Source organism: Leptonotus elevatus, chromosome 2, assembly GCF_054856555.1.
Source record: "Leptonotus elevatus isolate MCC_2025b chromosome 2, RoL_Lele_1.0, whole genome shotgun sequence".
NCBI lineage: Eukaryota > Metazoa > Chordata > Actinopteri > Syngnathiformes > Syngnathidae > Leptonotus > Leptonotus elevatus.
In genome coordinates this window covers 14,791,613-14,863,701 of record NC_141240.1, presented here as the reverse complement: position 1 = coordinate 14,863,701, position 72,089 = coordinate 14,791,613, and the positions used below count along the sequence as shown (strand labels likewise).

The window sequence follows — 72,089 nt, the reverse complement described above, 5'->3', positions numbered from 1 at the left end:
GGAACTTATAATGCTGAACTTCAACACACTCCATTCCAGGATATTGATTGGCTGTCAATTTAATTAGGTTTTGAAAACATATATTTAGATGGGAAATAATAGAAATGAATATTGAGTGTGTACCAATTTGACACACACCTCTGGAATAACAAATTGTCATTATCAGCAATAAATTAACATGGTAGGAATCAGGTGATATCAATATGCAAAACTTTAGTCTCTACGAGTGTTTACATTTTCAAACGATCAATTCTACCACATTCCTAGAAAATCACAATGGCCCATCACTAATCCCCACGAGATTTGCGGACGTGCTGAATCTTATCACAGCTGACTTTGACAGGTTGCTATCACACATACTGTATAGAGTAGACAACCATTCACACTCACGTTCACACCTACAGACACTTTCAGCTACTAAATGTACTTTTGGAACATGGCAGCAAAGAGAAACTCCTGCTTTTGTCACTTAGTGGGCATCTCACCTCTTACCTGGGGGCATTTACACTTTGGTTGAGTGAAAATTGTGAGCATAAATTCTAGCTTTTGACTTTTTTTTTCTCCAACCTGAAGCACCTGCAGGCTCTTTTAGGAGCTGTGATTGATCAAATGTGTAAATTGCATGGCGAGAACACAGGTTGTAGAGCTCTTGGGAGTTGTTTACGTCCATGAGAAATCACCCACGGCTCCCTCCTCTTCTTATCAGTGCATGCTTTCTTTTAGACTCAGAATCTCCATAACAGTGTAGCAATATAATGATACTCGCAGCCAGTGACTCAGGGCTAATTTTTCAGCGCAGCCAATGTGGTGTGGCACAAACATGGCGGCCCCAAGGGTCCTAATCTCGTCCATCCATACATCTTCTGGAGTGCTTGTCCTCATTAAGATCGCAGGTGAGCTGACTTTTGGTATCTGGTCCAGCTAATGGCAGGAGCCGAAACATTTTACTCAATATAAATAAAGTAACATTTAGATTGTAGTTTTAATGTTATACTAATAAACATGATTGTGACTCCTTTCATTGATAAACTAGTCTGAACAGTCAGGGTTCCCTTAAAAGACTTGTGTTTTATTATTTTTTAGCATATTGATATAATACTGGTAGGTTTTTTAACACATCATTCAAAATACAACTTATCTCAGTGGGAAATGTTTGGAAACTCTATTAAAGTTTTTGGATGCACACCAAAGCTATACATTTCCTTCCTTGGCCCATGCTGCCGAAAAGTTCCCTGGAAAGCAGCTAAATAACTTTTGAGTTATGTTGTAACAAGCATCCATACAAAGGCAAGGGGAGAACATTTCTTCCTGCCTTTATTTCAGACTTAGTTTCTTAGCGGACAATGTGTACCACTTTGTTAAGTGGTAACACACACACACTACCACATGGAGCCTGGGAGAGGAAGGCAGCCAGCCACTGTGTGAGGCGACCATGTGTGATATGACAGGTCAAAGTGTGGAGCTGCTGGTCGTCTCCAACCAGCTGTGGGAAACTGCTGCTAGACCCTCCGATGCGCGCTTCCCACGAGCACATTTATTACACTTTGAAAAGTGTGGACCTACGTTGCACATTGTGCTCGGAGAATCTCTCCAGTGTGTCTGAGGGAGTGTCAGTGCATAACTGTGTCCCAGCTCTCGCCGCCTGCACTTTCTATTTCTGCTCCTCTGACTTAAATATCAGAATTTTGCACGGTTCTCTGGGGCCAGCGTCTTGTATTTATTGCCTCAGAGGAGGCATACATCTTTGCTTTATGCAACATATCCTCTACGCAATGTCACTCATTTGGTTTGTCAACACGATCAGAAAGTATTTTAAAGACTGCATTGCTGCAGTGCACTTGCTAGTGCCTTCTTTGTTTTATAATTTGGGTTTCTGCGTGTGATCAATTTGTGGATTGGTAAGAAATCGTGTTTTGTTTTTAAAGTGCGAGTTGACCTTTGGTCAGACAAAGGTCAGTCTTATCAATTACTGTTGATCTGCTTTAGTACAACAAACAGGAGTTCAAAATATTTAGAGATTCTCCCATCCGAAATATCACTGAATTGCTTGTTATTTTTTTCCATATTCAATTAAGCATATCATTTAGTTAAATGCTTTAGTCAATAACACAGGCCAACAGGTAATTTTATTCAAAGATGGCTTTATGTGTCTTTTTTGACACTTGTTTCAAACACGCATTTATTTTTTTCTAGCACATAAGGTTTTTAAGATTATTCCCTTTTTTGTATAATTTATAGCTCTGATGTTTCAGAAAATAATTCCTACCTGTTGCTGAATCTAATTCTTAAAAGGAACCCCGACTGTCATGACAAGTTTGGTCTATATTATTTATTTGGTTGTTACTAACATAACGGCGAGATTCATTTTTCAAAAATCAATTCCAGTTTAATACATTTTGTAGAAGCTTTATTTGAATGTACGCCGCCATTGCCGAGCAATGTGAAACTTCAATCAAGAAAGCAAGGTAAGCCTTGTAGCGTTCCTAAAGAAACAAAATGCGATCGGGAGAGTCACCCTCCCCCATGCCGTGTTCTCGTCATTCACCAGACGCACTCAAGAGTTTTGATCGTCCTTTTAGGAAAGCTACGCAGACTTACCTTGCTTTCTTTATAGGCGTTACACATTGCTCGGCAGAGAGCCAACCGCTATTCTATATCACTACGCAACGAGTACGTCCAAATAAGGTTTCTACAAAATGTATTAAACTGGAAATGAAAAATGAATCTCATAGTTATGTTAGTAACAACCTAATTAATAATATAGAGCAACTTGCCATTACAGTTGGGGTTCTTTTTAAGATGACTAAATATTCTATTATGTACATTCTATCACTATTTTATTAATATAGTTATTATAAAAACCTGAACGTGGGCACATTTGGAATCAGCACAAAAAAATGCATCAAAACTAATTTACTTTCACCGCTCATCAAAAAAAGTAAAAACAATTTGATCATTATGATATAGAGGTACCTTGACTTACAGGTGCCCCCAATTTATGATTATTAGGGGTTATGAGCTGTAAAAAAAAAAAAATAATAATCCTATGTGTTGTAAATTTGAGTTCCAAGTGAGATTCAGAAGCAAGGTGCTCAAGGGAAAAAAGTAAAACAGTTTATTGCACAAGAGAAACATTCAAACTCACAAACACTTGCTTAGGAGCTACTTTAGGCCAGGTGCACACGCAGACGAACCGCCGGACATGTTCCTCATGTTATCCACTAGCTAGGTCACACGGCAAAGGTCTACATACAACACTGCAGATGATCTTGTGACTTTTGGCTTGTTCCAATGCACAGTGATACTGTTAATGTAAGCATTATGTTTTTATACAACACATAAGAAAAATGTTGGTGGTTTTTAATGAGCCTGCACGGATTAATGACATTTCAATTCATTTCAATGGGAAAAATCTACCTGATATGTGAGTAAAGTTGATTTACAAGGTGGGTCAGGTAATAAATGTAATTAATAAGTTAAGGTATCTCTGTGTAAGTTTAGAACAAATACTAAGAGGAGATGTGCTTCTGTTCTTGGAGTTAAAATACTGCATGCATTTGGAATTCAATTCTTTTTAACTCTACTATTGCATGATTATTTCTTTTTCTAGTCCAAATGAATGGACAGGTTAAAAAAAAAACAATCTTACTGGGATCGATACCAAGTACAGTATACATACAGGCTGATGTAGTGAGTCTACAATTTTCAATCATCGTTCTACTTACAGCAACTGACTTTGAATATGTTCAAGTCACTGTTGTCATTGGTCATTTTTTTCCACATACACAGTTTTCTGCTTTTAAGTGTGATTGTGCTTGAAAGGCATAGTATTGGTTCATGTGGTCATTCCAACTCTACAGATGGTTGAAAATGGAAGAGAAAAATTGGGTTAGTCCACACTTGCCACTTATAACAGCTTCCACTCTTCCAGTCAGACTTGGAAGATGCTGATGAGTGTATCAGCCATCCAGAAGAACATTCGTACCTGGATTTGGATGAGACCAACTCTATCTGTAAATGTACTTGATAACAAAAATGTGGTGAAAGGTAGTGATGGGAAAATGAAGCTTCATGAAGCACTTGTGATATTTTTCGACTCCTCTAGATGGCACTCTTGGTTGAAAGATGCAGTGGAAATGTAATCAATTTCCTTTGCACTAGCCTTTATATTTAAACCAAGAGCACCATCTAGCGGAGTCAAAAAATATCACAAGTGCTTCATGAAGCTTCATTTTCCCATCACTAGTGAAAGGTCATCCAAACATGCTCTTAGGACCAGGCTGGGACCAGAAATTGGCCTTTACTAAACTATTCCCATTCAAATTGAGGCATAGCATACAAATTGACTAGTAAATTGATTTAGAGACAATTAAGGGGTTAGAGTAATTGATTTATTAAAAGGTGTGTGTGTGGATAACTTTGCAATCATTTATATTTAATCAAATTTTGGCTGAGTACTTGTCAGCTCTCTCCCGATTTTCTCCATGATTTTCCTCTTTATTGTAACATTGATTGCCTCATTGGAATGACACACTGCGAATTGTGTAGTTGCAGGTTATTTGTTCACAGTTTCAATCCACTTCTAAATTCTCAATGTTGTCTTAAGTTAAACTCATCACAGTTTGAATTCTTACATACTGCCAACAATGATGGGTTGCGAGATACGTGAGTTTTATTTAGAGAGCATTTAATCAGGGCATTGTTTGTTGTGTTTGCTGGTCAGCTTGATGGGGGAGAGAGTTACACCATCGGACTGCGCTTCGCCCCCAGCCAGAATGCAGGTTCAGTGGAGATTCTGGTCTACGTGAACAACCTGGAGGAGAAGACGGAGGAGACGTTCTGCGTGAAGGTCAATTACTCATGAATCCGTGCTTGTGATATGCGTGCTGTAATTTTTATACAGAAAATATATAATTTTGTACTTACTAAACGAGTCTTTGTTTTCTATTGTATATTTTTTTAGGCTTGGCATAATAGTTGCTGCATGATTTGACAAAAGTGGGAATTATTTTGAGCTTTCCTGAAATAAATCAAACCCTGACAAACGCAACTTAATCATCTCAGCCGCACTGTCTTTGTCCCCGGCTTAGCATTTTTCCTCTTTTGAGGTATCCAGCCAACGTTCATGACAGTTCATCCCCAAGCATCAGGAAGTGCGCTGAGGGTAAGAGCAATAACATTTTATCGACTTTAATTACCCGGCAAACCCTCTTCAATGCCACTTTATAGTCAGGTTTTAATCTAATGCAAGCCAGGGGTCTGCGCCCCCCTCACCTCCCAAACAATTTATCCTCATCATGCCATTATTAGACCCGCCGCCATAATGTGGATATGATGTTTTTAAGTGAAGAGAACAATGCTCCCTCCTCGCTTGCTTTGTGTCTTGCACAGAGAGAACGGCGTGCACATTGCGTTACATAACAGCCGTTACACAATCCCCTCCACCCCCTCCTGTCTGGTTTTCTCTCTCATTAGAATGCAGGCAGCAAACTAAGCTTTGAGCGCAGCAGCGGAGGCTAATAAAATGAAGATAACAGCTCAGTCAGGTACACTTCATCTTTACCTTCTCTAACATGTGGTCCGAAGCGAAATGTTCATTTTCCTATCTTTGCGTGGTACTTCCGCACAGTATCGAAGCTTTATGAACAGTGTACTAGAGGTCTATTAGTGGTACAGTGTTAACATAAATCCTTCATCATATTCCACAAATAAATCATGATACGTATCTAAAATATGTGTTAAGTAAATCAGGTGAAGTCAAACCGTGATTTTAAACAAAATAATAGGTGTAGAATAAAGAAAACGCTAAAAAGCGGCAAGACTCAAGGCTGGACAGAACGCCTCCACACTTCATCTGCATCTCAGCAACCGTTTACGTGCTTGGGTAGGCTGATTGTAATTGCAAGGGGTGAGGCCCACATTTGTCTTGACAGAGACACCACATCTATTAGAGTGGAGGAAGAAAACAGTTATTACTAGCCATGTTTGATAACACTTTTTTTTTTCCAGGATAATAACTATGAGTACTCAACTCTTGACTAGTCATCGATACCATGTAGTACTGGCACAACATAAAATGCCTCCCACATTTTAAAGCGACTGTGTATTATTTAGTGCCATCTAGTGGTGAACTAATAATTAATTCACTTTTAAAACCTACTATTAATTTCAATTGAATGTAAAAAAAATCACATAAATCCTTTTTTTTTTTGTATAATCGTAGGCCTAGTAATCACTAATTATATTACATAGGTCGTGCCATGCCTGGCTGACATGTTCTGCTGCCATCTTTCTGCTATGGATACCTGCAGGAGAAGAACTTCAAAACGTAGTTGGCCTCCGGTGGTGCTTGCATTTAGTGTCGGACTCTACAGCTGGGCCTGCAGGTGGTCGTCGAGTCCCGTGGTTCGGGCTCCCACACAGTAAATTTAGTAGATTTCGTAATTTAACTCTAAAGAGACTATATTTGGTCCCATTCTAAATAGATTGGAAGAGAGTAAAATACTAAATGATAATAATAATAACAATAAAACGCTCAAGGTTCGACGAACGAGCCCACAACCTTCAGTATGGAGTGGCATGGGTCAGTGGTTAGGTTGGCTGTCTCACAACCTTGAAGGTTTTGTCATTGTTCCTCAATTGTTGAGGGATTTTGTTTTTGGTGGGGGAGGGGGATATTTCACTCTCTTTCAAGTACAAAGTTTACTCTGTTTAGACTGGGGCCGAATACAGTCTTTTTCAGAGTAAAATTGACTCTATAAAATTTGCTGTGCACCGCTTGTCTGTCTCTGCTTTTCTCTTGCTAGCTTTTGCTAGCTTCTCTGGCTAGCTGCTCTATCTAGTTCTTGTTAGCCACTCTTCCTTGCTGTTCACACTAGCTCGCTCGCTCACTCCAAATAATAATTATAAGTAGGCTTGATGAGTGTGGTCTGTCTGAGGTACCGTAGTGCGTAAGCTTCAAAATTGTTGCATTATATTATTTCACCACTAGATGGCATAGATTCTACACACTGTAACTTTAAGGAACCAATGTTACAAATTAACAACCATAAATAAAATGTTCACATTCTAATACCTGGATATGATATCTGGAATGTATCACCAGACGCTGCATTTCATCCCTGGTGGTGTTCTGCCACTCTACTATAAATATCTTAAGTTGCTGCTTATTCTTGGGGAATGTTCCCCCTAGTTCTGTCTTCATGAAGTGAAATGCACGCTCAATCGGATTCAGGTCGGGTGATTGACTTGGCCATAGCATAATTTCCCACTTCTTTGCATAAAATAAATAAATGTTTTCTTTTGCAGTATGCTTTGGGTCATTGTCCATCAGCACTATGAAGCGCCATCTAATGAATTTTGAAGCATTTTGGCTGATTATAAGAAGATAATCAGATTGCCCGAATCACTTCAGAATTCATACTGCTGCTTTTGACAGCAGTTACATCAATAAATACGAGGGAACCTTTTCTGTTGGCAGCCATGTACAGTATATCAGATAACTAGTCACTGGTAGCTCTATTGATCATCTATCCGTCCATCCATTTTCACATGCATTTCCACCCGAGTGCCCAGAGAAAACCAAAGCAAACACAGGAGGAAGGCGACTACTTCTCACTAGGAGCACTAGTTGCCACCAAATACCAAGCGGTGCAGAAAATAATGCTTGGTATTGGGAATGCTATATGCTATAAAAGATGCCCAGCCACTTTTAAGTCATGCAAGTGCATATCTGGTGATAAATGGGTTGCTATTCTCTCTTCCAGTAGTGTTTTTTTTTGTTGTCAAAAACAGAGTAATTGCCTGGCCCAAAGTGCAACCCTCCTTCGCACCAGCATGCTTGCTCTCTCAGCAAGGTCCAGGGCACTTTATAACACCTTCTAAGTGCTGTAAGTCCAGTCACTGTCGGCTCCACCAAGAGAAGGGGGCTGCAGACTCCCTGTGTAACATCAACCCCCACCTACCAATTTATATCACCCACCCCACTATTCCCCCAACTGTCTGCTCACCTTGTTAGTGCAGGTCTCCTTCCTGTCAAGCAGAACAGAGGGGAGGTTGACTAAACTGGTGCCTCTTATTGCCCTCATGTGGAGCAAAACCACACTTCACCTCCCTGATGACCTCCAGCTCCTATCCAAGTAGGTGCAACAAAACACACACAATGATTGAAGGGCATCGTCGTCAAAGGGACTGTGTGGGAGCGCCAGTCTGATGAGCACCACAGTAGCTATTGAAGAGCTTTGTAAATAAATACTTTTACATGTGCAGCCAGCTCGTTGGGCTTTTGTATCCATTATTGCAAAGACTCGTTCTGTTTACATCATTTGAAAAGGCTGACCATATAGAAAGAAAAACAAAAAATGGTAGCAATGTCCTAGTTTTAACACACATCCTGACATTAATCCTCCTTCAGTTACCACTAGTGATGGGAAAATGAAGCTTCATGAAGCACTTGTGATATTTTTTGACTCCTCTAGATGGCACTCTTGGTTGAAAGATGCAGTGGAAATGTAATCAATTTCCTTTGCACTAGCCTTTATATTTAAACCAAGAGCACCATCTAGGGGAGTCAAAAAATATCACAAGTGCTTCATGAAGCTTCATTTTCCCATCACTAGTTACCACCATCATGCTGCTTGAACAAAAACGCTGCCCTCGTGACGCCCCTAGTGTGTGTTTTGAATGTAATTCCATAACAGAGGTGTGATAGCGCCATTGTTGTCTTCCCCGCTTCCCATTGAGAGGCAAGACATCGCCACGGCGCCGATTTTTAAACATTCTTTTAATAGCGAGCAGCAAAGGCACAATGTCTCTACCATGAAATGGCTGTTGGCTGCAACAAGTAAGCTACATGCTCCCTAACAAGTCTGTCACATCAGCTTTTAGAATTCACAAATACACTTGTACAGTGCCATAATGACCAACATTAAAATACAGTAGCATAGCAGTGATGCAGAGCTTAAGCCACTGTAACGTTTGCTGTGCTTAAATATGAAACAATGACCTGGCTGAAATGATTAAATTAAAATGTATTGCACATAAGTAAAAAAAAAAGAAAAGAAAAATGCACCAAGAGTAGCGTGGCTTAGTGGTAGAGTGGTTGTCTCACAATCCCAAGGTTGCCATTGTGACCATGTCGAAGTATGCTTAAGCAAAATACTGAACCCTCGGTTGCTCTTGATATTGCATCATCAGTAGGTGAATGAGTAGTCGAATATAAAGCGCTTGGGATGCCTTGTAAAGAGGAAAAGCGCTATATAAATGAAACCATTTATCAAAATAAATGTGTAAAAACAAACTGTTAAAAAAGCTGAAATGTATTTTATGTGTATTGTACTTAAAAGGATCCCCGACCGTCATGACAGGTTTGCTCTATATTATGTATTTGGTTGTTACTAACATAATTATGAGATAATTTTTTCAAAAATCCTTCCCAGTTGAATACGTCTTGTAAAAACTTTATTTGGATGTACGCGGCCATTGTTATTTACGTCACAACGCATTCAGTGAACAGGTTAAGCCTCGTAGCGTTCCTGAAAAAACAACATGCGATTGAGTGAGTCACCCTCCCCCACACTGTGCTCTCGTCATTCATCAGATGCATTCAAGAGTTTTGATCGTCCCTTTAGGAACGCTACGGAGACTTACCTTGCTTTCTTTATAAGTGTTTCACATTGCTCGGCAGAGAGCCAGCCGCCATTCTACATCACTACGCACTGAGTACGTCCAAATAAAGTTTCTACAAAATGTATTCAACTGGAAATGTTTTTTGAAAAATGAATCTCATAGTTATGTTAGTAACAACCAAATTAATAATATAGAGCAAACTTATCGTTGCCTTTCCTTTTAAAAGTTAAATACAAGGGAATGTAAAGTTGGACATAAGTTGTCAATAATCTGTTGGAACCGGGACCAACATTCCGATTCTCCCAGAATGGTTCGCATTTTAAAGTTCCGATTCAATGCTCTGGACCAGAACTTAGCTCCCGGTGATTGACGAGCTAAGAGCCTCAGCAAACAGCTTTTTTTTACTTCAGTGAAATTATAATTGGGTCAGTTAAACTATAAAATATGTCTGTCGACACAATTGAGGCAGCTTACAACAACAGTAAATGGTGGGTAAACTCAAATGTACGTCACCAACTAACATTATTTAATTCATACTGAGGTGAGCGACTGAGCATAAAGAAGAGAATAAATAAGCACCTATAACCAAATGGTCATTTAAATTGAATTCCAATTTAGCAGATATGATTTAATGAGAAGAAAATTATGTCACTTCAATTTCACAGGTTTGATAATAATACTGGCGTTCGAAATTTAAAGTAAAGTTCATAAAAACAAAAAAGTTAATTGCAATAAAATTTGTAGACATGTTTAATCAATTCCATCCAAAAATAACTGGTTAGCTTTTTTATTTAAACCACGTATTTATACTTTATAAATTGTGTAGTTACCAACTAGGTCAGTGGTCCCCAACCTTTTTTCCACCGCGGTCCGGTTCATACAAGTCCACAACTTTCGCGGACCGGCAAGCCAGTGGGTTGGGGGGAGATGCTTGACTGTTTGGCGGCTGATTAATAAAAGGCTACAACAAACTCTATATGCTAGCAGCACAAACACCATAACAAGGGTAACGACAACACATTAATATGGTGAGGTCACTATGGTAATGCTTATGAATAATACAAGCAACACAAAAACTATTTGTAGATATAACCAAGTTGGCGCATTTAAGAGATAGATTTAAGGAGGGCATATGCCAACATAACAAGGGCACCACATAACAAATATAAAGTCCATGAGTAACTCACTCACCATAACGCTAAATTAAGAGCCGCTCGTCGCACAACTCATCATGCGTGGGAATCAACTGTAGCTGTAAGTCCATGCTCCTTTTTCTTCTTGGTCATAGGCTCCTGTGTCGTCTCATTATTGGACCATTTCTCCGTTGCAAAGAAACTTTCCAAATAAGTCTGTTTTTTACTCAATTTGCTAACATGTCGATTAGCATCAGCGCTGCGCGACTGAGATAATTAGCATCTTGACATGCGTCAAGAGTCCGTCGTAAACAGAGAGAATCCGGTCACTTTTCAAAATCAAATATTTTTAAGCCTTGGATAATTAATTAACCGGAAGTATAGTGCTCTTTTTTAAAATTCTTTAACTGTGCAGCCCGGTCCAAAGTACCGGTCCGCGGCCCGGTGGTTTGGGACCACTGAGCTAGCTAATAAAAAAAAGTCAATAATTTTTCAGAATTTTAGGTTGTCTAATGGCCTACTGAATGATGTGAGTTTTCAACACAAAGAAATGAGAGCTTTAAAACTTCTTTTATCCAGCCTTGCCTTCCAGTGCAGACAAACGACACGTCACATGTTTATCTTAGTCTATGCCGCTGGCCGCTAAAAATGGATGACTGTAGCTTGGACACCCCTAATTTAAACTATGCAAACTTTCTTTTTCCCCTTGCAGCCTAAAATAAATCGCAACCGGAATCATTCAAACGATGCTCGACACTATGTGCACTAACAAATCTACTACTATTGATCCAAAAAGAAAGAGTTTGATTGTTATTTTTCATTTTTACTACAGTACGGATCAATTTCCGCACTATTTCCCCTTTCACATCAAGTGCTGCCCACTGACACCCACCACTGGATTTGCACAATATTTTTTTTATATCTATAATAGTCATGGAATAAAAGCAAGCACAGATAATGAAATATGGACAAAGAAAGCAAAACAAAGGGAGGGAGAGGGAACTTGTTTTATCTTGAGGCAGGTCAGATTATACAGGATGTGCAAGAAGGAGCTCCTAAACAATTGAAATTCTATTACCTTGTTCCTCATCTGAGAAAGATCTCCTTTGAACCATCCTTGGAGGAAACCCGATAAGTGGGGTCGCTACGAGCATCCCTGCTATTTTGCGAACAACAACAGGGTGGCGGCCACATCACCGCTTTCAGTAAATGGCAACAGATTTCACACCGCTGCTTCCGACAGAGGCTTTATATTTACTTTATTCAGCAGTGAATAAAATACTAAATTAGCTGTGTAACGCTGGTGGGTCATACTTAAGAACTCGAAATTACAATTCCCTTAGAAATTGTATATGTGTGGTTTGAAATGCTTTTGCAGGGCATTAAGGCTTAGTGCATCACAGCATAGCATAACAATCCCCAAATGGCATGTAAATATTCCTCCTAGGGGTTGTGTGGGGTGCTATGAGCTGCAGAAAAATCTCGAAAAACGCAATCGCGATTGTGTAGCCAAAATAACAATCTTGAGAATTAGCATTAGAGCAACAATAGCGCAAATACTTTTTGAGTTGTGATTACATACAAGGGTCGCTTTATTTCATTAAGTGGTGTCACGCATGTGACATTTGCCAAGTAAGCTTTGGTTTATTCACTGAAGTGATATGATCTGCATATGTGAGCATTTTAAGAAGATAATAGAATGTGTAAAAGCACAGTTGTGCTTTGAGTGAGGAGCTAAGGTGCTTCTACAAAGAGAGCAATCAGTGCCCATTGTCGCAGTGTATATTATACAGCGGGGGATAATTGCATTACATACCTCAAGGTGGTCTTTTTTTAATAATAATCGTGTCCGTTACAAATTTCTCTTCCTACCTGCCACAACATATCTTCTCTACCTGCACTGGCCTGTGGAAATTAACTCATTTGAATGAAGCCTTATGAGGTCAGCAGCACGCAGTGCCAACCGCAGGGAGAATAAAGACGAGAAACAACACCGATACATAACTTGGGGAAAAAAAAGAAAATCATGTGGCCATTAAAATGAGCGCTTGTGTGGTGGGGAGGAAGGCAAGTTATGCGAGCCAGTGCCTTATTTAAAGTTGGTAGGAAGTAGGGCTGCGCACACATTGGTGGTACGTGGCTCTATTTGAGATGTAAATTGACCATTAAAAACTAAATTGCTGAATCACGATGATCAGATTCAAGTAAGAATGAGCGTATTTTCGTGTGTAGTAGTGCCACAGGAATGAGTATTTGATTAAATGTGTGGCGCGCAGAGCCGTGCGACTCGCGCTCTTCGAGACGCAACACAACAGGAATGTTGAGCTGGCTAATGAGTGTCGTATTAAACTGTTAAGGAATCACTCAAAGCTGACACGAAGGGAGTTTGCAAACTTAGGCGCTGTACCGGCGAGACGAACCCACAAGGGGTTAGCTTAGTGCTAGCTAGCTGCTACGACAGACACGATTTAAAACTGAGCCAAACGTGAAAACATACTCTGGATCCTGCCATTGGCCACTGTACAGCAAGGAATCCTGGAGGTTCAAGTTATTTTAAACCAAAAAGGAAAATCTTCATCCATATGTTGACGCGGCTACGTTAGCAATTCAGACGCAGACTTGGTACACTGCGATATGTTATCAAAAAAGTGAACATGAGGCACTTTGGGCAACTTATGGTGTAGATAAAGTGCTACATAAGTGCACTGCATTTACTATTTATCATTATTATCAAATTTGACTTATTATTATTATCATTTTTAGGGCAGTAAGTCCACGAGTGAGTTAATGGGGATGAGATTCTAGTTTGCGTTTCTAGTTTTTTGTAAGATGTAAATATGAAAATATGGCACATGCGTGAAAGTATTTGTGTGCTGTATTCATTGCATTTGAACAGTCTAATTGCTGTTGGCGTGAATGACCTGCCGAAGGGGCCGCTCGGCGATTTCTACAGTGGAATGCAGGGGGTGGGAATTGTCATCCGTGATGGATGTCAGCTTGGCCAACATCCTTCTGTCCGCCATCTCCTCAATGGAGTCCAGTTGGCAGCCCAGGACAGAGCTAGCTTCTCAAGTCTCTTATCACTGCCTACAAAAGGTGTAGAGCGAGCAACGTCCTGCTTATGTCAAAGGGCCTCACTCTGCTCAGCAAGTGGTGAATGATGAAGTCCCAGAGCCACATTGGTATCCCTACGTGCATTGAGTGCTGTTTCATAATCTTGCCACCACCAAAAAGGGGTGAAAACTTGCATTTTGAACTTAAGTGTTTGGCAGAGGTTATTAGTGGATGCTTATTTGCAAATGTTAGGATTGTTTTTTCCAAACTGTGTTTGAAGAAGTGGAAGATGATGACGAACCGTACAGGCTCACTTTTGTGTTAATGGAACTGGGTTGGCAAAAGGTCACATTTGCTGACAAAGCAACACAATATAACATTGAACTAAAACCTTCAAGTTGCAGCTGTAAATGCCAACTTATTTTTTTTTAAATGAGATTTTTGTCAATTTGTTACACATTAAAAGGTCGCACACCATCTGCATTTCAAACCAAATGACTTCCATGCTTGCTTTGCTGTAGTCGCCTCCATTCATCCTCCTGGGATTAAATGCAATTAATCGAAATTAAATTACGATTTTGATTATTAGCCTCCACGACTACAAAATTGGCATAATCGTACAAAAACGATTATTAATAATAGGGCTGAAACCAGTCCTCGTCATTTCTGCCTAGGATACCCGCTGAGATAGTCGTAGTCAAGCTAACGGCAGTATACATGACAGTACCCAATTTCAAAATAAACCTTACCTTACCAAGTAATATATGTAGATCAATGCATTGTAGCGCTTTTATTTTAAAGTTGTTTCCGGAAGCGTGTCGTGGCGGTAGTTTGTGAACAACGGCAATATAATTGCCCCAAACTGTTGCGACAGACTTCAGTGAACAAAGTCCTCAAGTCACGTTGAAGCTCTAACATTGACATTACTTTTGCCAGCGTTTAGTGGCGACTGCTAGCTAACAGCAAGCTACCATCACCAAGCAGTAAGCTAACCGCGCTAGCTAGCAGCGGTAAAGTGCTCCAGCCATCTGATTACTTTTCAAAGGCGTAAATACTACAGTCCGTAGACAGCTGGGGTAGGCTTCAGCGCGCCCGCGACCCTCGTGAGGATTAGCGGTTCAGAGAATGGATTGATGGACTGCACATACTTTGATGCTGACAGCCTGACTAATTTGCCGTTCCTACTGATCACTTATTAACAAACCAGGCTTACTCAAATGTGAATTTTTTTTAGCCGACAAAATCGCTATTGTGGGTCTGACTTCACTTTAGTTCCATTGACCAAAATCTATGGGGAGAGATTTGTCTAAAATCTCACTGTTTCAAAGGAAAATAGTTTGCTGACAAGCACAGTTTACCCATCCATCCATTTTCTTAACTGCTTGTTCTCAAGGGTCGCTGGAGCCTATCCCAGCTGGCTTCGGGCAGTAGGCGGGGTACACGCTGAACTGTTTGCCAGCCAATCGCAGGGCACACAGAGACGAACAACCATCCACACTCACAATCACACCTATGGACAATTTGGAGTGTTCAATTAATCTGCCATGCATGTCTTTGGAATGTGGGAGGAAACCGGAGTACCCGGAGAAAACCCACGCAGGCACGGGGAGAACATGCAAACTCAACCCAGGAAGGCTGAAGCCCGGACTCGATCTCACATCCTCTGGTCAGCCGCCAATCACAGTGTAAGTAAAAAAATAAAAATACGTTGATTTTCTAAAAATGAAAACCAGTTGGTTGTTAATTATTGCATGCAAATGTGGTTTTTTTTTTGTCTTCTATATTTATAATTGCTCTTTAACCAAGAAAGTAAATACAGGTATATTTTTATTTCTAGCCAAATATCCGATTGTTTACTAGAATTTTGAGTAGGATATCCAAATACCAAAATATTTGATAGCTGCAGCCCTAATAATATTAATTTTGAATTTTTTTTTTAGGCACGCCCACACGAGTTCTTTCACCACACACTCCTGTCAAAACTAGCTTGCACCCCACAAGCCATACTGAACACACTGCACCCCAACGTCAAATTTTTGCTAACATAAATATGAAAAAATGAAAATGTATTCGGTACATTGGCAAATAAAAAATTCAACATGGTCAAAATCTAAATCTAAAAAGCAGACAAACAAAATACAAAATATATACATAAATATACCACCGAAAGGGTGTAGGCAGAAGCAAAAGCTAATATATATTATTATAAATTCTGTTAAGTCCAAGAGGAATTTACATAATTATAGTGTTTCAAATAATTTTGTTTGTCTTAATATTTTCAAATGTTTTCTTGTTTTGAACAAAAAAAATAATAATCGTGATTTCCGTTATTACCAAAATAATCGTGATTATTATTTTTTCCCTAATCGAGTAGCCCTATGCTTACATGTGAGGAAACTTTCTAATCAGCTTTTTAAATATTATGAGGATGACAGAGGACAGTAGTATTGAACTTGACGAAGAAAATTTGAGTGAGCAACCTGGATGGAGGTTTGGGCTGTTTACATGGAAGCAACCTTGAACACATGCAAGGACAATCGAAGAAAGCTCGCATGGAAGAATAGAGAAACGTTTCACTCGGTAATATCCGCTAGGCCAAGGCACAGTTCACTGTTATGACTGTGTTTTGGGTTGGGTCATGGGGTCATATGTATTTTTTCCCTTGTGTTGATGATGATGTCAGTTGCTATGTCCTTTGTTGTAATTTAATATTGTAAGTTGCTAAGCAGTAGCTATGGTCCTTTTTGTTTTCTTAGTTTATGTAGTCACTCTTATTTTGTTATATAGGCCTTTATTCTGTCATATATATTTGTCCCAGCCCAGCTCTCTCCATCGATGTTTTTCAGTCAAGGTTTCTCCATCAAGTATTTTAGTTGAAGCCGTCTGAATCAAGGCCTGTTCTCCGTTGATACTTTTTTTTTATGTATATAAAAACTATGTTTCTCAACTGCGGTGTCTTGCCTGTCTTTGGGTTCTAATTCCACACCTCACATGCCGGTTTTCTCCCAAAATATGGGGGGTTTTTTCCGCTTGATTTTTTTTCTTTTTAAATAACAACTGGATTTTCAAAACTGTTTTCCTTTTTTCACCATCATGTCCAACAATCTTGTAAGATTGTGACTTTTTGCTCACATTTTACTTCATGTTAAAATAAGGCTTCTCATAACTTTTGACTTGGATTTTTCTCAGAATAACGTGTCTTTTGCTCTTTGTTTTTTAAATAATGTGAGACTTACAAGATAAGTGACTTGGGCTAGGCTGAACTCAAATGACATTTCAACATTGTGTGTTTGTTACTTTATTCTCAGAATATGACCACCTATACTGGAACTTTTTATCTTTTAAACTTTGATTTCACCCACTGACGCGGCTTTGCCGATTGAGCCAGCTTGCTCTCAAATGAAAGTGAAATAAAGACGGGGAAATTATTCAATCTGACGCAGATAGCAAGTACTCAACTGGTAGAAGGAATTTAAATTTCAAATGAGAAATCATGTACCATTTCCTAAGTTTAATCAAGTCTCTTTGAAAATCAGTCCCCAGATTTCTGGTTTAATGTAGTAAGTGTTGAAAATGAGGGAGCGGGGAAATGAAATATATATCCCTGATTGGACATCATATTGCACCTCGGATCTGTCAAAAGACTATCTTGCCTCTGACGCAATACAAATGTTAGTTATAGTTTGAACGCCGTCACTATTTTGTCACCTATTTGTAATCCTGACTCAGGGTTGGCGGCGGGTCATGAAACTTTTTAGCCAATGTGGCTAAATAGTATTAAAATCTCCTAGCCACATTTGAGTGTAGCTAGCCATGATATCACATGTTTATGTGGCGGCCGTGCCGCCTATTTTGCCGCTATCTCACCACTCAAGCATGTACACGGCAGAGACATTGTAGCCTAACTAACACACAACACTTCTGGGAAGATGGATTTTTGGGGGGGGTTCTACGCATAGCTTGATGGCTAACTGCACATTGTAGTGGTAGAAATGGGCAAAGTTCTTATAAATAAAAGTGGCAACCGCGCCAAATCGCCACAGATAAAAGAAATGAGGGCACTTATATACTGTTCCTTGGTTGCATTAGCTCATCAACGTTTTAGCCCCAAGCAAAAAAAAAAAAAAAAAGGACAATTGAGAGGGTGAAGTTTCCCAAAATACCTCAGCAATTCTGCACTAAAATGATCTCAGTCTTTGCCTGTTTTTTTTTCCATCCAAAATATTTAATGTAATCCCCCCCCCCCCCCTTTTTACCGGTTATTTAATGTTTAGCAAATGTTTGGGGTTTTTTCGTTGTTGTTTTTTACATTTATTGGAGTATGATTTTCATTCAATATTCTCCATTCATTCCAATGTAATCATTGCTTGAGTACACTTTTATTTTCCTACATTCAAGTACAGTGTTAATGTTTGAACTGTGCATAATGTTGCAGTGGCCTACAATAATGTGTATTTAAGAAATAAAACCTTTACCTCGTTTTTAAGAACACTTATGTCCACTATGCTATTGTATTAAGATGCTGATCCAAATGGTGGAACTTGTAGAGTGGCATTTTTTTCCGTCTGTATACCCCTATATTTTGCACATGTAATTTTATTAATAAATGCAGTAAAGTTTTGTCATGATTACTGCATTATTGCATTCAACTGCAATTGCAACTGAAGATGACAATCATCAGTTACGTTACGTAAATCAATGCAGAGTTGATATGTGCAAATGTGCGCACTTAACGACACGTGTAAATAAAATGAAACCGTCCACATACCTGCCTGTGATGTTCTTCTCACTTCGTGCACATGACCCGGTCCCTCCGCGATCCTGTCCGACTTCCCGGTCGTGAAAGTGTCTTTTTATCCTTTTTAACCACTTTACCAAAAAAGTTAGCATGTTCCTCCTGTCAAAGCCTGGCGACGTTGCCAAACCATAAAGATTTGGGTTCGCGTCCTGGACTGGTCAAATAGTTTGTCTGCCGTGTCATCGTTTTTTTCCCCAACATGTGAGCGGGACCAGGGGATAATCCACAGTTGTTTTAAGCGACTCGGGGGCAATATAGTTACGTTTTGGTGCAGAAACAGACACAATATTTGACAATTGCGACAGAACTGCTTGCTTGCCATATGTTGCTAATGCTCGCTAGCATCAGCAAGCTGCTCCCGGCAGATGTAAACAATTATGTCATTGGCCTTGGAGCGATGTTGCTGATTATACTGTAACCAAGCATATGCGTCACTGGCCGCATCGAGGATTGTGGGATTAGGCTACTGTATGCAATTTGCATACGGCCATGTTTTTTACGGACACTTACGCCTGGTATAGCGATATTCGCCCAGTGCAATTTTGACAGACAAATGGGGTAGATTCCACGGACTTCCGACTTCCGGGTTTTACACATCAGCGCCGTTTCGTAAAGGCATCTCGGCTATCTGAAATGCTTCGGACACTGAGACAGACACTACACACTCGCAGCCTCGCACCTGTCGACGGGAACGCGCAACCGAGGGGCACAAAGGCGGAAGCGCAAGTACTGGGACGTGGCCACGACGTCTGAAACCGGAAACAAAGTTGATGGGTGAAAACCTGGAAGTCGGAAGTCCCGCCTCGTCCGTGGCATATATTCCATTGGCCGCGCCAATGTGGCAAATATGTGGCCACTCCACTTTATACCTCGTCATTGGCGACGTGGCGAACGGGGAGCGCGCACCCTGCTGACTTTCTCATACCGACCAACTGTGCCATGTATTTGCACACATTTCAAGTCAGAGCTTGAAAGAGACACACAGTCATTATCCTGGAACAACATGACAGCATTTTGATTCCATGTGATCGACAGCAACTGGAAAATTCAGTTGGATCTAATCAGATTAGGCCGTGATAATGGCGGGGGGGAAATGCAGTAATTAACCTTTGGCTTGGATTCTGATTACTACTGACCCCAGCGCACTGAGACGTATTGTAAATATTCATGAGTAGGTTGCAGGTCTCCGGGAAAGGAAAGTGAGCCCTTGTGTGAGTGCACCTGATGTAGTGTGGGGTCAGAGCGCAGGTAATTTCTTGCAGTGAAGATTGTGCCTAATTTCTCGCCACCGGTCTGCGCTGAATCAATTACAGTCCCTAGCCCCGCCCATTGTTGGTGGCACTCCTCTAAATGGTTGCAGCACTTGGCGTTTGAGCGTTGAAAGATTTAGTGACCAGGAAAAATCTCAAGGGTTTGTTTGAATCAGTGGGCCAGAGTAATATCCCAGGGAAACGATTTGATGTGGTGCACATGATAGGATTCAATCAATAAAGTGCTTCACTCACCCACTTTGAATGTAGGAAGCTCCATTTATTAGTTGGCTCACAAGGGCGGGATGACAGCTCAAATCAGATCGTACAATTATGTATGAATAGTTCAAAAATAAAAGCTAAAGTAAAATTGGATGACCAGCTGAAATGAGATGAAACCTATAAATCAATGGCAAATTGATAATAGCCAAGAGGAGTGAGGTGCCTCAATATCTTCTGGTACAGTGTGTTTCATTGCACTCACCTGTTTTCTGAGTTTTGTCATGTGACATTCATAAGCTGAGCCATGATTGGTCATTACCTGAGCCGAGCAACTGTGATGTCATTTTCAGTCGACAAGTGGCAAAATGGCTGCTCCCTAAAATGGATTTTGCTACTTTATTCATATTCCACAAACTCATTATTACAAAACACCATGTTTTGACGAGTGGGGATACATAGAACATGTTATTGTAGATCATTTTTTGGGATTGACTTCCTCTTCAGTACTGGTTTTTAATCATTTATTTTTTTTGTATGTATGGATGGATAGTTCAGCTTTTTGTCTGATTCTCTTAATGGGCAGTTGAGAGGTACCAGGTTTGAACTCGTGCCAGTATTTACAGAAGTAGTCACGGTAGTTACAACGGCGCGATAATCTCCTTCCTAATTCCACTGTGGTTCGTAGCACTGTATGTTTTTCTTTGCTGCCACTAACACTGTTGTCTTTCTTTGGGCCCATGGCCAAGAAAATTGTTGTGGAAAAATCAAAATGCACACGCGAGTATGGAGCACCTCCGGGAGTATTCACGATCTGACTGGAAATGAGCAGCGCTTCGTCTCAATGACCGCAACGTGAGCATTCGGCATTGCTCGGCTTCGCTCGGCTACCCTTTTTCAAGGTACGTTCGGCTTAGCTTGCTTTACTTGGGTGTTCGAACTCCGAAAATGAGTTCAAACTCCGAGGCATTTTTTGCTCAGATTTTGGGGGTTGAAGTCCGAATTGTACGAGTTCCGAGACGTTCAAACTCCGAGGTTCCACTGTATATGATATATTTTTAGTGGTAGATTAAAAAAATAAAAAACTTGCAAAGTATTATATAAGGAAGTACTACAATTCAACTGTTTGACCTTCCTTTTTCTCTAGCTGCAGATGTACAACTACCGAAATAAATGTATTTCAAACAAAACATCTGAAACATTATTTATGATATTAATTGGCAAAGATGAAAATGTAATGACGGACATTTTCAATATAATTAAAGTTAGTTTTATAAACGTAAGATATAGTTTCAGTGAGTTTTCAGATTTTTAAAAACATGTGTATTTCATTAATTACTTTTTACCTGAGACCCTTGAGACGAATAAGCGGTTCAGTAAATGGATGGATGGCTAATTACTACACCATTCATTTGTGTGGAGGCTAAAAAGAAGACCCGCAATGCTGCCACATTTCCACATATTGTGTCGTATTTGGAGTTGTCGGGTTTAAATCGATCCAAAAGCTTCCATTTTAGTTTACATTTGGACCATATTGTGACAGTGAATGTGGAAATTTAACATTGACAGCGAGGTGAAATCTGCATGCACGCAGGCGATTATCTAAATATGAATTATTTTAACATTTCTGGCTTTGTTGTCATCAGACGTCTTTTTCCATTTGTGTTGAGCTCCTCCTCTTGCCTCTTGGCTTGCAGCAGTGGACCCTCTGCAACCTCACCATCTTCTTCTTTAACATTTCTCACAGTTCTGCACCTCTCAAAATGGCTGTGCATTCATCTCACCGCCTTTGCTGTGTAAATTAAGATGCAAGTAAATGTTTTGGTCCTTAAGGGCTTCGGCCCAGCCTCTGGGCCCGGCGCCCACCGAGACTGTGTGCAGTCGTGGGCTTGGGCATGAGGCCAAGCGTCACTGTCCACAAACCCGCAGCCAGCCTCCAGAGTGGCGGGTCAATGAGGGTTCACGTGGCCGTCAGACAAAGAATGATCCGATGTGTGCGGACAAGCTCACAGCTCACAGTAAAACCTTGCTCACTGGGGCTTGTTAGAAGACGATTCTGCATTTAGCCAGTGCACACAAGCGGCTTTACATGTGTTTGTTTTTTTCTTGCATTTTAAGCAGAAAGTAAATAGGAATAGAATGGTGAAAAGAATGTGATTAGCACGTCTGCTTCAGAGTCGGGAGATGCTCGTTTGCATCTTCGTGTTCTTGTATTATTATTATTTTCTGGCTCTGGCTTCCTCCCACAAAAACATTCATGTTAGGCTAAATCAATACTCACAGCTTTTGAATGAAAATATATGAATGGACATATGTTTTTTTTCTTTTTTTTAATCAATGTTTGAACCAATAACGGGTGGGTTAATGGTTGGTTGCAGGCACTAAGTTGGTCGCTCCGTTTGTATTTTAGTCTCTCTCACAGTAAACAAAAGCCACGGTAATAGAGTGCAGAAAACAAATGCCGTTATTTGATTAGATTTTGTAGATATTATCACAGCGTGCTAGCCTAGCTTGAATTTAAATGTACTAGTGACACGAATTGTTATCAGCCTCGCAACTACAATGAAGTCTTTGACATTTGGGTGCAGTTGGCACTGAGGACGCGGGGGACACGTTCCTTTCAGTTTCATGAAGACCTTCCTTCCCATCCACTTTCGCCATACAAATCTCCGGTAAAACTAACGTTCCTCCCCCATCTGCTACAACTAGGCTAGACAAGTCTTGTGGTATGTACTCATTATGTACTACTTTAAAATATACGTGGAAATTTGCTGCATGATCTTTGTTTTTATTTTAACCCAACAGCTCGTTTTTTACAGTGGTTCTGAGAAAAAAAAGAGTCAGAATTCTCACTTTAAAGTGACAATTGTGACAATTCTGTGATTAAAGTGAGAGTAGTGAGAATTCTCACTTTACCGTCAGAATTCTGAGATTAAAGTCAGAATTCTCACTTTAAAGTGAGAATCCTGCCAACACTTCACTGGCCCTAATGGTTATTGTGAAGACACATGCAAAGTGAACAATAGCACCCCCAACATTTTAGAGTATATATACAGATATGTTTTTAACAAGCTAGAAACTTATAGCTATAATATATATAAACCATAGATAAAAGTAATATTTAAACAACAAAAATACAGCACACACCCCATTTGATTGAAAATAGTTTGCACGGTACGGTAGTGTTGGTATACAGAGGATGACACAACATGATGAGTCCAAACAATTTTGAATTGTGGAGCAGAAGGAATGACACCTTTCTCAACAACTTTCTCCATCCCCATGTTACTTCATCCAGCAGTACAAGATGCAGCCGTAGCTTTTCTGCCATGTCTTCTGTCACGACTGGCTGAGAGTGGGCGTGTGATATTCGGGATTCGTGGTACCTCTGTGGTCAAGTCCGCCTCGGGTCTTGTTGCTGTCAGTGCTTCTGCAAGTTCGCTTCATTGACAGCGCTCTGCATACACTGCATGTCACCTTACATGGCCTGTCACTGCCTGCAGAATGAACAGAGCAGAACAATACATTTCAAAAGTGGATGTTTGCTCTCTGAGGAACTTTTAACACTAACTACAGTAGTGCACCACAAATCAGCCTTTTCATCTGACTGTCATGCCTGCTTATACATAGAGATGGGGAAAAATGCAAATACAGTCCGACTCACAAATGGACTCCGATGGCTCTTTATTATTTGGAAATGTTTGCTTAATGCCATATGGCCTCGATGGGATTTCCCAGAACAAGAAATTCCACTTCCCTACTTTATGTACATGTCTCTGCCTGGCTATTTAAGATGTAATCTCTTCTATAAATATCAATCAGGCCAGAGTTAAAGGATTGAGGGCATGTTGCCATACAGCTTGGTAATCAGTGGTGCTATAAGTCATTAAAGATTTTTGTATAATTAATGCAGCATATGGTAGGACACCTGCTTTCCAGACTTGGTGGTGTTAAAAGGCCTCCTAAAAGTCTTTATGTGCTCTTTGCATAAGACATTAAGAGAAGCACTGTCAACTAGAATTACTTACAGACACTACGTTATCAGTAGCAGTTGCACCATAATTAGTTGGTCAATTTACACTTGCCTTCAAGGTTCTGCAATGCAGCAAATTGCAGTCACTTGTGATAAGTAATTGCTTGGTTAGTTTAGAACTGTGAGGGAAAATGAACCACTATGTTTTTAATTGCTTAAGTCGTTCAAACAACTAATGATTTTTGTATAATAACTTCTTTAGGTGCATCCACATCTGCGGCGGCAGGTGGAGATTTCTCGCCCCTGGATGTATGGCGGCGACAACTACAAAAAAAACCATCAGATATATATGAAGCTGTGCGCTACTATTATTACACAAATGACTCATACACGTCTTAATTATTATTATTATTTCTAGAAAGAGCTCAGTATTGGTCATTCGGTAATCTTACCGGTTCGACATGACATCATCATTGCTCTCTCTCTTTTTTTTTCTTTTTTTTTTTGTATGTGCGTGAGTATGTGCATGTGCGGGTGTGTGTGTGCATGTGAGCGTGTGCTCACCACTTCACCTAAAACCTATCAAAAATCCCATACCGTTCACCCAAACCGAATACTTCAAAATCCAGCCAGTCGTGAGGTTGTCAGGAGACCCGAGGAAGGACCAAAGAAATAGAAAGGAAAGTGAAATCCAGCACCGACCAGACATCGCCTACTACCCACCGGGTTACCAACCAGAATTTTTCACCAACCCCAGAAACATCTAAATTCCAACAAATTAGGGAGACCTCAAGAGATCAAAGGAAAGACTGAGGAAAGGAAGGATGGATAGATGAAGCCGAGTGAGATCCACAGACATCAGCTTCCACCGATTCAACGACAAGAAGCAGATTGTGTTTGAATTTCGATAAATGCTGGTGTGGTGGATCTGACATGCATGAAAACCTCCACCAAAGAGGGGAGCCGTCGACCCCGCCCAGGACAGAGCAAGCACAACCCCCCGGTTCCCCCCAGGCCACGGCAGCGCCAAGGCACATCCCCCAGGCCCCGCACGGGCCACCGGCCGAAGAGCAAACCCAGGAGCGCCCCCACCCCAACACAGTCCGCGCCCCAAGCCCAACGCAGCAGAACGGGGCACGGCAGGCCCCCCAAGGACCCCCCACCCAGTGTCAAATTTACGCTGCAAAATTTACTGTGTAGTCTTGCCAATGGGGTGCTGCGTACATTCACTGTGTACATGGAGTGCTACGTTCTCCTACAAGGTGTTGTCTTAATAGACTTCCCTGAATTCCCAAATAGTCTCAACTACCGAAGTTCGACAGTTTTGTTTACATACAAGTCGTCTACCCTCCCACCATGGAGCCGAAGTCACATCCAGCTGTCACCAATTGTAGTGCCCTACCTAGGTCCTGCGAATTAGCGGATACAAATTTGTGCCCCCCAGTTCAAAAATAAATCCCAAAAATCTAACAGACCCAAAACCACTTTACTCATCATTACATATATACTTCTGCTTATCTAAAAATAGATATATTGTAGCCTACATGAATTTTGAAAAATTTATTTTTGGGCTTCTTCAAGGGGATACTGCTGAGTGGTCGGGCGGCGACCTTGTGCCCTCTTTTGCCCAGCCGCTATTTATCCACATAGTAAATTTGTACAAGGCTTGACACTGAAACAAACCACAACATTTCATGCAAGTGCACAACCGCAACATGTTCGGTGTATTGTGTGTCAAAAAGCTGTACTGTAGCTCAGCTTTGATTGACAGATTATTATTAAAGTTCTGGTCGGTGAAAGCAACACTGCTGCTGAGATAAATATTTGCTATTTTAGGTATGTTAATGAAAGTAGTTTCTCCAACTAAGGATCATTCAGTCTTTCTTTCTTTCCTTCTTTCTTTCCTTCTTTCTTTCTTTCAAGAAATATTGTTATTATGATGATATAACATTTGCTGGAGGTTATACACCCAAATAGGTGCAAAGCCATTTGTGATGTGTTTATTCAGGGAGCTCTCATTGTGATAAAGTATGTGGCACTGATCCCACAATGCTCTGAGTAGACATTACGAAGACGACTTGCACTGTAACAGACTACTTACCTGACATAGAATCAATGAATTCTAATGTAAAATAATCAAAGAGGATAAATGTTGGAGGTTCAACAGTACAGTGCCAGACTGTCACTGGTTTCAAATTTGCTTTGGAATTGAATGTTCCTTCTGACTCAAGCAAACATTGAGTATCTTGTCTAAAATGCACTTTGTAGCTGTCCACCGAGCATCCATGGATTTTCTACAATGCTTATCCTGTTCAGAGTCACAGGAAGCTGGAGTTTGTCCCAGCTGACTTCAGGCGAAAGGCAGACTGCAACCTCGACTGGTCGCTAGTCACCCATTCACACAGTCACTGAGTGGGACTGAACCCACGCTCAAGTCAGGCGAATGTAGGCCTACTACTGCACCATCTGTAACAAGTTTTTTTTGTTTTTGTTTTTTATCAAAAAACGTAAAAAATTATTTATATTTGGTTTTTAAAATGCAAGAAAACCTTTTGAAGATGGAATCCCACTGTTGGTGGACTATGAAGTGCTAATTAATTCAGTGCTAGTTATCTGCAAATTGCACTTATATGCAATACAGCCCCTCCAAAAGTATTGAAACAACAATTCCTTTGTTTTGATTGCACTGTATACGGAAATGGTGGGTTTTAGATCAAAAGATAATTATGAGACAAAAATTGAGAATTCCTACTTTTATTTCATGGTATTTACATCGAGGTGTATTGAACAGCTCAAGACAGAGCACATTTTGTTTGAACCCACCCATTTCTTCAAGTGAGCAAAAGTATTTAATTAGTGAGTGTTTGAAGTTGCTCAGCTGTTGCCTTTTAGATTGATTGCTTAAACATTACATTTCATTTTTGACTTTGAGTGTGACCTGTGAAAACTGCTTTTTGCTGTCTATGGGAGAAAATCTAACCTTTTTGAAGATGAGAAGAGAACAGGGAAAATCGACAGCTATTGCACAAGCACGGGGCGTGGCAAATAAAAATTGGAATGTCCTGAAAAAGAAAGAACACTACTGGTGTACTGAGCGTCAGACGTCAACTATGTCTTCCAAGGGCATCAACACAAGTTGATGACGGAAACATTGTGAGACCTGTGAAGAAACACCCAAAGACAACAGTCGGTAACCTCCACATGGCAGGGGTGAAGGTATCACAATCCACTGTTCGAAGAAGACTTTGAGAGAATAAATAAACAGGCCATACCACAAGATGCAAACCACTCATCAGGAAAAAGAATCGTAAGGCCACATTGGATTTTGCAAAGAAGTACAAAGATGAGCCACAAAAGTTTTGGAACAAAATGTTATGGTCTGATGTGACCAAGATTAAGCTCTACTGTAGTGATGAAAAGGCCAAACTAGGTATGTTAATGATCCAAATCTCACAAGCTCCTCTGTGGAGCATGGTTGAGCTCATTTCATGGCTTGGTCTTGCATGACTTGTTCTGGAACAGGCTCACATTGATGATGCAACTTTATGATGGTCGCAGCCGTGAAGGAATTCTGAAGTCTACAAAACCATTTTGTCTGGCAATTGACAGAAAAGTGCATCCAAAATAATTAGGAGAATCTTCATCATGCAGCAAGAGGTAGGTTTTAGACTGGCCAAGTCACTAACCTGAGCTTAACCCAACAGAGCATGCATTTTACCTCTTGAAGAAAAGACTGAAGGGAGAACCCCCCCCAGAAACAAACAAGAACTGTTGTTTTGAGCATGGGGTCTTGCTGGAAAACAAAATGGTTTTCTATAAACTATTCCCATAAACTTGCAAGAATAAAATTGTCCATAATGTCTCTACAAGATGAGCAGTTAAAGATGCAACGGTAAGCAAGTTAGTCCAACTCTTGATTGATTACAATCTCCAGACTTTTGGCTATGTGGTGTATCCCGGAGTCATGTGAGTTGTTACTGCTTAACATGCATTCATTGCCAAGGACATTTTTTCATGTCTTTAACAAACACAGTACCTGTGAGATCCTTTTCATCTACAGTAGGTTTGTTTTGAGTTGTCAGCAGCAACAGGCACATAACAGACTTTCCTCCATGGCAAAGGTCTTCATCATTATCATCACTCTCTGTCCGTGAGTGTGATTTAGCTTGGTCTTTGTTTACTGATCCAAGAATTATGAAGGTGAATGAAGGTCAGTAAGCAAAGACCTGCTCCATTGTCGCTGTCTCCATTTTTATTTTTATTTTTACGACTTTGCTAAAGGACATTTATTACATTCACCTTTCCTCCTGTGAATTAATTTTGCTGGCTCTGTAAGTGTCGTGCTTGCCTCGGTGCCATGTAAAACATTATTGCTGCTGAAGTAGAGGGTGTGCACTTATTGGTTTAAGCACCTTAGATTAGTATTGGCACAAACGTGGTTTGTATTTATTGGAATTTGAATTGAAACACCATCAAATATAACATGTATTGAGCTTCAAGCAGATTTCACTTGTCGTATGGCTTTGCACTGTATTGATTACGTTAATGTTCATGCCTTTATGGGCCTTGCTTTGTGTTTCCACGAAGTCGGAAGTATAAAATTGTCCAGATTGTCTTAGCTAAGATGAATGATTAAGATTCCGAGTGCGGTAATGAGTCCAGCCCGACTCTTTATTGATTTGTTATTTAAATGTTTGTGTGTGTCTCAATACTATTACTTTCCAAACTTGGCAAGCAAATTACCACCGCAAGAACACCAACTTCTTCCTCAACTGTGCTTCACTGCATGGGCAACTCAACTGACTTTGGCACTGTACACAAGCCGGCAAGAGAGACCCTATAAAGTAATTGGCTGTAAAAGTCAGTGATGATTTACAAAATGGATTACAGTAATCCCTTTCCCAGCCACTGTGGTTTTTGAATGTCCTCTGTTTGTATCTTGCTGCTTCTCTTCATCTATTTTTCAGAAGGAATTTTGATGAATACCTCCTAGAAAACAATTCCCATTTCACAAACACGACCGTTCAAATGCTCAGAACAAGCTTGCTAGTGAGTAGTCTTCTTCTTACATAAATTATTCAATTATTATTTGTGTTAACATTCTCAAAGTGACAATGAGCCATTGATGAAAGCTGTTCAATATTTTGAATCAGCTACATCACTTGAAATGTTTCGGCAGATTTGTTGCATCATGGGTCTTACGGTGTTTGATGTACATGTCAATTGATCTTTTTTTTTTTTTAAGTGCAGGTAAAAGTAGGGTTGCTCGATTATCGAAAAAATAATACGATTATTTTGGCAAAAATTTAAATCATGATTATTCAAACGATTATTTTTTTGGTCCAAAACAAGAAAATGTTTAAGCATTTAAAAATATGAGAAAAATATTAGGCCAATAAAAAAATAGAAACAATATAATTATGTAAGTTAATTTTGGACCAAATTGAATTTATAACAGCATATATTTATTATAATATATATAAATATATATATGTGTATATATCTATTTATTTATTTATTTATTTTGGCGAAAACTTGAAGTTGGAGTGCAGCTTGTGCACTGTGCAGTAGGCTGATCATTTATTTTTTGGTACAAAACAAGAACATGTTTACACATTTAAAAATATTGAGACCAATTTTTTTTTTTTTAACGAGACACTATAATTATGTAAGTTCCTTTTGGACCAAACAGAATTTATAATCATATATATTTATAATTTTATTTATTTACGTTGGCAAAAACTTGAAGTTGGAATGCAGCATGTGCACTGTGCAGTAGTACGATTTTTTGGTACAAAACAAGAAAATGTTTAAACGTAAAAAATTAAATAAAAAAATATTAAGACAAAAATGATTTGAAACACTATAATTATGCAAGTTCCTTTTGGATGAAACACAATTTTATTAAATTAGTTATTTAAAAAATGTTAAAAGTGCAAATGTATAGATTTAAACAACTCACTTTTTTTTTATTAATCTTTTTTTTTACGATTATGCTGATTTGGGAATCATGGAGTGTGATAATTGAAATTTTAATTGCATTTTAATTAATTGCACAGCCCTAGGTAGAAGGTAGTTTTTACATCAAAATTAAATAAATAAATAATACAACTCTGGTTTGCTGTTGCACAGCAGAAACACATAATCTGCAAGGAACTTCTGAGATCCAACCTCAAAGCCTTCCAGGCAAAAGTAAACAAAGATGGCTGTCAACCTTTCGAAGTGCCTCATTTAGCACATTAGATAGAAGTTGATTAGTTTGAAAACTCGTTCATTTTTTCCCTTTGAATATTTCTTTTAAACACACGCCGAGGTGAGCCAGAATTCGATTGCGTGTGTGTGTGTCTAACAATGAGTAAAGATATGCGCTCACCCTGTATAGCCATTTGGATCCTTCAGAAATGAACAGGCACTCTGCCTGCTTTAATGTGCTTCAGACAAGTACCTGTATGTTAGACTAGTCCAGGACATGTACAGGTATGAGCACAATGAAACATTTGTGATGTCTGCTACTTGTGTGACAGAGGATTTCAAGATGGAGGTGGGACTTCATCAAGGGTCGGCTCTGAGCTCCTCGTTTGCTATGGTGATAGGCAGTTGACAGATAATGTCATCTGCATACTTTGGTGTTTGCAGATGCAATTGCGATCAGCGCTGAGAGTAGGGAGCAGTTGGAAGGGAGCTTAGAGATGGATGTACACACTGGTGAAGCAAAGTACATGTTTGGGAATGAAAGTGAGGCCAGTGGAATGGTGAGGTTACAAGTAGTGATGGGAAAATGAAGCTTCATGAAGCACTTGTGATGTTTTTTGACTCCTCTAGATGGCACTCTTGGTTGAAAGATGCAGTGGAAATGTAATCAATTTCCCTTGCATTAGCCTTTATATTTAAACCAAGAGCACCATCTAGGGGAGTCAAAAAATATCACAAGTGCTTCATGAAGCTTCATTTTCCCATCACTAGTTACAAGAGGTACTGTTTGTTTTGAGAAAGTGCTGGAGTCCAAGTATTTGATTATTCAGAGAAATGGGGAGTGTGGCAGAGAGGTGAAGAAGAGAGTACAGGCAGCATGGAGCTGGCGGAAGAAAGCGTCTGGGGTGATCTGTGATAGAAGAGCACCAGTTAAAGTGAAAGGAATAGTCTATAGGAGTCCAGTAGTAAGACCAGCCATGTTGTATGGTTTGGAGGCGGCAAAGATCGTAGAAAACAGAGGTAGATTTGAAGAGCTGAAGATGTTGAGATTCTCTTTCGGAGTGCTGAGAATCGATTGGGATCAGGAATAACTGGAACGTTTCCAGACAAAGCTGGAGAGGCCACATTGAGATGTACAGAGGAGGGGAAACGGGATCTATTGTATTGGTGGATGGATGCTGGAAATGGAACCGCCAATTAGGAAGCCAAGAGGAAACCCAAAGAGGAGAAAGATTGCAGATAGCTGGAGTTAGAGCAGAAGACGCTGAGGACAGGGAATGTTTCAAGTGGGTGATTCACTTTGAGTGTCATAGTTTGAATAGAATAAAAACATAATAGAGGAAAGGAGAAAATTGGCACACTTTAATAACGTGCAAGTTCGAGAAGGGATGGAAAGAAGCTAAGTTTAAGTTCAGTTCCCCTTTACATTATAATAACATAATAACTTTAAGAGTCATAAAAAAACATACATGATCCATAAATCCATACATTTAAGATCATTAAAAAAAACAAATTTTACTTTCATATTAAGTACAACTCTTATTATCAACAAACTAAAATAATTAATTAATTTATAGCTGGCCAAGAGTGTTTATTTGCAATTCATTTGACATTATTTTAAGTTAATACACATTTTGATTTTCTTAACTGGTTCATTTGATTCCATAATTTTACACCACAAACAAAGATGCTCTCACTTTTCTGTGTTGAATGGATATTCCTTCTCAAATTGCATGTTCCCCCTCTGACCACGAGAGTCAGTTAGATGTCACCTGGGAATAAATTATTCCAGGCTTTGAACAGAATTGGGCGAGTTTTGAATTTCCCGAGGTTATAGAATTTTAAAATGCCCAATTTAAAAAAAATTATAAAACAATTCTAGGAAAAGTATCCGACATGATGAATCATCATTATCTTTTTCTGTAAAGTGCAAATGTTTTGCAAATGGCTTTTGAAAGTGATCCCCCATACTTCAACACAATAGGACATATATGATTAATAAGTGCATAGTAAAACATGTTCAGTGAATTCTGATATATAGTTTTACATAGTACTCCAATACATCTTGATACATTGGAGCACAAATATTTGATTATGTTTCCAGCACAGCTTAATATCATGTACTTATTTTCGTAAATTTTCAATTAACGTTTATTTACATCAAACCAACTCTACTTTAAACAAATACGATTTTAAACAGAAATAGGGGTTACAAATCTCCCCCTGCGCATAAAGTCATCTGCAAAAACTATCATTTAAAAAATATTAGACAATTTCCATGTATCGTTAATGTAGAAATTAAAGGCTTGGGTCCCAAGATCGACCCCACAATTAATATTCATTGTATTATGAGGACCTGTTTGGACAAACTGTTTCTGAACCCCTCTGACACCATCCTGATCCATTTTCTTAAGCAATATCTCATGGTTAATCGTGTTAAATGCCTTCTCAATGAACGGCAATGTAAACGCTCACTGCAAATTTTCTTTTGTCAATGCATCCATTGGAGCCATGGAAGAAGATTGAAATGGTCTAAAACCATACTGACTGCCATTTCGTGGAAGGGTCTTGCACAGGGTTGCATTCAAACTAACACCACCACTGGTGACAATATTTGTCCAGGAAGCGCAGACGGTGGAAACCCATGTTGGTTCCAAAAGTTTGTCAGCGAGTATTTCAGCTGTCAATTACACTGTAAGTAATAAAAACAAATTCAACTCGTCCGAACAGTTGCTATGTGTTGATTTTCCGTCTGCAGCTCAACTGTAGCCATTCAATAAGATCACATTGACTCGTCAATGTCTTCAGCCGTGAGACACATTTGTTCTTCTTCAATTTACTTCTTTGGATCTCTTGTAGGAAATGCAGTGATGCATCCTATCGTGCGTGATTATTCCTCCCCCTCTCTCTCTCAGCGGGTCTGTCTGTGGATGTGACAGCCACCTGCCGACCTTGTCCCAGGGGCGGAAATAAAAGCAAAGGGGGGGGTGGGGGTTTAAAGTATTCAGTTGAGGCGGAGTCACAAAATAGCTCTCCTACACATCATCAAAGAAACGTTTTTCTCTGGAAGGCAAATGGTCTCAATAACATCGTTGCCCAACTATTCAAGGTTGGTTTCAGTTTGTCACTTGCTATATTGAAGCTCGAGCCTGACAGCTGACAAAGTGATTGTACTCACATCACTGCGGCCTTTATTTTCGCTTTAATAGTTCTCATGGTAAAAGACAAAAATTTTTAGTTGGAGAAATACTAATGAAAATGTATATTTTTCTTTCAGAACGCCATGTCATCGTCTCATCACGACCATCTGCCATCTGAAATATTGACAGTATTGCAGTTGTAATTGAGCATTTTTAGCATTGACAGTGGTCCCGCGCTGTGTGTTTTAATGCTTATTTATTCCTTTAGAAGTCGGATCAGTCCAAAAATATATATTTTTTTAATTATTTAATATATTTAATATATTTGGTGCATTTGGAAATTGCTTGACACTCAGGCTAAGATGGCAAACTGTAAATGAATACCGGTATGTATTTTAAGAAAATAGTTATTTATATATATATATAAATATGTATTTTAAGAAAATAGTTATTTATATATATATATATAAATATATATATATATATATATATATATATATATATATATATATATATATATATATATATATATATACTGGAAAAAAGTAAATATTACTTGTTTTTAGTCTACAAATACTATTTTCAAGACCACTGTGGTTGATATGGGCCTAGTATTATTTTCTTATTTAAAAAAATCTTACAGGTAAATTTAAGTTAGATTTTCTTGTTCTGCTGGCAGATAATTTTGTTTATTTGAAGTAATAATTTTCTTATTTTACTTTTTTTTCCTTAAATTTTCTACTGTTCTTTTTGCGCGTGCTGATTAACTTAGTTCGTTCAGAAACTCAGAACATTGTTTAAATGTGCCTTTTGGTTACTGACAAAGGCCCCCAAAAAGGAGCCCAGTGCAGCCAGTTTAAGGAAAGTAAATAGTTCCTTTCAGAAGTTAATATGACCGCATCATGCTGTTTATGCACGCGAACAAGCTTAGGACGACACGGCTAATAGCAGCTACTTAAAAAACGTTAAAAGTTGTGTTTTTTTACAGTAGTATCTTAAAACTGCTTAGCTTAACTACAATACCGCATCACATTGTAGCCAAAAGGTACACTCCTGGGGGATTCTTGCTGCTTTTAAATCCTTGTTACTCAAAGTGAAACCAAGGCGTCATGGCTACCGTTCTTCTTAGTTGTTTTCTTCTTCATCGTAATCGTTTTAAAATGAAGAAGAAGACATTTTAAAACAAAGAAGAAAAAACAACCGTCGGCATAAAACCAGGCGCATCTCAATTTCTGTCTAACCAATGTCTAACTGGTCTGCCCTGTTAGAGGCTGAGCTACGCCTGCCTGAGTGTTTCCGGCAGCCACAGTTGCTGCAGCCCCAACACGCGTGACAATTTGGTCACAGAAAGTAGACCTGCTAAAATGCTTAATGTAAAAAAGCTGAACGTGGCTTAATGTTAGGAAACTACGACCAATCGTCACCAAAATTCACATTCAAATCTGTATTTATGCAAACTTCAACCTCTGTATCAAAACAAAACAATAGCCATGGTAATTTATTACATTAAGCCTTTTTCCTCTCATACACATTCACTATAAAGAAAAAGCTTGATGTTAGAAAAAAAATCACTGTACAACTCAATTTATGCCCACATCAATCTCAGAAAATATCAAAATAATCGGCTCAAAATTTGGGATATTATGGACATTAAGCGTATATTAAGCTTAGAGTGTACACCTATGGAGAAGGAGACGGTAATGTCCATAAAACGATAGCCCGGGATCTGGCTAGTGCACAATGGCGCAAACGCCCCTTTCTAGCTTCCGCCATCTACGAAAATACCAAAAAAAAGAAAACTCCAACCACGTGCACCGCTAGACTTGCGCTGGGAACGTAAATAGGGCCCTCCGGGTGTAGGCTACAAAGCCCAAAAAGTAATTTTTTGTTGTCATTTAGAAAGTAGGTATATGCATACAGTTAAACTCTTAATTTAAAAAAGATGAGAACTATACAAACCGGAATGGATACCAAAAGCCACATGGCACATAACGTAGGCACTTGAAGGATGAAGGGGGAAAAAGGTTACTGTTACTTTTTGTTCAAGCCCACTGAGCAAGCCGACGTAGAAACAACGCCGTTTTTACGTAATGGGCATACGTAGAAAATACGTCACATTTAGGTGCAGATTGCAATATCAGATTATGTAATTTCGTCAACATAATTTCAACGTAGATTAGTGACAAATATAAAATGTCTGTGCTAAATTGACAGCGGGTTCAAAACAGGTCAAGTGGACGTCCTTTTGGCGCTTTATATCGACCAAATTGTAGCCCTAAAAAAAGAGCTCAGCAGGTCCTCCTGCTATTGATAATGCTAGTTCAGATCACAATACAGCATTGAAACGAAAGTTATAAATGTGGCTATAAGAAAATAAAGGGGCAGTTTAATGCAATTTACCTTGAGCAGGTCAGCAGGACCACTTCTTGAATGCACAGATGCTACAGTCTAGAGAGGTGGAGCCTATATATATATATACCACATGCAGGATAGAATGAATTTCCACATGTGCGTCAAAATGTAAACTTTCAAGTCCCCAAAAAATAACAAAATACAAATTTGTTTATGTATTTTTTTATGCTCATGTACAAAGTACACACATTGTGAATATGGGACGTCATATCAAAGTCCATGTTAAGGCCATGGTTAGACGTCATATGTCAACCTATTTTGGCGATCATATGGATGTAGAAATACGGTCAACGGCCGACCAACGCCATAATGACAGGATCTGGTCCATTCAGTGGCGGTTTTTGCTATGGGCAACCTGGGCAACCGCCCAGGGCGCAATATATCGGAGGGCGCAGTGGCGTACAGGCGCCCAAAAAATCTAAACAAGACTCGCTAGCTTACTCGCTAGACTACCGCACATTTCCACGTCGAATTAGTGGAGTGCTGGGGCGCCCTCATCGTCACATCAACTTGCAGATGAGACTCAAATCGGAAGGGAGGGGGTGAGGGGGTAATGGGAGTGGGCGATGGGTCAATAAGCGAAGTGCGCATCTCGTACCGCGCAGTGCATTGTGGGCAGGGGTGCGTTACCCGGTGTTGGAAAAACAATCCAATAGTGTTCAGCGTGTTCCTGAAATCAGACTTGAGATCGGTGAACAGTTCCTTCGAAGTTTTATTTTTCAGAAATTTCTGGACAGAGCACATGTTATGACCAAACGCCATTAATTCCCCATGTGTCTGTCTTGTCCCTCCCACTTGTAGTCGCTATTATAATTCCAGCATCCCAAAAAGCCCCTCCCCTTCCTCTTCCTCCTTTTGCTGCCCGTAAGCCCCCTCCCCTTGCTCTGCCCTTAAACCCCCTCCCTCTCGCATTGGCGCCTCTGAGTCTCAAGACAATAACATATGGCCGATTGATAAGAGACACATTGCCCGGCCACGGCCACCCCCCCCCCCCCTCAATTTGGCCAACCAGGCAGAAACACAGTTTGCCAGACATCCTGGCACCTTTGTAGGCAGAATAAAACTTTACAAAGGAATTGATTATAACACATTTTCTCCCCCAGAACAGATGGTTAATTACGTGAGATAAGAGGAAGAAAGAATCTTCAAACGTTCCGTCTTTGCTGAGTAAGTTAAAACAGTTATGACTAAATCTAAACAGTTATGACTAAAATCAAAACAGTTATTATTAAATTGAAACAGCAGAATATTCAACAGTCAACACCGGCTACCAAACAGTAGTCAAGAGTAAGGGAAAGCAATAGAGACTTAAACGATTTCAACCGCATGAAAGTTGATGATTTAATTAAGCGTTTTAGTAGTCGCCATGGTTTGTCTGTTACGAGGGCTGCATTCGGCAACAGACAGAAACGGAAAGACAAACTGGCTGCCCTTGCATATGCTGCATCCATCCAAAAACTGCCAGTCTTATTGACAAAGGAGGAAGAGAGAGACGCTGTGAAAAATGACTACGTCATTGTTAATCGTTGGCGACAAAGTAATTTCTGACCCCTTGAAGACAAGTGACGGATGGCTGGAAGAAGCCCATGGTTTGAAACTTTGGCCACCTTGCATGTCAGCCAATATGGCTGAATGTGTGCACTTTACCGGGAGTTGGATCGAGGACACAAAACCGGGACGCGATCAGGAGACGGGTAGGATCTTTCTTTACTCAAGGGGTCAATTGGGGTTAGAAGCAGGTTCTTAAATGACCGTCACTTCATTAGTTTTGTTACACATACGTCAGTTAGGAAGCTTCGTGATGCTTCCGTCTGCTCCCTCGGTTTCAAGATATTGACAAAATAAATGTGTTCAAGAAATTTTCCATTATAGCCTCTTTTACGTCCGTTTGGATCTTTCTTTTTTTTTTTTTTTTTTTTTTTTTTTTTTTTTTTTGGATCTTTCTTTTCTGTCTTGAAATTGGAAAGAGTGAACGGAGGTTTACAAGCGTACACTTCCGTCTTCTCGAGCTTTGCAATGGTGGTTTTTTTTTTGCCTATAAACTTCATTAGGATAGTTAAAAATGGCACCAAGTGCCCCTGTTATTTTGTCACTTAAGGCTGAAAATCTAGCAAATCTAGCCAGAACCGCCTCTGGGTCCATTGGACGTCAGATGTTTAGTGGGAGTAGACTTTTAAAATATTCTACCATGTTTTTGGTTCCTTCTGTTGACGCCATAGTTTGTGAAGATGCTATCAAGTCTTTTAAAAGTTATTCAGGACCAATTAATCTTCAGTCATTTCAAGTGTCCTTTTCTCTCAATGCATATGGGAGACGTGTCATGCGTTTTGAGACTTCCCAAAGTCTTAATGATAGTTCATTGAGCGTTTCATGTTTCCAGACTAAAGAATTTGGGTTAACGCTGTCAACTACATGTGCTCGGTAAAAATATGCGAGCATAATCAAGCGCACAGACAGAACGGTTCATGCTAATTCTGCTTATTTCTTACATCCTATCTGTGACAGAATCGACAATCCTGAATAGAACTGCCAGTCAGCTGCACGGAAGCGGAGGCACCGCTTTAATATTCATTCTTCTTCTTGTGATGAGTGAGTCAAATGTCAGTGTTTCACAGCGGAGGCGAAGTCCCACCTGCGATGAGCATCCAAATGAGAGCTCACTAACAAACATGAAAAGACGACTTGTTATGTATGAGTTCCATGGACGGCTGAGTGGCACATTTGGGAGAATGGCTATGGATAGAGAAGCACAAAAAACTGTGGCAATGGGGATTTAGGTGAACCCACCCCCCGTAAAAAAAAAAGAAAGAAAAAGAATGTCTATATCAACGACATCCAAGAAATCTGTGTGTTTCCCAGATGTTAAGGAGATTTTTTTAAAATCAGTTTTTACAATCTAAAGGCAAATGATATTCTGTGCCTCCCTGGACGCTCCTCTATTAGTCCCTCCGCTTCCCAGCAATGTAACATCACGATTTAAAGAAACAAATAGCGGCCAACTCAAATTCTACTCCCCTTGTCGTGCGTGGCGGAAAGCTCAAGATGGATCTTTTGGCATGACGCCATCACAGCTGGTACAGCAGGTGGTGAGGAGAAGCCCTGGGGGATCTCCAGTGGAGCAGACCTGGCCTGTAGGCAGCCTCGGGTACTGCCACCATCTTGCCAGGCACCAAGACGGTTAAAACTCTCTCCTCTGATGACTCCATATTTTGTCAAAAGAGGAATTTGTTGTACTGCGGCACATTTAATCAGTCTATTCAGTCATTTAATCATGGTGTGTTATTTTGTAAACAGAATATCTCTGGGCAGGGGTATAATCCACAAAGCAGGTTTAGTGAGAACTCTGGGTCAAGAAACCCTGAAATGTTGAAAACTCTGTATTTTTCGTTTCAGAAAGGGAGGTAATTGAAAACACAGAAAAAGAGGTAACTCTAACTTGTTTCATAAAAAGAGGTAATTTAAGCTCTCGGTCAGTTACCTAGTAACATGTTACATTAACCAAAACTGGTCGGTTGCAGGTTTTCCACAATGAACCTCGAGGTTTTCTCTGTCCCCGCCTCCTTTCAGCCCCATTTCCTCATTCATAAAGTCAGCTATGGCAAGTTTTTGCGTAAATACGCCTATAGTCTATAGCGTAAGGTCCACTTTTGTCATGAACATGGCATGCCCTTTTGACAATGACCCTATTGATGAAGGTACCTCATTATTGCGCAGGGAATTAAATATTTGTCGTGAGATTGTTATCAGACTACGCACAGATATGCTGGCATTTCTGGACAGTTATCTTTTTGAGCAGTACCATTTTACATCACAGTCCATCATCTACATACACAACTTAATCCGTCCATGTCATCCTCGTCCTCCTCTTACTCGCACTCTAATGTCTCTGGCTCTGCCTCTGTTTCCAATGTAGTCCTCCATTTTTCCAACCCAGATCACTCACCTGTTGCTCTTTTATGCTAAAGCTCTGATTGCTAATTGTAAAACTGTGGTACAGGTGTTAAACCATGTGATGACTCAGTGAGTATAGCAAGGCAAGTACATTCAGAATTTTGACTGGCAGTGTGTTCTTTGTGAAAACAAGTGTTTTTCTTCATGAAAAATTGTGCTTAATGCAGAGAATTGTGTGTCGTGTTTTGAAAAAGGTGTGTTTTAGAACGTCAAACTGAGTCTAAAGCAGGAATTGCGTTTATGGTTTAGTGGAACTGGTTAAGGGATTTGGTACATGAGTTACATGTGGTAACTTTGTCTCAGGTACCAGAAATTGTGTGTTAACAATCGAGAAAAACTGTCATAGGGAGATACAAGTGCACATTGACTTTCAAAACACCCTGTATTATTCATATTAAAACTGATGACTTTTATATTTTCTACTCTATTCCCCTTGGATTGGAGCATTGGTAAGAAAAATCTCCACTGTCTTGTCTTGCAGGAAATTTCATGTGACTTGTCCCACTTTGCCAATTTCTAAGGCCTTTAAAATCCATTTAATTCACAAATCTGATATCACTTGTGTCCTGTTATCTTTCTACATGCTCTTTCTGAGCTTATCAGTCCCTGCCTTTGCAATTCCCTATGATGGAGCTGGCTGTGCCTCCAGGCCCCAGTCCAACAGCAGCAGCGTGTCCACCTCAAGGGGATCTCAACCACACCCCTCTTCTTTCATTTAAAGACTTCAAACATTTCCTTTTTGCTCAATTTCACCCTCCTCTTCATTTTTTGAACCAGTTGGTTTTATTTGTTGGAGCAACCCGATTCACTTTTTGTCACACAATCTGTTGTCGTAGAATTCTAAACTATACAGTTAAACAAAAAAAGTGAAGTGGAATATGGCTGATAGAGCAGCTCACTTCCTGGCACAAAGCATATCAAATAAATCATCACCTCAGCACTCTTTTTAGTCAAATAAGATAAGTCAACAAATTAAATATACTGTCCTACCATCCCTTTTTCTAATTAGTGATGGTCGCACTTGCTACATTTTATTGAGCATGTCAACATGATGTCCCTTCACTGTTAAAAGCCATGAAAAAAATGGCACCAAACACTAGACTTTTTTTTAAACCCTAATTTGCTCCCGGTGGGACCTGACAGTGCCTGCATGACTGCAGCCGTTCACTGGTGTGTAAACGGGTGAATGTGACGCATTGTAAAGCACTTTGAGCACTACATGGTGTAGAAAGCGCTATATCAGTTGAGTCCATTTACCATTTTCTTCACTAAAGTGTGAGTCACTATGAAAACAAAACAGTAAGACACTCAGTCACCTTTTAAGAGTAATTCATACGCACATTTACACCATCATGGAGTAGGAATTGAACCCATGCTTCCTGCAGGCGAGTGTACTGATCTTCACCTTCAGTGACGCGATCTTAATATTTTCCATTTTTATTAAATAACCAAAACGTGTTGTCAAATGTTGAAAACTACATTGCAAAGAAAGGCATACTGACAATAAGCAAAATGTCTTCAAAACATGTATTTATTTATTATTATAAGCGGGGGTGAGGGGAGGTGGCAATGCGGTAAGCAAAATTTGCCTGGCAAGAATTCTTAAAACTAGTGTATAAATCTAGCCCTTTTAAAACAGTAACAGGTCTTAAAATGAGAAAAACTTGCCAAAAGATTTAGTAGAATTTTTATGTATCAAAAGTTTACTTAAAATAAGATATCTTATTAGTAAAGATTTTTGCTGCGAAAATTATTTTTCAAGATTATTTTTCTTGTTGGGCAAAAAGTGAGAGAAAAAATCCTTGGAACACGTTTTTGTTTTGTTTTTTAACTTTCTTAAAATTATTTTTTTGCAGCGTACAACCACAGTGAACACAACTTTAGCAGTTCCAGCAGTTGTTCATAGGCTAAGAAAAGTTTTATTTGGTTCTGAAAGTTGCCAGATCTTTGTTGTGAAGACCAAGTCACCTTTAAGATGTTAAAGCTGTTCTGTTGTTGTTCGAGAAAATAATTAGATTTGCACAAGAGCAAAGGTAAAGATTGGTTGAGCCAGTTTCATCACCACACTGGACCTCGTCAAGGGCTACTGGCAGGTACCCCTGGATGCCTCCAGTCACCCTACACGGCATTCCGGACCCATGCTGGCCTCTTCCAGTTCACCGTGATGCCCTTCGGTCTCCATGGAGCACCTGTCACATTCCAGAGGCTGATGGACCGTGTCCTGCAGGGGTGTGAAGACTACAGTGCTGCCTACCTAGATGATGTGGTCATCTTCAGCGACACCTGGGAGCAACATCAGCAGCATCTGGGACGAGTGCGAGGACAGATCCAAAATGCGGGCCTGACACTGAATCCTGCCAAGTGTCAGTGGGCGAGAGAGGAGGCGAGATACCTTGGCTACCGGCTGGCACGAGGCGAGATTCGACCGCAGGTGGACAAAGTCGAGGCCATCCGCAGCTGTCCACACCCCTGCACGAAGAAGAAGGCAAGGTCCTTCTTGGGCTTGGCCGGCTGGTACAGGAGGTTTGTCCCACGGTTTGCAACAATCGCCGCTCCTCTGACAGCGCTGACAGCGAAAGACCAGAAGAATCCTGTTTCCTGGAATGACATATGTGAGACTGCATTCCAGATCCTGAAAGCCGGCCAGCGTTCCTCTCCGGTGCTGAGGAATCCTGATTTCGACCAACGGTTCCTGACGCCTCAGCAGTGGGACTGGGAGCGGTCCTGGCTCAAGGTGCTCCGGGGGAAGAACAACCAGTGATGTACCTGAGCCACAAGCTCCTGCCATGCAAAACCAGGTACTCCACTGTGGAGAAGGAGGGCCTGGTCATCAAATGGGCTCTGGAGAGCCTGAGATACTACTTGCTGGGGAGGGAGTTTGACTTGGAAACAGATCATCGCGCTCTGACGTGGATTAACTCCATGAAGGACCACAACAGCCGTCTCACCCGCTGGTACCTTTCCCTGCAGCCGCTCCGGTTCCAGAGCCGACATCGCTCTGGCAAGACCAACATTGTGGCGGATTACCTGTCAAGATGGCCGCACATTGTCAACCTCGTGGAGGAGGGGGATAATGTGACGGAGCGCCTGTGACTGTCCGCCACTCCCCGACTGGAGCGCGCTTCCGTCTAGCTGAGAGCAGCAGCCCACGTGAGCGCGCGCTGCTCGCTCTTTGTTTCCGCGGAAACGAGTTCCTTCTAAACTGTTTTCACACAGCCCAACACAAATTCCCCCCGTAATTTGACACGTTTGCAAACTGCTCACCTGCCGCCTGGACTTATTCCTTTTCCCCGTTGTTGGTGCAGAGGGTGCACACTCGACATCGACGCACGACAAATGACACGCACCGCAAACGCTCACCTGCATTTTACGGGGTCGTTGGGCAATAAACACTGGACCAAACTGAAGCACTTCCGGATTCCCACTTAAATAGTGTCACATGTGTCACATGGCTATGGACTATGGAGTTTTTGTTGTTGTTTTTTAGATTAAGTAACGTTTTTTTGAATGGAGGATTTTTGTTATGGTTAATATATGTTGCAGATATTATTTATTTACATGTTTTAGTATTTATTTTTGGTTACTTTTTAGTATCATACCCCATGATTGCCTAAATGGTTTGCCTGGAGGGAGGGGCTGGGGGTATTTAAAGGGATTTCAAATCATTTGTAGGGACTGCTCAGCCAAGTGGGATGGTGAGTGACTGGCTACCACAGTAAGTTGCGGAAAAGACCAATGGAACTTCTAAATATTGTTGGGATTGTTTTTGCACTGGACTTGCACTGTAAATGTTTTTTCACATTTTTGATGCTGTGTTGGCGTAAATAAAAACAATCTCACTGAAGATTTTCGACTGCGCCATCATTTTTCTTCCTTTCCGAAATGAACCAGTGACAGTCATGTATTTACTGTATGTCTGACAGCTTAACGTATTAATCGAACCGCAAAGCTAGAGTAAAATTGGCATCGCAATATAATCATCTATCTTAACTGATAAAATACAATCCACATCCAGCAATGACATATTATTAGAGGTTAGGATGAGAACCACACAATTACATTTCTCATACAATTCACTGTTGAGGTCTTTAATGTGATCATTTTTGCCACCCTGCTGATGCTTTCATTTTGTAGTAGCACTACCATTACGGGCCTAATTGCTTCTTCCAACTGCCTGGAGATACACTTTTGTTGCAAAATTCCATTAGCGCACCACAACACTCTGCCCCAGGGATGAATGAGGCGCAGGAGGGTCTCCAAGCCTTCATATTATTCTTCGAGTGTAAATAATAAAACGGACGCTTTCCTCCTCTAAGCTTTACTTTCAATGATGGGCATGCTGAGGTTACTAAAGGCTTTGTAAAAGGGAGCTTTAGCCTCCCTCCCACAAAAACTTTTATTCAGAATCAGATTTATTGGCCAGGTATGTAAAAACACACAAGGAATATGTCTTCACAGTCACAACCTGTCCGAGAAACACGGACATTTAAAAAAAAAAAGAGCAATAGGAGGAGATGGAACTGGAAGCCTGGCTGTTTGCTAATTAGCGTCCCAAGCTTCTTGGATGAAAATAAAGAAAACATGAGAAAAGAATCATAGTCAAGCCTGTATATCCACCTGTTGACATTCAAAGTGAACAATTCATGGCTTTCTGCAAGTATATCAGCTTTATGTTCAATTAAAAATGCATATATTTTACACAAAGTCAGTCAGTCTGTGAGTAAATTATGATGGGATCATGATTTCAGTATTTTTTTTGGGGGGGGGGGGGTGGCATGAGATTTTTTATGTATTTTTTTTGCTACGTGAAGGATAGAATTGGCCACAAAACTATGTAACACTACTTTTTATTCCGAATAATTTATTCTATCACACATTGTATTTAGTTTCCATTTTTACGTTATTTCTTTTAGTTAGACAAGCTTTACCCATGCTTGCTAAGAAGAGTTTGTGTATTTTACCCAGCATCTCTCCAGAGAAAGCCACCGCTTGCTTTCTTGTCTCTGAGCTCCATCCCACACTGGCCTATATTGTGTGTTATGTAATGCACACACACCACCTGAGGGCAAGAGTTCTTCCAGCGACAGGGGAGACCTCATAAGCTACTATGCACTTTTATTTATTTATTTATTTTATGCGATAAGCTTGATTTTAACACACGGGGATGGATACAAACTGGAGGTGAAGCTCTGGAATATTACAAGACCTCGAGCATAATGTGATAAACTGCAATAAGTCTCCAAATCTGCCCTTTTAGTAGTAGAACTGGTAAACCATTGTTATTGTTTTAATGGTTAATTCACAATATTCTGTATATGGCACATCATAAAATATAATACATTATAATTGTATGAAAGTATTTCATTAATTATTCATGCAGTTAAACTGGACATTTCTCCGAAAAAAATTAAACAATTTTTTTCCCAGCAGCATAAAAGTAATATAAAAGCAGTCAAGAAGTAAAAGTAATGTGGGTGGATATAAAAATACAGGGAGTCCTCATGTTACGGCGGAGTTCCGTTCCTACGCTGGCAATGTAACCCGAATTTCGACTTAAGTCATATTTCCCCTGTTAAAGTCGATATTTACATCAAAATACTTTGTACAGTAATTTAAAAAGAGCCAAAACCAATATTTCGTGTTTCCATACGGACATTCATTGCTGACGGACGGCAGAGCGGAGCTATTAACACGAAAATGTGACGCGCCTGATGGCGAGCTGACCTGCTGATGGACGTCCGTTGTTGGAGTTAACAACACAACTTTAAATAACTTTAAAATGGCATGATTACTGTGGGAGATTAACAAAAAAGAAGGTGCTACGGACGAGGCACGGGCGCCGTAAAGTCGAAACAACGTAGGTCGCGTATGACGTAACTTGAAGACTCCCTATATTTAATATAAAAAAACAAGGGTTCTAAAATACCAGATCTGTAATTTAATTGTTTCAAAATCTTTACAGTGATATGACAGTTGTAGATTGAGGTATAATACAATGATCAGTCGGCAGAAAGTTTCTCACAAGAGGAAGTTAACCCAAACAATATTCATTACAATAATATGTTGCATGTGCATTCACTAGTCTAAACATATCATTCTGATTATTTGTGAATTATGAAATTATCCATCACAGGGGGCGGCCATTTTGCCACTTACTGTCAAGTAAAAATGACTTCACAGTTGCTGAGGAATCAGGTAACGACCATTCACAGCTCACCTGTTGTTGTTTTTGAGTTTGGTCATGTGACTTCACAAGCTGAGCCGTGATTGGTCGCTAACTGAGCCTGGCCCCTGGGCAACTGTGATGTCATTTTCATGCAACGGCAAAATGAATGCCCTGTGCGATGAATAAAAACAGGTGGATTTTGCTGGTTAATTCATATTCCACATACACAATATTAATCAAAGACTTGTGGGGGTGCACATAACATATTATTGTAAAAATAATTTTGGGGGGTTGACTTCCTCTTTCAGGAATTTAAAGGCAATACATACACACTATTTAGAATATTCTAAATCCATAAGAGGGAGAAACGGATTATGTCAGCAGCAATGTGTTGCACTCCTTTTTGTTGAATCCATTGGTGGGTTATACTGGTGGTGCAGTTGCTTAAATACAGTACAGCACACCAAAGGTCACTGGTAAGGACAGTTGCAGCGAATGAAATGTAATGTCATATGTGGTAATAGCAGCAAGTCCAGAGAACAATACGTAATAGGAGTGTCTATATGGCCTCTTGGCTGTTAATTTTCCAAGTTGACGCACATACAATGTGTGACACTCACACAGTATCATGGGTGGTTCAGTCTGCCTTGTTGGGAGAACCCAGCGCTTCAGGAACAACTGTTCACTTGTGTCCCCTGTGGCCTTCTGCCAAGAAAATGTGTGCATCAACCCATGACCACCAAGCTTGCACAATTAAGGAAAAAAATAAAATAAAATAAATAAATATATAAATAAATATATATATATATATATATATTTAACACACTCCAAAGAGCATAAACCTCAAAAGTATTCAAACAGTGAATAAAGGAAGGTTGTTGAAAGGCGCATCCATCCAAAACAAAGGATTATGAGAAAATAAGCTGCTTGCATGACAGCATAAATCAGCGGGAAACATTCTCCTCTATAATTGAAAGCTGGGGCCTATAAGTGAGTACCCTATCAATCATAGTGCAGGAGCTGCCACCATATTGACAAAGCACCAAACAAACAATATCAGGGATGAGGTCTAAGTGCTTTTCCCAATAGGAAGACATTGTTGATTGTTCCGCAGCCAACATCTCTGGGGAGCAAAGTGAGTTATTGAATATGCATGTGAATGTTGTAAAATTTTCTAACGTGAAAACATTCCTCTTCTTGTGGAATGTTCACTGAGAAGAGTTCAGGTAATAATGAATGGGTTAAGGAACATAGCCTACGAATGTGGATTGTAGTCATGCAAGCTCGGTGGTGTAGCTGCTCTAAGTGCTTTATTAAATTTGCCTGCCCGTGTTGTTTTGTATCATTTGACTTTGGGCTGAGGTTGTTTGAATACAAGGATGTTGAAGAACGGCTTTAAGAACATTTGGTTCTCAAACCACACTGAAGAATTTGGGATAATCCCAGTACAAGGACAGAAAAGAACTTGGTAGTGACCTCCAACAAAGCAGAAAGAAGAGTCAAAAGTGAAATAAACATCTTAATAGGAATAGTGAAGACATGGCTGGACACAGCTTTCTTTGATTGATCCGGTTTTATTTTGATGCGAAGCTTGTGTCTGAAGAATTACAAAATGGCGCGTACTCTCTGTTTGTCTGTGTCCCATCTTAAAGGGTTGAAGAATGAATAACTAATGTTACTTCTTAATAAATACGCAAAAGTGTCCGCTTACACCCCAAAATCTCTATCCATCAAACTTATTGTTAGTTTGCCAGACCAAGCTGTGTATCAGCAAGTCACTAACCTAATGTAGAACGTACCAATGTTTACCATTGCCTGATTTGTATGAGCTAAAACTAGTGATGGGAAAATTAAGCTTCATGAAGCACTTGTGATATTTTGTGACTCCCCTAGATGGTGCTCTTGGTTTAAATATAAAGGCTAGTGCAAAGGAAATTGATTACATTTCCACTGCATCTTTCAACCAAGAGTGCCATCTAGAGGAGTCAAAAAAGTGCTTCATGAAGCTTCATTTTCCCATCACTAGCTAAAACTTGAACAACCCTGGTGTCACATTGTCTGGCACAAGTCTACTGAAAGGCTAATTAGTCAAAGAATGTTTACAAAGATCAGTCTTAACTTTGAATTTACAGTTGTGCTTGAAAGTTTACATACCCCAAGGGTATATAAACTTATGAGCGGACTGTATAGTGAGACAAAGGCTAGATGCCCATAAAATCTAAAATACTGTGGCAATTGTTTTGTTTTCAATCATTTTCAAAGGAGAGATGTGCATGTGGATTTTGTACATTTGCAGTTGCGCTCATAAGTTTACATATAACTGTAGTTAGAAGGATTGCTATGAAATAAGTACAGCTCTAATATGTACATTTCTAGACACCACATCTTCAATCAGGTTTTATGAAAGTTTAAGAGTAAGACGGTGCACTCTAGAGTCAAACGTGCTTTCAGAAAGCTCCAGCCCAGTATTAGAATTTTTGGGGTCCAACTATTCTGTTGCACAATTTGAACTATGGCCAGTTTCTAGTTGTGTATGCATGTTTGTTGGTGAATATGCAGGCTATACTTCCTAGTTTGTGTGTAAAACTCTTGGAATGGATATACAATGCCAATTGCATATAACATAGTGACTGAAAAGGCAGAAAGTGGAAATAAATCCCTGGATCCGCACCAAATTGGAATGGGTTCTTCCTTGATGATGTGCAATCTAGCCGCAAACTTTCCTTGAAATCAGTTAAGCAGCTTTTGCATAATCCTGCCAGATAATTAAATCACTAACAAACGGTGATTGCTACATTATGTCCTCTAAAGCTTTTGCAGAGGTAATTAGATTGAACATCACACGTAAGACTAAGAGGTTTATAGCTCGTCGGAACCTTTAAACCTACCCAAGCTCCTAACAAATAAAATCCCCAATAATCAGTGTAAAAAGACAATATATACATTTGTATGCAGAGAGACACGTGTATATACTTTTCTTTTAATTTGTATTCTGAACCAATTATTAAAGGATTATTAAAGTTTATTTCACTTTCATATTAGTATTTATGACAAAGAAAAATCACACCGACGCATGCTTTCACCTAAAAAATAATACACAATACTCCGTTTTTGACATCCTTATGGCCATCTCCAACATGTTTCTGCTTTGACCACTCCATGAATGCAAATCATTACGCATTGTAGTAAAATTAGACCTAAACCAAGCACTAATGTAGATGCAATTTTGAATCGCTGAACTGGGATTGTTCTTCAAATGTCTTTAGGGGTTATAAAGCCCTTTAACGGTTTAGGGGGATTTTCTAGAATATCTCTATTCTCATTGAGGTTATATTGCTTTGGATGGGAGTGTCAGAGCATAACATTCACAGCCTGTAGTCATATTATGCCAGAAGCAGAAAAGTATTTAGCTGGTCTATGGATTATGATATTCACAAATTGTGTTTCTTCTCATTAAGTTAAACACTGTACTTTAAAGGTTAAAGATGTTGGCTTGCTGTAGAGCAATCACGTTAGGGGCTTTTCCACCGCCGGAACTTTTGGAGAACTTTTCAATTTAACTCGGTAAAATTCAGTTTGCTCGTTTTTACACCAACAACAATTTCTTAGGTAAATAAATTCCCCAGGGGGCATCCGAGTACTATCTCCGCAGCAAAGTCTTGCTGAGCCGGCTGGAACTTTTGAGGGGGCGGGCTGCACTGAAATTGGGGGGGGGGGGGGGGATACATGGGCTGGGCTATCGCCATTTACCTGACTTGATACCTTTATCTGCTTTCTGTAAGTTTGGTTGTATTTAGCTGTGCTCATGGAAAAAATGGAACACAAACGCTATGATAAACGGACGGATGAAGAGGTGCAGGCTCTTTTGAGCATTTATGCGGAGGACACAATCCAGCGGGACTTTGAATCTGCCACACGAAATGACAGAGTTTACCAATGCATCGTGACAAAGCTGGCAGAGCTCAACAGTTTGTTTTTCACTACCGCATACATCATCAGACTCATTTGAATTAATTACCGAGAACTACAAGACGCTGTGGAAACACAAATCACTCATTCCCTGCAGAACTTTTACAACCAAGAACTCCCCTTACCCAGAACTCAAAGATCCTGGGCTTGTTGGTGGAAAAGCAGCTAATGTCTATACATTAAATTAAACATCAGGTATCGATACGCTTGGCAACCAATGTTTCATTATTGTATACAGGATGTGTGTATCCAATTTAAGAGACATCACTTTTTAAACACCCTTGTGATTTGATATGATCATATCTAGGGATGCACCGAAATGACATTTTTGGGCCGAAACCGAAAACCGAAAAAGAGAAATGTTTGACCGAAAACCGAAACGCTGAAAAAAAAAAATCCTTTTAATAATATTATTATTGCATTCATTATAATTAATTAAAATGATAATATTATTATAAAATATTTAGGCCTATTTAGCACGGGCATTTTAACAAAGCACAATATAAGCATAAATGCGTCCACGCCAGACATCAAAGACATGTTGGTATGGTACCAAACGCGGGGTGAGCAACTGTGCATTTTCTGGCGGTGCAATTGCACTTTATAGTCAATGCAGTCTCATGCACTACAGTAAGTAGTTCGCACCGGCGGGCACGGATGCGTGCGATGCGGATGACGCATTTGTAGGCTATTTGGAGCGGGACACGGCGAGGTGCACTTAAAATCGGCACATTCACATATTCACCAACGTTTAAAGATAAATATATTTCTTCGCACCTACCAATCAGCTTTGGGAACGGACTGCAAAGTCACACACGGCGTCCTGTACAGGTCTGTATTCACCCGGAGATAGTGGTAAGTGTTTACTTGTTTAAAACTGTTGATAGCAATAGTGCTAACTGCTAACATTAGCTAAAGTATTTAGCACGGCCACCAGAATGCAAGTAAAAAAGTGAAAGTGCTCGAGGGGATCTCATCAAAGAATAAAAGGAGTGGCTCACCTGTAGTGCAGTACTCGGCAGTAGTGATGGGAAAATGAAGCTTCATGAAGCACTTGTGATATTTTTTGACTCCTCTAAATGGCACTCTTGGTTGAAAGATGCAGTGGAAATGTAATAAATTTCCTTTGCACTAGCCTTTATATTTAAACCAAGAGCACCATCTAGGGGAGTCAAAAAATATCACAAGTGCTTCATGAAGCTTCATTTTCCCATCACTACTCGGCAGCGCTCTCTTTTTTTGACATAGTTTACCGAGCGACCCTCTCCTTCTCCGGTGTGCGCAATGAAGCTGCCGGTACTCACAAATGAACACAAGGCGGACACTCACTCCCGTGTTTGGTGTTTAATTCAAACAGACACTTGCTTGTAGCGTATTTTATTTTATTTTTTTGCTTGCGTCACCACAACATCCTCTTTTGGCCATATTCTTTCGGCTTGAATTGTATTGGTAAATAGTCAACTCTTTCACTTGTATAACACTTTTCCACCTATTAAGGCACTCAAAGCGCTTCACACTGACTTCACATTCAGCTAGTGATGGCACACATCAGGAGGAGCAACTGTTGTCAATATATTGATCCTTCTCTTGAGGTCTCATCCACTTGGACAGCACAGAAGTCTATGTTGCCAAAGGTTAGCAAATGCGTACTCTTTCAAAGTACACGTCAAACTACTGATGATGATAAATGACCATTATGCACAGTTGGTTCATAAAAAAACCTTTGTCTTCTTTTGGCTTGCATCAGTCTGTCTTGCTGTCTCTCTTTGCATTGTCCTCTTTTGTGGACTATAATTCTTCTCAAAAGTAGAGCGCTGCAAAAATGAAAACAGGTCAAGCCTTTCAGTTTCAGCTGAAACGGTATTATTTTTAGATAAATCTGGCAAACATCACCCTTTGTAAAATAAATAATCTAACCACAGAAAATACGTTTTTTTTTGGTCAATTAATGCAATATGATCTGCATAAAGGACATATTAGGCATTGACATATATTGTGCTAAGTAAACATGTTTATTAAACCACCACAGTTGCCCTAGATTAACAACATTGGTCATTTACAAAATCATTTTAATGCTTCTGTAATGGTTAATATACCAGTATGTAAATATTCTTTTTAATGTGACATACAACACTACTAATTATGAGGTATTTATGGACCAAGTTCGAGGCACGCCTCACAAGCATCTTTTGAGATGCAAAATGATCATCGTTTAAGATGTCTTGCAGAGACGCCTGTGTCGGTCAACAAATCAATAGTGGTGGTGTACAACTTGGAATTTAAATAGTCGGGTTTTCCACACAAAATCAGGTTGGTCAGTCTTTACCAAGCCTTGTTGCATGAACTGATGAATCCTTGGATGAGAAGCGTTACGTCAAGGCAAACGGAGCAGTCCGATTATGATCGATTCAGTGCTCTGAGAAATGACCTTGATGAATGTGAATATCTAGAAGCAATACTTCCTTAATTAATTAATTTCTGACTTCTTGAAGAAGTCCAGTTCGAAGCCCCAAAAATGGATTTAAAACTTGTTTCGAAAAATAAAACAGTGAGCACTCACTAAAAAGGTAATGATGTTATATGAAAGCGCTTCATGATGACAATAAATGTATTCCGCACTGTGTAATGGCATTTCCATTCTAACATGCCTGTTAACTTGTAAACCATTAAATGAATAATGTGTGAAAGTGAAGAATGGTTCCAACAATAGGCTTGTAGCCCGCTGAAACCATCTCTGCTGATACCTTCACTCAGTCAAAAGGTTAATGAGTTTATGCTTTGTCAATCAGATTCATTATCTGAGCATGGATTAATTTCCCAGCATTGTGCTGTCCATTAAAGCACGACCAAAAGCAAAGCCTTAATTGGAGGGAAGTTAATTGCAGCGATTAGCAGCCTCCTCTTGAGGCGTTGTAATTGGGCGGATGAACAGAGATCGCCAGCAATTTACTATATGGGAGTAACACAAATGATGAAGGATGGCGCAGCGAGAAGTCGTACATTGAGATGTCATCTGAGCCACACCCTCTTCCATATTTCTAATACCAATGCATCTCCGTAATCCCTTTGGTCAGTCTGAACAACTTTTCAAAGTGCTTGCTCAAATGTTACATGATGTTCAGTGAGGGAAATAATAAAAGAATGACTCATTTGGACTTGAAGCAATAACGTTTGTTCATGCAGCATGATTGAGAAGACTGCAAGCCGCTGTTGGGCTTAAGGGCAGTGTGGAGATAACAATGCTAGAAGCGTGTTACCTTATCTCAACCTCTGCTCAACCTTGCCCAATGTCGATCCCTTGGCCGAATGCAACGGCTAAATCGGTTGCACGCACTCGGTGTAGTGTTTTTGGCAAGATGGGGAAACTGGAAGGCACTTATGTAGCATTGTGAGCATGCTTGATACCCACTAGACACCAGACAGACATCAATCACTCATTCAGTCTCTTGACATGAACATTTTTTTTTTTTTTGTGCTCATCAGCCACTGTGGCTAGTAGTTTCCCAGAGTTTGAGGGTGGGGGTGGTATGAATAACTCTTGATCATGACAAGATTGCATTGTTTTTAAAAGAAACTGTACAAAAAAAAAAGAGAGTGCGTGCAACATTTTATTAACATATACATTTTTGAAACTGAATAAAAAAAATGATGAGCTGAAAAAATTATAACAATTATTATAATTTTTTTTTTTACTCACCAGCACAACAAAGTCCGATAAAAGTTGTTTGCTTGTTTTGACTTTCGGCTTGGTCCCTGTCAGTCAATTAGCTACTAACTAGGGCTGTGCAGATCGATCCAAGTATTGATAGAATCGATACTAAAGTGAGTATCGGTATTGTATCGATACCAAAGAGCTGGTCTCGATCCTTTACATTTAATTTGTTATTTTGGGTTCTCATGGATCCCTCGCGCAATCCATTTGTAGTGCATGTGCATGCGCCGGCCCGCCAATGACAGCGGTAGGTAGCACTGGCAGTAATAAATCTTTTTCTTTCTTTTTTTTCACCCGTGAATGACATTTTACACTAAGAGTCATATTTGAGCTTTTCCAACTACTAATTGAGCTAGGTATTAGTGTGGCACAACATGTAGGGGAGACTGGGGATAGTTGTATCACTTTGTATACTTTTATATATTTCTTAGAATCAATACATCATATATAAATAAAATGTATACCAGATGAAAGACCAAAGTATTTGGTATATTTTTTGTATTCATGTCATTTTCATACTTTGTGTCAGTGCAGAGTTATAAGCCATCAAATTGAGGGAGTGAACATGTGACATGTTGCCTCACCAATTGGTAAGTTGTCACACTATATGGGGTAAGATGTCACATTAGATTTTGCAACTAATAAAACAAGGACAAAATTATCATTGTTCTTTTTTTTTTTTTTACAATAATGTTACCACCGTATGTAGGATAGGATAATAACTTAAAAATTATAAATGCTTTGACTTTTAACACATACCGATATTCATTATTCAAGGGTAAATTGTTAGTAGTAGAGCTGTGTGATGCTTGAGATTTTGGTATCAATCGATACCAAGTAAATTATGGTGCCCGTATCGCCGATACCGATGCAAATACTTTTAGGTTCATAAAATATTATGGTATTTTAAATTATTTGTCCAATTAAATAATGTTTTTTTGTTTTATTTGCAAACTTTCTTGTTGGGTCCTTAGACATGCCATAATGTAATATCATCAATGGAAACATATATAGACTGTTGTTTTAAGTTGCAATGTTGTAATAATCTTCATATTCTTAGTCCCTGTCGCTCTTCTGCACTCAAAGAAACGTCAGCCACCGAATTTGTAAAAGATGAAACAGTTGATTGCTGCTATCTATGGCAATGGTCCGCTGACTGCACGGCTAGTTAGTAGCGGCTAAACTGCTAATGCAACGTGGGCAGGCTGTGCAAACTCAATTCGTATTTGCATGCTTCATATTATCACTAGGGTGGAACTTGTTCAAATGATTCGTCAGGATTGTTGCCGAGTTTTGTGGAAAATACTTTGCACCTTACTCCACGTTGCTTTGGCGATAGCTACCGCCACAAAAGCGATGGTGAGGAACTTCTCTTGTCAAAATAGCTTAATCCTTGGAAGATAACATCTAGTCATGGATGCCCACCAGATCTTCGTTAAGCTGCACGTTGAGTCATTGTTTACTGGCTTCTTCTTATTACTTTCGGTTTACTGCAACTTTCACACCAAAGCCGAGATGGCCGCTGTCTCATTGGCTGCTGTCTCGCACATTCCTGCTGATCTGATCGAGCTCAGAGCCTTACGTATTTTGCCCTTTGGAAGGTACTATGGGCAATGAATCAAATGAATTTGACACGTTGTCATTTTAAAAACGGAATCGTTGGAAATTTGCTAAATGGTGAAATCGACTTTTGTCGTCCGGGTTATTAAAAGCTGTTGTTCTTATGTTCTGTTACATCCAAATGTTTTTCTGAGTTGTAATTTTCAATAATCAAGATGGTTTTTTTTGGCCATATCGCCCAGCCCTATTGGAAGAAAAGTTTTGGGGCTGACCACTCCAAGCGTCCCAGTACAGGTCTATGGGCATTTGGTTGAGGACCACTGGTCTACATTGTAGACTCAACGCTGTTTTTTGTTTGACACAAGATGTTTACATCAAATAATTAATATCTGATATAATTGTGTTGACATTTATATGCAGATGCCCAAAATGCATGAATTTAAATACAGTGTCAACACTGAGCATGGATAACAGTAGTAAAGAATATTAAATGAATAACGATAAATATCAACATGATGACATTACTGAATGAACAATACTGAGCTCTTCAAAAAAATAAAAAAATAAAAAATATTTTAAAAATGGCCATTATCTGTGCAGATAATGGCAAAATTTACAAATGGAAAGCAGCTGTCAGTGATTGAGTTGTTAGTTTCAAACCAAGCAGCCATTAGTCTTGGTTGAGGGTGTCAGAAAATCCTGGGAGTCCCAGTGTTTACTACTCTAGCATGAGTTTGCCAAAATGCTTATTTCGTCTATGCCCAATAAGTGTTTGTTTTTGTTTTTGAAATAATAGCAGTAAATAGTATTAGAGAAATCTGCAGTCTGAATCCTTTTCTTCACACTAAAGAGAAGTTTAACTTAAGCTTACATCGTGTGGGGTCCATATCGATTTAGGCTGTGTGAGGCGATTCATCTTCCACTAAAGGGCCCGGACACCCCTCCGCTTGTGAGCCGTAGCGAAGTTAAATGAGGCAATTGATAGCTATCACATGACACAACGGCGTGATTGTGGACAGTCGAACATAATTCATGAGTTTGAGTGCAGCCAGTGGCCAGCTATAATTAAAGTGGCTTAGTCGCGGATTGAAAGCTGATGTGCTGGAGGTCCTGGAGATCTTGGCGATCCCTAGAGATAAGTGGAGGTGGATGTGTGTGGGGGTGGTGGTGGAAGAGAGAGATTTTCAGAGCAGGGAGGTCAGGTTTTTTCCTCAGTGGGAAACATGTCAAGTTATATTTAATCAGCACGGTGAAAGTTAAGTTCCAGAATGTGTTGTTGCTTCTTCTTCAAATGTACATTTTCCTGCAGAGCTGCATTCTGGTAGTCTGTTTATTCAGTTCACTGTCGGCAAATGTTCACATCTCAGTTCAGCATTCTGTTCTTTACAGATTCTAAATAACTCTCATCCGTTCATCTGTTGAAACTAAAAATGTTTCAGATTATTTTATAATATCTATTCAATCAATATTTGTTCTGTCGTTTTCAACTGCATCGAGTGCATGCTGTAAATGTGCTGTAATATTTGCCTCTTGAGAGAAGTATGAGTAAAAATGAACGAATGTTTTTTTTAAATGGTATTTTATTTTGCGCAAACCAATTCTAACATGTTAGATTTGCATTGGCTTTTATTTCATTGCTTTGTGAGAACTCAAAAACTGAGCCATATGTGTGTTTATGTGTTTAAGATTGGTGGATCACACACGAGTTATACCAAAGAGTCATGTTGCAAAATCACACTGTGAACTGTCAAGGATGAAGCTTGTCCCACTTTCCTCTCCAGTGTGTCAAATAGCCTCACCCTTTCATGTATACCAGCACCTCAGTGCGGCTGGGTGTGATGCCCGAGCATCACCCCCCCCCCCCCCCCCCCCCATTCCACCAGGGCAACTAACATCAGTCAAGTGTCTGCATAAATGAATGTTCGAGTCTGCAAGAAACATACTACTCTGGTATAACACTCAGGGCTCAGAACACATGACAAGAAACATATTTTTGGAAACTTTTCCAAACAGTTTTTCCACTTTTTTCCCCAAGTTTTTGATCTTTTAACACAAGTTCTGTCTTGGTTGGCACATCCCAACCATTATACAAGACAAGTCCATTAAGTGTTGCTTTTTGTTGGGTGCTCATTATCAAATATATAATAATAATAATATAATATTCCAAGTAGAAAAAGGAGCCATGGTTTTGTTAAAAGTAGACTAGTGAACAAGCTCCTCCGCTGCAAAACCTCTGGATGTTTTAACCTGGGCGGTGTACACTGTGATTGAATCCTGTTTCTGAGTCGGTCACGCACTCAATTAATGAATCAGGGCTGATTTGAAGCCTTGTCGGCTGTTGTTCGTCGTAACATGTACGGGGGAATGAGGAGAGATTTTCAGCTCCAGGTGATAATCAAATTAATTAATTTTCCTTCAGTGCTTATGTTCAAAGTGGATAAACAGCATACACAAATCACGAAGGGCGTGTCTGTAACCATATATGGCCTTGATTAGCAATTGGGCAGGGTGTTGCATGATACTTACTAAAGTATGTGGTGCTAAAGTGCATGTTAATTAACGATAACAGACTGCATCTGCTGCTGGTAATGTGTTAGAGTGGCACCAAAACACAAAATAAAGTATAAAGTGATGGAATTGGAAATTAGCAACTGCACAAAAGCCATGTTTATTTTTTGTTACAGTTTTTTTTAGTTGTGTCGAGTGTGTGGCAGTTGAATGTAGCTGCATATCCTGCAAAACATTGTGTTCACCATTTCGGACAGCAGACCCAAAAAACTGCTCACTGTGTGCTGAGTAGACCCATACATACATAAATGTAGAGTCAAATAAGTTTTGAGTTGGCATGATTCCTTCATGGGATTGCCGCCAAGCTCTTAGATAAATCTGACACTTTTGCCTGTAGACATTGAGAAAACTTTAGAGAAAATTAGCCTCTAGTTATCCAAAGATTGGTTTAAAGGGCTAAATTGGGATTAGGGAACCCGAAACCAGAAGACGCTCTTAGAGAATACAAAAAGAAAATGAAAAAAAAAAAGGAAAAAGAAAAACCTTGCCATTGCGGCCAAGGAACAGCCAAATCCAAACCCAACGTAACCCACAGGAAATGGTAAGAACGTTTAAGGAACCAAAATTTGTTTGTGAGGATGCCTACCCTTCACATGTGGTATTAAAAGACGCAAAATCAGCCATTGCAATTCCTCTCAGGTTTGATGCGAAATTCATCTATTTACATTTAGCCCTCCCACAATGCCCAAAATGAATCAATCACATGTCAACTTTGCACTTTTGGCAGATGCAATCATGGATGTGCCCAGTTTGTAAATCAGCTTCTTCATCTACCTGCATGACCAATGAAGTTTGTGCCCATTTTTGCACAGGTAAACATTTCGTCAGGCCATATGTCTCTAACTTTGAGTCGGCACAGATCAAGGCATGAATGAAAAAGGAAGCATGCTGCATTGTGGTCAGCCTTGTTTTTAGTATTCCAAGTCTATAGATGTCTGAGACAACTTCTTGATTTGTTTTGACAGTTAGCAACATGCTACCGATAGTGATGGGAAAATTAAGCTTCATGAAGCAGTTGTGATATTTTTTGACTCCTCTTGATGGCACTCTTGGTTGAAAGATGCAGTGGAAATGTAATCAATTCCCTTTGCACTAGCCTTTATATTTAAACCAAGAGCACCATCTAGGGGAGTCACAAAATATCACAAGTGCTTCATGAAGCCTCATTTTCCCATCACTAGCTACCGATACTACTCAAATATTCATATTGACCCCCAATCACAAAAGATTCCATCAAAAATCTGCTTGAGAACAGCTGAGAGTCCAATAAAGCCGACAACAATGGGAAAAAAAACAGAACAATCAAGATTCTTCTGAAAATAAAACCTATTGCAGCACTCAATGTTGCTTAACAGAAACAACACTTGTGAATATCACAAGTTGGCCTACTCGATCAGCCGCAGTAATCTTTTCTAGGGTCTGCCTACTTATTCTTGCTCCACCTATAATGATGATTTCAACACCAATTTTAAACGTCGCAAATGTTTGGACAATATTTTTGCCAAACTCCAAAATGATGGCATGATATGCCTGTACTATTGATGCCACAAGCCACAGAGGATAAATATTGAAACACTTTGCTTATTTGAGTCATTAAATATTTACTTTTGATAATCACTAGATTTAAATGGCTGCTAATCTTTTTTTATTTTTTTATTTTTAAAATTGTGTCGAGGGCCGGCGCTAGCCATTTTGGTGCCCTACAAATGTTTTGTGGTGCCTCATCCACCACCCACTCCTGACAGACATGAACAATATCTGAGTAATTGTCAGTTTTGCTTTATTTTACAAAATAACTTGTCAATATTAATGTTTCAAAAACTTTCACAAAAATAAGACTCTTCTTTTTGTGAACGTTTTTGAATAAGAGACCTACTGAAATTCACTATAGATATAAATGATTTCATCACAAAAATTTGGTGATATTACTATTGCAAATGGGCTTAGCTTCCCACCTATTTCGGTGGAGTCATGAGTCATCATGAGTCGTCCCTCACTCTATTGCTTTGTGTGAATAAAGGAGAGAATAAAAGAAGAGTAGTTCTCCACTCATGTGTTTTGATTCTACAGAAGTAGAATGGAGCAGATTATGATGAAACATTTTATCACATTTCATTAATTTGAGCATTTAATTCTTGGGCATTGTCTTCTTTGTTTCTCAAATTAATATGCTATACGAGTATAATAATCAAAATAAAGAATAAATCTGCATTTGTAATATATATAATTCTCATAACATTCACCACTAAAACTCTGGAGCTCCTTTGAATAAGTTCCCTGTAAACAACAGGTATTAACAGCATGAACAGAACACTAAAGAGAATAATCAGACTTGCTATAGCATTTTTATTTTATTTTCATCAGTCATCTGTGATGATGCGGCAAATAAATAATAGAATGTTTCCACGTACCCCTTGCAATGTGCTCACGGAGGACTAGTCATCGCTGTTTGGTGCACTGAATGAGTTTTTCTATGGAATTATGAGATGTCCTACTGTGTGAGTGGTCTTTGAACGCACCTTGAGTCTGCTGCCAAACGCGAGTTTGAGTACTGTACTTGCTTTTCTTTTGCTTCTCCACGCAGCTATCAGTCGTAAAACACAAGCACTTGTTTATAAAACTGAAATATAAACATGTTGTCCGTGTCTTTAAATGAGAAGGTAGTAATCGCACGTAGTAGTGTGACGTCATTGAGTGCGCGCTCCCGCGGCAGGGGATACGTTTTTTTTCCGGGGGTAAGTACATTGGCACAACACCTGCTATGCAATGGCCGCTCTCGGCCTCTGCGTATGGGAAATAATTTATTCAATTTTATTTAATACGGGCTCCAGGAGAGGACTGCAAATTTATTCAGGGGTGAACCAGCGAGCCCGACTACTCACTAGGCGCTCTCGCATGCCCTCTTTAACTCCGCATACGTCCAATAAATGTATTTATTTTCACTCAATATGGGCAAAAGAAGAGGAACACAAAATGTATTCTTTACCATTTTTTATTTTAAATGTTACATACTGATATTATTATAATTTCTATTATCATGATTTGTTTTGGTGATTATGTGTACATTATTAGAGGTAGGGTGGCATGTCTTCTTCTCTAAACCAGCTTTATATGAGTGACTCTACGTGGCTGTTTGCAGTTGGGAAGGTCATGAGTATGTTTACAGGGAGGCTGAAGGAAACAGCTCCTGTGTATCTACATCACTTTTGAGCGTTGGCCATGTAATTAAGTAGCTGGCGCAGTGATCAATCACAGACTAAATTGCATTTGAGCAGTTTTTTGAGCTGGATATACTGTATATATGACTTTGACCATGGCATTCTGCATAGTTTCTGACGTGAGTAAAGAATACAAAGGCATCCTTTTTATTTTTTTTTAATAAAGCAGCAGAATTCAAAAGCTCTCCTTAAAATGTTACCAGCCACTGTGAGAATGCCTCTTTTATTAAAGTATACATTTTGACATTAGGAATATGCTGTTGCTGCTATGTGAAAAATCCATTTCCCCCCTCCTCATTCTTCTTATTTTTATGTTTTTGGGACATCTGCATTCAGCTTCATCCCAAAAGCATAAAAATGTAAATAATGACAAAAAAAAATGGACATAAGTGTTTTTCACATAGCAGCGACGATATGCTATATTTGCAGATCTCAAATTGTTTCTACAGCAACGCTTCTTTTTAAACGTATCTTTTAACCGACAGATCCTCAAATGTCCGTTACTTCTGCCAAGTAGCTTTGCACTGTCACTACATGTGGAATTTACCAACCTAGATAACCCCACCCTTCAATAGGTAAATATAATCAGCACATGCCTTCTCCAGTTGAAAAAATCCACACATCATTGATAATAACGTGGGGGGGAAAATATTTTGCACATATCCCCAATAATGATAGAAACAATTCTTATCTGACTTGAAATAGTCCTACTGTATTTAGTTAATGTTAGCCCAGAAGCTCTGAGGAAAATCCAATTTATTATGTTCAGACGTAATCTGTGTTAATCATCGTTTGCAATTTGCTTCCATAGGAGATCCTATCACATTTTGTCGTGTTAGATTTCAAACGTTTTCCTGTGTGCTCACTGATTAATTTTGAACTCGTGAGAGGTTTTGTTAATTTGTTGTTATTGTTCAATGTTAGACTAGTGACTAATAACACATATTCAAGGTTAAAACAAATAAAAATATCTTGTCTTCAAAGCTATACAGTCCTTTGGTTTTTCTTTTTTTAAGACAAAAACGTTTTTTTGGTCTACCCTGACTAGTTTCGGCGTCGATTGCTGACTTCCTCAGAAGCAGTCAAACTGACAGTTGTGATGTGTCCTCTTATTAGCTGATGTTCCTGGGCGTAGCTGGCGTGGCAGTATGTGTCATATGACGCTCCAAGCCGACTACGGCCTCCGTCGCTTGATGGTCTCTGGAGAAGTGGATCCCATGTGTGGGATAGTAAAAAATGAACCTTTCTACTACTACTACTACTAATTTTCTATTAAAACCTTTATGTCTTATAACAAGAAAAAACAAAAGACTGAACACCTGTTCAAATCCGTGCGAGCAACCAATATCCTAATAGAGTAAAAACACAAAGGTGTGGGTTCACGTTCATCATTGTCGAGCACTGTCATGTTGCAGTTAGTGATGGGAAAATGAAGCTTCATGAAGCACTTGTGATATTTTTTGACTCCTCTAGATGGCACTCTTGGTTGAAAGATGCAGTGGAAATGTAATCAATTTTTCCTTTGCACTAGCCTTTATATTTAAACCAAGAGCACCATCTAGGGGAGTCAAAAAATATCACAAGTGCTTCCTGAAGCTTCATTTCCCCATCACTAGTTGCTGTGACCACACTGACAACATGTGGAAATCCGCCATCAGAATTAAGTGTGCAATAATGAGTCACATAAGATTTATTTATTTAATTTGTTTATTTATTTCAGGCAGCAATCAACATCAAGATTTCCACACAATACTCAACTAAACCTAGCCTAAAAATGAGTGGGAGGAAGAAAAACAAAATAAACAAACAAAACATAATTCATCTACCATGTGGAACTGACTGGAATCGTTGTATGGATTTAAAATAGATGTATTTGTTAAAGATCCTTTTTGAGTATACATTGTTTCATTTACTGTAATTGTTGTCAATACAGACATCCCTCGTATGAACATTAACTTAATTTTGTAGTGCAATAAAAGTAATGAATCGATAAAATTATTTTATCATCATGAAGACATTTACATGTAATACATGAGATTTGACCATTGTGTTCACACGTCACAATGAGCACAGCAAGCACACTATCATTGACATCATGGGGAGACAGGCACAAAAGGAGATCAACAATTTTGTTTTTATCATTATTGTTATTTTTAATCACAGACAATTTTGAAGCAAGGCAATCACCATTCAAACTACTATAGTCTAACAATCCGCAGGGTGGCGAATCTTTGTTTTTGTGGGCATGTTCTTTTACGGTTTTGGCTGTGAATGTTTTTGACGCCGGGTAGGCACGTTTATTTTACTGCGCGGTGGTGCCTAGCCCGCTGTTTTTTTGAACCTGTGGACTTCCAGTTGCTCTCCCGTTTTTGCTGTCCCGTTGCGCTGTTCATGGCCAATCAGCCACCGCGCGTTACAATAGGCCTACTTTAAAACATTCTAACCAACTGTGCGCTGTTGTAACAGCGCCTTTCCTTTCCCTTTTGTCGTTACGTAAGCAGAGCATGAAGGTCTCTAACTCGCACCAACCGTAGTCAAGCCTACCACGTCAGCAATTACCACAAATGAAAAACGCCATTGTGGATGAACAAAAGAAAGGTTTCCACTTTATTTACAAAAATATTTTAATTACAAAAGCATAAACAAACTTAAAAAGTTGTTGCTCCTAGCCCTACTGGTTTTTCCTTTTTTCTTTATGTCAACAACACACTTTACGGCAACTCCGTCCTTTACGACAGCCTAACAAGCAGGACAAACTAACGGAGCACAAATACTCAAATATTCTAAATAAATCTACATTACACAAAATAACAAAAATAAAACGGCAAATATAGGTTTGTGACTAGTAAACATTAATTATTCAAATGGAACACAAATAGATAAACATATATTCACATTTGCACGACCTATTTTCATATTTTACTTATGGCTCTAACAGCTGTATTTTGTAGACTATACTGTAAGTCCCACTATATATATATATATCTATATATCTATATTAGAGCTGTCAAATGATTTTTAAAAAAAATCAGATTAATCGCATCTTAGAATTTTTTTAATCACGATTAATCGCTTAATTAAATAAAGTTTTTTATCAACATTTTTTGCCCGCAAAATTTTACGAGCACTTGTTAATTCTTTGCACTTTTAATGTTATGAGTATGTCTTCAATTTTTTTTTTATCCCCTGCACACCCTTTTTCTAATCAGTTAATTACTTGCATAATTTAAAATGGAAAAAAAATGGGCCCAATATTTTGACATGAGAAAATATTATGAATGTCATACACAAACATTTATTAAAACGTTTATTGCTTAAACACAACCTGTGCTACCGTTAACATAACCATATACGTATATATATATATATATATATATATATATATATATATTATACACCAAAAGTACTGTACTGTGCCAACCGCCAAAAGAAAGCAGAAAAAGAAATGGAAGAAGCTTAAGAAAAAGAAGTAACCATGGCAACTAATGTGTGATGTATACAGCAAGCTCGCTATCTTAGTACGTGGCATCCCCCAAAATCAGGATGTACTATTTACAGCACCAAATGGGGCAGTAAGAGACCCGCATTCTAGTTAAGGTAAGCCATTTTGAACAAAAAAAATCATTTCTATAGTTAGAATTGGAAGTTTTAAATTCAACCAGAACTCATTCGCTGCCATGAACATGATTATGAAACTGGAATTTTAGATGTGAGCTAGGCTGAGCTCTACTGTTCTTTTTGGTCTCAAAATCCAGAAAGACTTTTTTTCCTTCTTCTTCACGATGCATTTTTGAACAGGTGCAACTTAGGCTGCGTTCACACTGCAGCTCAATTCCGATTTTTTCACAAGTGTTGGATTTTTTCATGCAGTGTAAACGGTACAATTCCGATTTTTTCCCACCAGACCTAGGCCTCTTTCGTATGTGGATATCAATCGGATATGTATGCAATGCGTCTGCACTGTGAACGCTCATCCGCACACATCAGATTCATACGTCATCAAAAGCCTGATATGCAGAGAGTGTTTGGAAGGGAGGCTACTGACGTTTGTGAATATACAAAGCTGTTTTGAGTAATAGTGTTAACTTTTTATTTGTCTTTAATTTAATCACACTTGAAACATGAAGCATAAAGTTGACATTTGTGGCGACAGTAGAAATTCAGCCTTTTAGACGATTCATCACGAACGGCAATGACGCGACGTCATCTTCAATGAAATGAAGAGATCGAGGAGTCTCCCCGCATTTCCTCAAAATATTTCTACTTCTTCCAAGTTGGACGCCAGAGTTATGAGATGGAAAAAATGAGTTCTGCTCTGATTGTAAACACTGACGCTCGAGGAAGCCGAGGACAGCAGCCAAACATGAGCAAGCGTGAAAACAGTCCACCAATCGGGAGTGGGCGTTCGCACTGCTTAATTTGCATAATTCATGCAGGCAAGACACACGAATCCAACTCCTCACATGTCCGCGAAAGGAGTCCACCAGCCTACCAATCAGTAGCGCGCATTGGCACAGCTTAATTTGCATATGGCATTGATAAAGGTTGCTTGCCGCGGCGGCTTGGCTGGAGGGAAAACATTGCGTTGAGTCGGGGCCATATTTATTTCCGTAAACTCTGCAACGTGACTTAGTTTGTTTTAGGTGCACATTTCACACTTCACGGGCACGTTGCGTTCACATTGAAGTCACATTTGTTTGTGTAATGTGAACAGTCCATAAAAAGATCGGATTTAACAAAAAATCAGAATTGAGCATCACGCCCTGCAGTGTGAACGGAGCTTTATACTCCAAAAATTATGGTAGGCTACCATATATTAAATCATTAAACTCTGTTGAGGATGGATATGAATAATTTTGGACTTTAAACTGTCTGAAAATATAACAACACGTCTTACTGAAAATTGCAGAAGCACATACCTGTTTACTACACGAATATTCTCCACTTCCTTATCTCTATGTTTGGACATCAAGGATAATACAGTATGTAACATTTCAACATTCCGTCTGCCACATTTTTGGGATTTGAGATGACTTCACATGCTGTGGCAACAAGCACAAGAGGCTTTTTGCACACACATGAACAGAATGAATAGAATATGGCAAGCGTGCTTACCATATAAGTCCTTTGCTCCAATTCAATTCCCAGACAGAAGATAACAAGATAATGGATGGCAGTCTTTCCACACGAGGTGTTTGGGCTGCCACGGGCTTTAATTTCTATTCACGCAGCTGATAGGCGGCCATCTTCAAACTTGTATTTTTTGCTGTCAGATTAGGATAGAGCACACACAAAAAGACAGATTCACATCAGGTTTTGTTAATCTTACATACACACAGAGTGGAAAGAAAAATATCCATTGAAGTGAATGTTAGCACCCTGCTATGTTATTAAGTTGCTGACCATTAGAAGGATTTTTAGGACGGCCTGCTCTATGAAGAATGTTGTGTGTTGAGTGAGAGGAGAAGCTTTTAGGTGATGGAAGTTGGTGTGAGCAAACAAGACAACACGGTTGCTTCAGGCTGCCTCTGCCTCAGTGTGCATAGGCAACGGGGTTAATTAGGGAACCCACTTTACTCACACTTTTCAAACGATGAAATTAAAAATTAACCAACAGCCCTTTCACACCAGCGGGAAGTCATGGTGGATAGACAAGGAGAACAAGCCGTCCTGGTTAGAAGATCTCAAAGAAACTTATTTGGTTGTTCCCATGATATAACAAGGAGCAGTGTACTTCAGAGCAGATGCTGTGATCAAAGAGGAGGGTGTACTCAGGGTCTGTAAAATTGGCTGCTGAATTTGTGAAAATTTCCCTTTGATGGCCTTTAAGCGAAGGCGTATCATAAGTAGTGAGAGACTTTTACGAGAATCTCAAACTTGTGTCCTGTTTGCAGAATATGTCAAACAATACAATCAAGCTTGAGTTTAAGAATGCAGCCCTCTTGGACTAGGTCTGCTCCACTAGTGTCACATTGAATGGCTGAACGTAATGATGGGAAAATGAAGCTTCATGAAGCACTTGTGATATTTTTTGACTCCCCTAGATGGTGCTCTTGGTTTAAATATAAAGGCTAGTGCAAAGGAAATTGATCACATTTCCACTGCATCTTTCAACCAAGAGTGCCATCTAGAGGAGTCAAAAAATATCACAAGTGCTTCATGAAGCTTCATTTTCCCATCACTAGCTGAACGCTAGCATACGAGCCCTAGTGTGCACCAAACAAGATGAAAATGAGCTGCTTGGGCACTGATACAGAGACATTGTTAACGATGTCAAAAGGACGTTATACAACATGTGGAAGTGCAGATTGCAAACGACAGGCACGTCCCTTGACTTTCACAGACGATACCTTGATATTATTGGGTGATATAATGGAGTTCATTTAGCAGTGTTAATTGTATAAACAGACGGTGATAGGGGCTAATTGAAAGGTAATGACATTATTGATTACGTTGACATCACCAAGAGGGCCCTGTAATGGAAAGTGTGACTCTGAATATTAAACACAAATATTTGGCAGCCAATCCCAGCGTGGTAAATAGATTTTGAAATGATAGGACTCAGATTTATAAAGTATATACTGTGCTCAATAAATATGTTAAAGTAAAGTAGGCCACATTTGCAAGTTCAGTGAGGGAATTTTAAATTAATTTCTGCTTTTACACACAAATTTGAGACGGTTTTATTAAGCAACCAAAACTGACTGAAATAAACAATCAACCAATAAAACTAAACTAACTTGATGAACCAGTTTATTTTTCTCGTGTTTAATAGATGTTTTCATTTTGATTTTTTTTTAATGTGCAAAACTTTGTTTTACTGTGGTTTTTATTAATATTGTTAAGATGAGTTATTTTATTTATTTTTTATTTTTTTAAAACAGCAAGGCAATAATGACCAAAATTAATAGATTATAAATAATAATTTTAAGATTAAAAAAATATATAATTTTAGTACATTACTACAATGGGGCCCACCCATGAATAAGACAAGTTTGACATCACTGCATTCATTATATGTATAAAAAAAAAAAAAACAGTTGGCAAGGGCATAGCCATCATTTCAATTGTGGGCAGGGACAAGTTGTTCAGAAGTAAGCAAACTTTTATGAGCCCTTTGTCATCCTCACACATTCAACTACACTACTTGATAATGCCTTCGGGTAGTGATGGGAAAATGAAGCTTCATGAAGCACTTGTGATATTTTTTGACTCCCCTAAATGGTGCTCTTGGTTTAAATATAAAGGCTAGTGCAAAGGAAATTGATCACATTTCCACTGCATCTTTCAACCAAGAGTGCCATCTAGAGGAGTCAAAAAATATCACAAGTGCTTCATGAAGCTTCATTTTCCCATCACTAGCTTCGGGTAGTAGGCGGGTTGCACCCTGAACTGGTTGCCAGCCAATCCAGGGCCTACAGAGATGAATAACCATTCACGCTCACAATCACACCTAGGGACAATTTAGAGTGTTCAATTATTCTCCCATGCATGTCTTTGGAACATGGAAGGTAACCGGAGTACCTGGAGAAAACCCACACAGGCAGGGGGAGAAGATGCAAACTCCACCCAGGCTGGCCAAAGCCCACAAAATATTTCCTTCTTAACAATACTGTGAAAGTTTAAAAGTAACCATTCTCACACAAGACGCGCTGAGAGGGAGTGCAGACTAAGGGAAATGCTCATGGAATACACATGACCCAAGTGCAATCATTTGCCCCATGTAGAAATAATGATTAATGCAACATTTTAAGATACCCAAGAGTGGGTCATGAGCAGTGCTTACTACCTTATAGACTGAAATAGACACAAGAAGCTGCGTCAACACAAAATGAAAGGACTTGATATCCTGTGAATAACATTAGAGGTCAACAATATAGATATGCAATCATATGCAAAAAACATGTCATATAGGTATGTTGTAACTTATTACACTCCTACTAACGGTGTGCTAAACCTACAGTATATGATCTTATTGAATCATGTCAACATGACAACACTCAACCTGCCTTATGCAAATACTGATGGGCCTATGTAAATTTCAGATTTTGCATAAGCCTTTTTCTTTTCTGTATAAACATGTTCAGAAGAAGCAGTCACAAATAAGGGCTGTTAAGCGAGGAAAAAAGTTAAAAGAAGTTAAAAGAGAGCGCGAGTATTTACTCTCTAGTATGTGAAGTGAACAAACATTTTCAAACCAGTAGAACTCCATTATAATCCATTATCAGGGTTGGGAGGGTTACTTTTAAAATTTAATCTTTTACAGTTACAAGTTACCTGATTAAAAATGTTTTAGTTAGTATCGTAATCCAAGTACCATCATATCAAAGTAATGTAACTGGATTACTTTTGGATTACTTTTGGATTACTCCAATATGCTCATGAAGACAAAATAAAAATAAATATCACCACAATATATATTCTATACAATGTGCCCCTTTTATTTGCGGGTGATAGGGACCCGGGCAGTCTACAAATAGCAAAAATCCTTGTGTAATTAAAAAGCATGTAGGCTATAGATTGATTGATTGATTGATTGATTGATTGATTGATTGATTGATTGAAGGCCATATTCTGTTTTCGAACTGTCACTGAAAGCAACCACACCTCACAGTTTGATAGATATATAGATAGATATTCATCCAATGAGGATGACGATGTGTGACATCAAGTGCAAAATGAACTTTTATCCCAGTCACAAGTTTAGCCGTGTATATGTTGTGTATGATGTTTAAATAGTGAATTGGTGGGAGGAAGGTTTGTTTGGAAGGTGTAACTCACATTATGGTTGTAGCCTAGCGGACTAGCTAGCAAGAAGCTACAGCGCGTAGCATGCCGCTGGACTCTCAGCTCAAACCTTCGCTGCGAGTAAGTTCCAGTGAATACCGGTCGCCATTTCCTCCTCCCGTCCGTGAAGCTTTTTCAAACTGCCCGCATGTGGAGGACACGACTGGTCAGTTCGTTCGTTTCCACCTCCCCGACATGTAGCAACGGTCCCACTCGCGCAGACATGCACGCACTCTCTCGCTCTGTCCCCCCCCTCTCTCTACCTCTCTCTCTCGCTCTGTCTCTCGCTCAGTCTCTTGCTCTGTCTCTCTCTCGCCCTCTTTCACACTCTCTCTCGTCGTAGAAATTGTAATCCCTCGAAGTAATCCCCATTTTTAATAAATGTTCCTGTAATCTGATTACATGTTTTTTCCTTTAACTGTAACGGAATACAGATAATTTTTTGGGGTAATCTGTTACGTAACGGCGGTACATCTATTCTGTTACCCCCAAAGCCTACCCAATATAGTGAACCTGGTTAAAATGTGCAAGTAATGGACATCCCTCCAAAATGTTTAGAATTGCATATACTGTAGTTTGAATCTTAATTCTTACACAAAATATGACACCAAACTACTTTTATATAATTTCAAACTCACCTTAAAAATAGATGCAATATCCTACAGAAGAATATGCTTCTTGTTAAAATGACCCCCAATCCTAGATTATGGAGATATAGAATATTGTAGGTCAGCTTCGCCTCCGCCAACTAAACACTGGCCTGTCCTCCTTGTGTAGCTGGCTCTCTCTTTACTCACATGGACAAATTCGCTGGCCCATGTTTATCGATAAACCAGTCATAAGCAAGGCCCAACCCTATCTTTGCTCTCTGCTCACGACGCATAAAACCATCCGCACTATCTTTTCCTTCACTTTTATTAACTTCTTTGTTCCCAAACTACTAATATGACTTTCCGTTGATCTTCTTTTTCATTTTCTGCAATAAATAATAAATAAATAAATGTGCTATGCTATCAAGTTATTTTTATTATATTGCTTTGTATAAATCTATCAAAGATTATATTGCTTTAAAAATAACTAACAACAACAACAAAACAATTCCACTTAATTTACTTTCAGTCTCTCTGGAGGAGCCCAAATATAATTTGTCAAGTACTATTTGGATAAAAGATGTTTTATATTTATTGTGAGAAAAGGGGCTACTTACCTTTATGAGCCAACTTACAAGTTGAAATGTTGAGTTCATTTTTTTTTTTGGAAGAAATAAGTAAACAGTTTGTCTCCATTGAACTTAAAATGTATGTGTGGATAAATTAAAGGGTGTAACTTTTTATATAAATATATATATATATATATATATATATAATTTATATAATATTTAAGAACACATATTTGCTTTCGGATTTATGCATTTGACCATTTATAGGGATGACTCATTGAGCCATTTTCAGCAGTAAAAAGTTAACATTTTGTCTAGAGTGATTTTGATAACTTCATTATTTTTTATGTACAATGAATCCCTTTAAAAACTAATTTTTCCATTTGTTGGCTGAAGATGACATCACCTGCGCTGAGGAAATAGGCAATACCTATCATGGCTTAATGTGCTGACCAAACCCAAAAAACAGGTGAGCCATGATTGGTCGTTATGTACTTCCTCAGCACAGGTGATGTCACCTTGAATCGACGGCAAGTGGAAAAATTAGGTATTAATTGTACATGAAAAATAATGACATAATTTTTTTCTTCTTGAGATCATAATGACATCATCAAATTAATTCTGGACAAAATAGTAAACTTTTTACTGCTAAAAAAGGCTCAATGAGTCAAGTATCCCTTTAATCACCGTTCAGTAGTGATGGGAAAATGAAGCTTCATGAAGCACTTGTGATATTTTTTGACTCCTCTGGATGACACTCTTGGTTGAAAGATGCAGTGGAAATGTAATACATTTCCTTTGTACTAGCCTTTATATTTAAACCAAGAGCACCATCTAGGGGAGTCAAAAAATATCACAAGTGCTTCATGAGGCTTAATTTTCCCATCACTACCTTTCAGGCAGAATGATCTGTGTGGTAACCTGGAAGTAATGCGGTCTGACAATCTGGAGTGGAGCCACACAGTTCTCTGGCACCTCATTGTCTTTCAATTTCTCTCACTATCTCAACATTCGTCACCAGTAAACTTTCACCAAAATACTCCCCGTCACTCAATTATGAGGTTTGTGGGGTTTAAAGGTTCAAGGTTAACGTTAACCCACACAGAATGTTTGCTCGCGCAGACAATGTCGAGAAAAATCTTCATCTCTATCGCAACATGACTTTCTTTCTTTCACTTAATAGATGGGTCAGAGGTATTTA

The 72,089-nt window shown here is 39.3% G+C and overlaps 1 protein-coding gene and 1 long non-coding RNA gene across 3 annotated transcripts in view; one reads left to right on the top strand and one right to left on the bottom strand.

Moving 5' to 3' along the window:
- nphp4 (nephronophthisis 4) overlaps positions 1-5,050 on the top strand; it is a 146,159-nt gene extending 141,109 nt beyond the window's left edge. For both annotated transcript variants that reach the window (XM_086067961.1, XM_086067960.1), the window contains exon 29: positions 4,724-5,050. In XM_086067961.1, the coding sequence (XP_085924087.1) occupies positions 4,724-4,864 (141 nt within the window). In that variant the 3' untranslated portion in view covers positions 4,865-5,050. The remainder of the gene's footprint in view (positions 1-4,723) is intronic.
- Positions 5,051-23,452: 18,402 nt separating this feature from the next.
- Positions 23,453-69,942, bottom strand: LOC147178538 (uncharacterized). Its single transcript, XR_015094039.1, has 3 exons — positions 69,724-69,942; positions 66,058-66,208; positions 23,453-23,578 (listed from the first exon to the last, which is right to left on the bottom strand). It is a non-coding gene; the product is annotated as an uncharacterized LOC147178538 (long non-coding RNA).
- Between the last annotated feature and the right edge of the window lie 2,147 nt (positions 69,943-72,089).